At 42.2% G+C, this 60,948-nt stretch overlaps 2 protein-coding genes across 2 annotated transcripts; both read left to right on the forward strand.

Moving 5' to 3' along the window:
- Positions 1 to 19,957: 19,957 nt before the first annotated feature.
- On the forward strand, positions 19,958 to 21,773 carry LOC147322262 (uncharacterized). Its single transcript, XM_086305187.1, has 3 exons — positions 19,958 to 20,726; positions 21,039 to 21,359; positions 21,394 to 21,773. The coding sequence occupies exons 1-3, from the start codon at positions 20,007 to 20,009 to the stop codon at positions 21,511 to 21,513; spliced, it is 1,161 nt and encodes a 386-aa protein (XP_086161313.1). The 5' UTR covers positions 19,958 to 20,006; the 3' UTR covers positions 21,514 to 21,773.
- Positions 21,774 to 47,653: 25,880 nt separating this feature from the next.
- LOC147322263 (uncharacterized) lies at positions 47,654 to 49,694 on the forward strand. The gene is made up of 2 exons (XM_086305036.1): positions 47,654 to 47,963; positions 48,568 to 49,694. Exons 1-2 carry the CDS (start codon positions 47,894 to 47,896, stop codon positions 49,692 to 49,694), a joined length of 1,197 nt encoding a protein of 398 aa, XP_086161162.1. The 5' UTR covers positions 47,654 to 47,893.
- Positions 49,695 to 60,948: the final 11,254 nt, after the last annotated feature.

The raw sequence follows: 60,948 nt of genomic DNA on the forward strand, positions 1-60,948 counted from the left end.
TAACTGTGTCTGGGTTTGGTCTGTTTAGAAAGCCTGTATCTATACATTTGATATTGTTTGGTTTTTTTGTAAATATACAGAAAAGCACAGATGCAGAGGTAATATAATGTATTTATGTATTCAATCCATTTCCAATACTAGTCATTTGGTGCGTATTTACACATGTAATTACTTAGGATTTCACTACATATAATAATAGTTGTAGGTTTTAGGTATGTGTTTCTATTTTTGATATAAAACAAGTAAGAAAATGAGCCTGTAAAGCAACCAAAAGAAAACAAAGCAGTCATATTTATATAGGAACTACCAAAGTGAGTTAATTGTACCTGTACTGCATCCAATGTTGCCTCCAGCTGATGCAATGGAGATGCACAGACACTCGTGAAATCGTGAAGAAATGTTACCCCACGGTCTGTCTGCACATTCATCCTTCCTTCCCTTTTATCTTTGACAGGTATTCATGGATGCAGATGTCAATAAAGGCAGCACGATGACATAAAAAGGAGCGCAAGTTTGAGCAAGCATGAACAGAGTTCCTCTTTTAAGTGGCAGGTAATTCAACATTTCAAACAGCTCAACAAATATCAGCAGACCAGACTGTTTTTGTGCAGTTTGACACACAATCTGTTATGTCAGCTAAAGGTACAGTGGCTTTATTTTTCACAGAGGAAACAAAACATTAATGTGTGGCATCTTCACTCAGAGGACAAGAGAACAAAAAAGATGATTTTTCAAAAGGAAGTACTGTTCAGAAACTGACATTTGTTAAACTGGAAATGTAAAGGTTGGATCTTATGTTCTATCTTTATCTGTCTATCTATTCTGATCTGTAGATCATCTGTTTTGAAATTATGTCGTTATTTCATAATGTGAAATGCTTTCCTGGGTGTTCAGCTGCTAGTCTGTTCTCGGGGTGGCTGTAGCTCAGGTGGCAGAGCAGGTCACTAACTAATCGGAAGGTTGGTGGTTTGTAGCCGTCTGCTCCAGCCCAGTCTGCATACCAAATATCCTTGGGCAAGATACTAACCCCAAGTTGTTCTCTAGTGCATCCATCGGCATATGAATGAATGTTAGACAGCAAGCACATCCATAGGAAGAGCATAGAAAAAAAGTGCAAATGGGTGAATGAGGCAAGTTGTGTAAACCGCTTTGAGTGCTCAGAGTAGAAAAGTGCTATATAAGAACCAGTCCATTTACATCATTTCCTCCGTCCTAAGCTGTCAACCTTAATGCTGACATCATTGCTCTAATCTAATCATCTTCTTATCGCTTCAAACAATCAGCTTCCATTCTGCTATATTATATTGAAATTAATTATTTTTCCCCACTTCACCGCTCCACTGGCTTTTAGAGATCCCTCACCTGCCAAAACCCACTGTACACAACTACAACAGTTAACAAGAGTTAATGTTATGATTGCAGGCTAGATTTAGATAAAATATCTACCTCTGCAATTTCCCTCTCATACAATTTACTGTTCAGTAACTAGTTGCAAAGTGTTAAAAACTGGTGATGCTAGATGAATGAAGTGATAAATAAGTGCCAGGTTGAGGTAATTTATTAAATTATCAACAGAAAAGAAAATTCTGCGCTTTTTAGATATCACAGTGATGAACTCCCTTTTTTCATGAGCAGAACTTTGATCATCTGATGATATTGATATAAATGGTTTAATAACAGAAGCCTGAGAGGTAATAAAGTATGAAAGAGGAGAGACAATCATAATTTGCATAAGCAATGACTCTGTGATAGTAATCAGTGTCTGATTTGACTGAAGGTTTGTCCCTAAGAGTTCTGAGTGGTTGGATGGTAAAAGTAGCATAACTATTTTGAAGACTCCCATCAAATGTCTGTGCTGAACTATTGGTTTCCACGCTGTGAACTGAATCTCTGCTATAGAAGCTGGTGTGCTAGTGTGTGTGATTACTGGGAACAGATGGAGATCCACTTCTGATTCTCTATTACCTGAATCTAGACTTTAGTGCCTCCTCTTTTAATTAGCTTGACAGTCATGATGTACTTTTTTAGCTTTTATGAAAAACTACCCAGCAGCACCTGGTGTCTCATTCATTTCTCTTACCGCTGAGCTGAGCTGCTTAGAAATACCACAGTCTAATGTTTGCATCTGAACTGAGGCACACACTGGGTTAAGTGTCATACCCAATTTCTCCAGGATTCACCAAATCTTCACTCGCTCTCACTTTCATTTTTCTAGATACTGAGCTGCTGTCACCCACCATACTTCCAATACCTAAGAGTCAGCATATCATACTCAGCACCTAGGGATAAAAAAACTCCATCTTCAAGCAGAGACTGAACTGAGACTTCTTATTCAATGTGTGCACGAAAAATGTTGGCAGTGTTGTCACCTAAGCTAAGGTTTTCTCTCATTCCTTGCATCTTTTGCCCTTCCCGTGTTGAAATCAGGCCAGAAATGTCACCTTTTTATGACTTATTGTTTTTGCTGAGCTGTTACAAACGTTCCTTTAATTGTACCTTTAATTCACTCTGGTGGTGGCCTGTTCTTGCTTGTACCTTGGCAGTGCCTGACGTTAGCCCTATTAGCACGGGACCGGTATTATGCAGGGATCTCACTTGATTAATGAATTGCTCGCCAACCTCTGTGTTTCGCAAAACACTGGTGATAGTATAATCCGGTGAGGCCTTTCCCTTCGAAGCAGGGAACTGTGGCTGCAACTACAAGCACAGCTGATTTTATACCAGATTAAAACCTCCAACAATCTCAGCAGTTTTTATAAGTCACCACATGTTCCCAGGTAGTTTATAATTGGTCCTGTGTGATTAGAGCTTATGTTAAATAAGCCTACAGTAGCAGAAGTCTCCAAATATTCCCGCTGCCAACTCCTGGATTCAGTTGCTCGCTCCCTCGGTGTGGCCAAATATGATCTGAGCGGCAGCGCTGGCTCCAGCCTGCAATGTCAACATGCGCTTTACCAGGATAAGTGAGAGAATTTTCCACAGCGGGCAGCTAAAGTTAGTTATTTCTGACTCATCTATGCAATCGGACCAATTTTAATTCTGTTTATTTTTTCCTCACATTCCAATAAAATAAAAGGAAAAGGCTAAAAAGGGCGGCACGATAAAATCAGACGAGATCAAGAATGTTATCAGGGCAAATCCTCTAGTAATTATGTAGAATAATGAGTTCCAATGCACTTCAACAATCTAATAAAAGACATCAATGGCATTTCCATTTTCAGATTTTAACTGGTAATTATAGCAGACCGAATAGGCTAAAAGCTGGTAACGGATTTCTCAAGAGTCTCGGCTCTCCAGTTTATCCACAGAAATCTTGATGACTTGTTAAGATGGAAATGTCTCCCGACACAGAAGTAGAATTATCCAGTCTTACTCTCTGTGTGTTCAGTGAAGTCAAAAAGGTCTGTCAGTGTGAAGCAAATTTCAGATGTTTTAACATAGACTCAGACTTTAGTGAAACACGTCACTGAGTCTACCCTCAGCAATGTCCACACTGAAGATAATGAGGATGGCCATCTTGTCCTGCTTGGTACCCTCAGCTCTGAATGTGCAGACTCATACAGAGAGACAGTGACCGCTACTGAGGCCTGAGATACTGCCTGTGCTGTATTTCATGTACTCGGCTTTCAACCCAACCACACAAAAAAGGGCTTCATTCAGAAACATTTGTATGGCTGCTTTATGGAAAAAAAAAGCTTGCCTGTGGCTTACTTTAAAAAAGCATATTATTAATGGAACCTAAATAGAAGCTAGACCAAGACTTGGGTACACGTAATCTGTGTACAAGGTTAAAACTGGGTCACATTTGATGGAAAATGTTTGCCTACAAAGGTCACATAGTATCCACTAATATATTTTAGTATAATTACACATAACCTTGAATTTCTGGCAAAACAGCCCTTTATATCTCTTCTTAAACATTTAGCTTTTCCATATTTAAGCGCATAACACAACGAGGAGCAGTTACGAAACTCAAAGCTCATTAATTCTAAGCTTTAATAACTCTAACCACATGATAAATAACAGAGGATACACATACACAAATAATTAACACCTTATTCCTTTGTTTAAAAGGTCACCATAGTCACTTGTTTTAGATCATTAATGTGGCTTGGAGCTTTCCTGTTTTCCTTCACTATCATTATGTTTTTTTTCCAGATTCATAAAGTGGCAGAGTTCAGCAAAAAAGTCTCTAAAATCATACCAAAAAACCAAATCAGAATGTTTGTCTTGTAGTGACTGACTAGACTGTAAATAGAGTGAAATGTTCAGCAGCTAAAACCCCAAACGTTTCCGTTCATTTCCTTTCCAAACCAGACCTGAATGTTGGAGTTACATTTAGATGCTCAGACTCTAAATGAATGCTAATGCTGTGCTGTGCCTGCTGAATGGGTAAATGAGCAGTAGTTGTCATAGCACCCTTATGAGGTGATATGTCAATACTGCAATCCCCCAAAAGCCCCTCACCCTCAACCATCCACACATGCTTAAACAAAAACACCACAAACAAATAAGTTCATATCAAGACTAGCAGGCTCTGAAATCAATGTGGTTTGTGTACTTATTTACATTTCAGCTTTTCCTGGATGCTTAACTCAATAAGTCTTCAATTCATCCCATCAACCAATCAGCCTTTGGCTGTCACTTCAGTGTGCAGTCGATGGAACCAGCTTCCACTTTCATTCAGAATCCTTCTACTTGACGCGCTCTTTCCTCACTCAGTCTTTGTTGGTGTATCTTTTTGTGGACACCCCTGCAAAAATTTCAGGTATCTCTTGGATGTTTTTCCTACCAGGCACACCGTAGAAAACGATTCAATTTTAAATAACTTCATACGGCTGCTTTCTGTCAGCATCTCTTGAAAGCAATAATCTTGTCCAAATCTAGCGTCCAGTTGAAAGTCACAAATACCAAACCAATTCATAGAGTCCTGACTCTGCAACTATTCATGTCGTTATGCTTTCTTCTGCTGAGCCACTAGGCAGCACGTTCAGCTAGAAGGGGCATAAAAAACAACGCAGGCAGACAGACAGCAGCGTGTTGCCACAGCAGGACTCCATCTAGGAAAGGAACTGTTGAAAGCACATTGCCCCCATTCTGTTATAGGCAGTGAGGGATACATGCTGTTGGCATTTGAATGGGAATTCAAACCTGGGCAGCATGGATCTCTCTCTCAATATCTCTCTCTTTCCCAAGGCATCCTTTGATGATAAATCATTTGCGTCTTTTTTAACCGTGATTTCTGTCATGAGCTTATATTACTTGTGCTGCAAAACATCTGTGGCAGGTGAACCCCAGATGCAGATTGCACAACGACATGTAAAATGTCACAGTTGACTCGTGGATGCTTAACGCACCAAAGCTGGTGCAGCCGTAGCTGTCATACATGGCACGTTGGACAAATGATGCCATTTATTAAATGTCAGAAGATAAAATGATTCAGAGGCATTTAAAGGGTACTTTATCAGGAGTTACTGATCTGGGGCGATTGTAATGTTCTTCTCTTTTCCCATTTTCTGCTTTGAGGTGACAATAAGACCATGTTAATGAATTCCTCCTATGTGCTGCTATAATGTGGTGTCATCTGTTCAGTAATATTGCCTCTTTGACAACGGGGCCATCAGGCCGTGGACAAATCTCCCTGACGTACCACAAGGAACTAATGATGTTCCACTTTCTAATCAGCTGTCATATCCCATTCTCTTGTTGAACACATGACTGGTTTTTATAATTTTTGCAGGTTCAAATGAGTATTTAAAGGTCGAATTGTATTTTGTGAAGGATAGAAATAGCAGAAATCACTGTTAAATGTCAAAGTCAAGCTATCAGACTTTCTAATCAGCCAATATGGATCTTGATTGCTCAACCCATTTTTCTGGCATTCATTTCCTATGGATATTGACCGGCTGATTAAAACGCTCACAATTCATTGAAAAAGGTGCTCATCACTTTTATATATTCAAGTCCGCAGTGTGGAGGATGTCATAAAGCCTTGAGGCAACCAGATGTAAAACACAATATTAATGATCTTGTAAATTGGGGTGATTTGACCCAATCACGACAGGAAGGGTAGTGGTAATAGTAGTTATAGTGGAGTCCAAGAAATGAAATATTCCAGCTACAGTAGGGCAAGACTTGGGACACACCCAGGTCACCACGTGTGTCACAGGGGTAACCGCGGGAGACGAACCATCCACACTCACATTCACACCTATGGGCAGGTTAGAATCAACAGTTAACCTAACCCCACTAACTGAATGCCTTGGGAGTGTATAAGAAAAGGCAGAGTACCCAAAGACAGAACCCGCACAGGCATGTGGAAAAAATGCAAAATCTATACTGAAAGGTCCCGGCTGAATGTAAAGGTGCTAACAGAACAGTGCTAACCACTGCGCCATAATATATTTTTACAATTTTTTACATTATGAAGTGGCACACAAAGCCATAACAAAATGGAATACAAGATTCTTCTGTCCAAGTGCTTACAACATACTGTACTGTACTTAACTTAATAGTGCTTTATGAGGCAATAGTCCAAGCATGCACTGTATTGCATTTTACATTGCATTCACAAAAAAAGTTCACTCATAAAACTTTTTAGTCCTCCAAGTTTTTATTGTTTACTAACAACATCTTGCATCTCAAATAAGACATTAAAATGCCACACATGGTTCCACCTCTTTAAAGCTGGTAAAGTCTGCAAGCTATATTTTTTATTTTATTTAAAGACGTTTAAAAAAAAGTAAAAGAGAGAAAATACGATCTCATAAATGCAGATGGCAGCAAGACGGTAGAAAAGCATTGCTGTTAGCCTGTGGAAATCCCTAAGAACAAAAGCATGAGTATCCATCAGGCTGCCGTTGAATAGAGCTCCCTCTGGGGAGCCAGGGCAAACAGGCCTCTCTTCTCTCTGTCTCTGCTGCAGCACTTGATACATAATAAGGATCAGCCCTCCTAGCTATCCGACTGTGCACAAAGAGTAAACAATTACATCTCTTTTTCATGCTAGGGAAAGAGCTGGAAAGCTTCAGTTAGTATTCGGCTCCCACCTGGTATTTCCGTGTTGAGAGAGAGAGAGTGAGAATATTGGAACATCGCCTTGACCTTGCTGGCAGAGATCTCGAGAGATCTTTCATGTTACACGACAGGGGGAGTAACTATATCCACTGCACAAAGTCGTAGGCTAATTGTAGATTTGAATCTTGAGCCTGACCAAATGACACTTGGAGGAAGGAATACAAATTAAGTGCAGAGTGAGTGCTGCAAAAGGAGCTGGGGCAGGACGTGTTTGAAGAGCATCTGCTGTTCAGAATTTTGTTTGTTTATACAATGAATAAGTCCTGAACGTTAAGGGGACAGTACACCCCCAAAATTAGCATATTTTTTCCCTTTGGCCTTTAGCACTATTTATTCATCTAGACTTTTTTGCTCTAAATTGCCCCATTCTGGCTGCTCAAATGTCTGCCTTCTGTTGACTATATTGGAATTAAAGATCACTTGGCAATAAATAAATACATAAACAAATAAATGGAATAGCACAGTAGCAGTGACTCTTTCTAGAAATCATACCCAGGTTACTCAAAGAAATCCATATACCTTGCTGTGAGCAGTTTCATGTAGCAATATTTTCTTTTTGTTGCCTACATCTTCCAACCAAAGGGGACTCAATTAATGTTTCCATTGTGTCACACTGTTAAGAGTGTGAGCATCAAGTAATTGGTAGATGCTGTCTTCATTCTGCACAGTGTTACCACTGGCAAATGCAAAGGTTCCTATGGGAAATTGCTATAAATAAGGTGAAATATACACACTGTAGAGTTTGTTTTCACATGACCCGATGCATGACCTGTAAAAAATCCCCCCATTATTCAGTAACTTGCACAGCCACCTTTAGCAGCAGTAATAGGAAAAAAAAAATCTATATCATGTTATCAATCTCTCACATTGTTGTGGAGGAAATTTGGTCCACTCTTCTTTGCAACATTGCTTCGGTTCATTGTGATTTGCATGCATTCAGACACTCCCCACAAAGTTCTGCCACAACATTTCAATCAGGTTCAAGTCTAGACTTTGACTGGGCCATTGCAACAACTTGATTCTTTTGTTTTTCAGTCATTCTCTTGCAGATTTGCTGGTGCACTTGTGATTATTGGCCCTGTTGCATGACCCAGTTTGTGCTTTAGCAATTCTCACGGGCTGCCCCACAGGCACAGCTGGTGTGGAGCACCCAGAATTTTGTTGTACATGTACAGTGACAATAAAGGGCATGACTTTTCTTTTTATTGCACAAAAGAACAGGAGTGAGATGGTGCAAACTGCATCCAGAACAGAAATAACTGCATTATACTTCTAACAAAATTCTGACTGTTTGCAAGCACATGCAACAACAACACACTAACTCTAAGCTAGCCAAGAACCCAGAGTGATCTTAAAGCTGAGTCAATGCAGACCCCAGCTCAGCAGCTGGAACCTAAACTTCAACAGGTAACAAAAGCATTCATTTGCAATCAGGCTGCAGCCTATGCTTCTACCTGTTCACGTTTCTACAGCAGCATCACCATGGCATTCACTTTGAAGTCTCTTTGTGCTGATTTTCATCTTTCCTCTGTGCTGTCAACTTTCTGTTCATACATAAATGCTAAGAAAAAGATTATGTGTTTCCTAATATGGATTTGTGTTGGTGTGTGGGGCTGTAGCCTATAGGTTTATATTGTTAAATACTAATTATGAGACAATGCAGGTCATTTTATGTAGAAATGCAAAAGTGATGTGTTCTCCGTAATACGTGTAATACAGATTTTTTGAGAAATCCTAACACCAATCACAACAAACAGAGGACATACCTGCAACATGCAGAAACATTTGACCACACAGGATCCAATTCATTTGCATGAACGTAATTTCTTTGGTATACAGCTTGCAGATGGTGGAGAATCAAAGCGGAGCCAATGAAAACCCGATGAGAATCGATATGAAAATTGATCATGGAATTGCTAAATTCTTATTAATTCCCATCCCTACTCACATTTTACTCAAGAAAACCTGTATATAGTGGAGTTTATGGTCAGCTCAATGACTGCAATGTCCCACATCCACATTATTGCCCTATGCAAAAATATTACTTTGCACTCAAAATTACTGTTAAATTTAAAAAAACAAGCATTTTGATCTATTTTTGTTCTCCCAACCCTGCTTATGCGAGTAAATCAGAGTAGTTTGGAAGCAATGGCCCTGTACAATCACCATACAGTTTGGATACAATCTGCAAAATTGCCCCAACCCAATGTTTCTCTGTAAGGAAACATGTGAACTTCCAGGTAAGTAAGTGTGGGAAGACAGAAGCCTGTACCTCTAAGGCAAGAAATGTGTAGAAATTCTGACTCTTTATAGAAAATGAAATAAATCCTCTGTGAGGTCCAAGGAGGAAGCCAGAAGAGGAAAATGTTTAAATTAACAGTTTAAAATAGATTGGGGCCACAGCTGCAGTGATGCAGACATTGCATCAGTCCATCTTGCTGGAAAGTGTAAAAGTAAAGCGGTCGATTTACTGGTCGATCTACGTCTCCATCCTCACCTACAGTTACGAGATCTGGGTAGTGACAGAAAGAATGAAATTGTGCAAGCAGCAGAAATGAGCTTTTTGGCTAATGGTCATTATGAAAACTGTAAATAACCACCAAAATGCAACAATAATAATTGTAATTCTAATAGTTCTTAGCTGCTACCTTCCAAAGAAGTCAAATTTCAGTCTCTTTTGAGTTGTATTGAATTTTAACAATTAACATGGTAACTGAGGCCTCTAAAATCTGATATGTAGCTCTTGGGTTTCTTGCTTTTTCTCTCAGGGTTGTATGGTTAGCATGTTAACATGCTAACTTCCAAACTGGCAAAACTTCTGCTTTTATAGAGGTGCTCCCACCTGCAAACTTTTCTTTTCTCGACACAATAATAACTGAGTGAGTGGGAACTGAAATAACCGTGCAAGTTTGATGTTAAGGAGCCTCCGTTGGGTTTTATGAGTGAAGGTGGGAATGATATCAACAGCTGAACAGGTTTAGCTATAAGCCCTACTTCTTAACTCATCCCTCTGCAGGGTGCTTCACTGTTCAGAGAGGCCATCTCATGACCAAAGGTAGCAGGTTCAAGCTCTATGGGAGAAGGCCTATATGCAGTCATTTAGCAATAGTGTGCTTGAGTAATACATAGAACCCCTACCTACTCCATCTAATTGTAATTCACCCATCGGGGAAGAGCTGAATCTAAGAGCTTAAAAGGAAAAGAATCCCCCATGGATACCTTTACACCAGTAGAGTAAGCCTAGTGAAAGTTCAATCAGGAAGATGACTTCATTGACAAATTATTCATGTTTTAATTTGGAAGAAGAAGACACAACTCCCTTAGCTTGCATCATCCAATCAGCTCAGGATTCTAGACTCACAAATCAATGCGGTTTTTATTACTTTATACAGATCTTGTCACGGACCCGGCTCTGGGGACTCGGGGTCCGTGGGCAGTGGGGACTGTGACTATTATTGTTATTGTTGTTGTTATTATTATTATTATTATTATTATTATTTGGTGTGTTGTCTGCACTGCCCCTATGCACATCTGTATGTAGGCAGGTATGTGTGTGTGTGTGTGTTTTGCCTTTCTGCTGTGGCCAAGTTACAGGCACCTTCAGCCCTGGGGGCGTGGTCTAACTTGAGGGCTGGCCACACCCGAAGTCCTGGCCGCACACCTGCTCCTCATCTGGGCTCGTCGGGGGAGCTATTTAGATGAGCGATGGAGCTTCCACCGACGCTGGATTATTGCGTTTGACTACACGTCAGTCTTCAAACAAGTCAAGTGTGAGTGTATGCCTGCTGGGATAAGTGTTAACGGCTGCCTCTATTGTTTTCCCCTCAGGAGGAGTGTGGGACGAGAAGGAGCAGTGAGCACGGGGAGTGCAGGGACACTGGGGCAGAGAGCACTACACGGGGACTTTTGGGAAGAAGACACTACACGGGAGTCTGGGAAACTGGGGATTTATTGTTGTTTACTTCACCACCTTGTAAATAAACACTGTTGCACTGAAGAGTCCGGCGTTTGGGTCCTGTTTCCCCATCTCCCCACGGTCTGCCAGCCAGACCGTGACAGAATAATCCAGCCATTATGGGCCCAGCGGACTCAAGGACCGTCTCACAGGAGGAATTGCTCGCCCAGCTCTGGAAATACTGTCGGAGCATTATCCAGGCGGCGGATCCACATCAGAGACACATGCAGGTCGTATTTTTTGATGCCTTCCTGTCTTCAACCACCTGTTCCATGAGCTTTCTGGACATTGCAAAACTAATTCAAATTGTAACTGTGTTGAGGGCTAGCTCTAGCTTTGAACTGTTTGGTTTAGGCTGTCCAGGCAAGGAGGATGCGGCTGCCTCCCTGGCAGCCCTCGCTGCCTGGTTTTTTCTTAATAGGCGGAAGGTTTTCCCACCGCCGCTTGCTGCTCACCTATTTGTGAGGGCACATATTTACAACCCTTAGAAAACGGTCACGGGGTTGTTTACAGCCTGAAGCAGCCAAGAGGGAGTGACGTAGCGTGAAGAAGACGGACATGCGCAGTGGGAGAGAAGACGAGCGGAGCAAAAGAAAAAAAGCACACGTGTCCGGATGAGAAGAGACGCTAGGAAAGGGCCGCGGTCAGGAAGAGACCCGAACAAAGTATAAACGGGAGGTTAGCGAGACAGTATACGGTACCGCAGCGAGTCTAGGCTGGGTTTCCGTCCGTGTATGCACTCTGACTCCGGCTACAGCGGCCTTACGGGTGTAACGTCGGGGCGAAGTGTCGGCGGAGATAGCGCTAGCAGAGGGGCTAATCGAGAGCTAAGGCTAGCGGCCGCTCCCCTCCAATCGGCCTCAGTTTCCCGGCGTTGCCAGTAGAGTTTTGCGACAAGAACGTTTAGAAAGCGAGACAGCACGGCTGGCTGTCTGGCGAAGGACCAGCGAGTTTCCGGGAGAGGAATTGGGCGGCCTCACTTCGCACGGCCTGGGGACTGCCGTAGCGCCGTTAGCCCGCGGGACCGCCATCTTGGGCCCCGATGTCGGCGGTGTTTGGAGTACCCTGCCACCCAGACGACGCTCCGGTTGTTCACCCTGCTTCAGCTGGCTGTGTGTAAAAGTTTCACCTACCCGTGGGTTCATTACGCTCCATTTCAGGAGGGGCAAAGGTACAGTTCCTGTGTTTTATTTCCTTGCTTTGATGTGGACCAGAGAATGAACATTCTATTCCGGCTGTGGAAGTTCTGGACAGCCTAACAGACTGCAACTCCGGTTAATGACACATACCCCTAGAACTATCTGTCCGTCCCACCCCAGAGACAATTTACTGGAGTGAACTGTAAAGACTGAAAATGTTCCTTTGGTGTGTCGGACATTATAAATGATGTGATGAGACTGTGTCGACCATTTTAGACAGAATATTTGCTGTGTTAACTTTTACTGTTCTGCTGTGTTGTGAGTGTTTTTCCTGTGACTAGGGTGGGTTGTGTGGAGTCGAGGACTCCCAACTCTGGGTCTCACCAGTCTGTTTTGATTTATTTTACCTCATTTTATTTCTTTCATTTCTTTGGTCCTGGGGAGGCTCCTTGCTGTTTTCCCTTTGCTCTCCAGGGCCCTGTGGACATTGTTAACCAAGTTTGGTTTTTTTGAGGGCTCTCCAGATAAATAAAAAGAGCCACGTGGTTTAAAAAGTCGTTGTTGAATGCTTTTGTCCGACCTAGGTTGCCTTGGAGTAGGGGCACCCGAGTTATTTGGTTAGGCACAGGACGACGGAGTTAAGTGGGACCGTGCTAGTATTCCGTGTGCAGGCGCTGCTATCATTGCAGGTCCGGGCCTGGAGTCCTCCTTTTGTGCCTACTGTTGCCAGGTAACTAACCCCATTCTTACTGAAGTAAGTGTCCGGGTCAATCGCGCTAGAGGGGGGTACGGACTTAGATCCCACCACCCGCTAGTCGTTCAAGGCAGCCTGTGCGCCCTTCTACCCCTACATAGCAGGGCTAGTAGCCCCTCACAATTGGCGTCACGAACAGGATTCACCCATTGGCTCGGGGTCGTTATAGAGGAGGAATAGAGTTAAGGCAAACATGTCTGAACTAGAAGATTTGAAAAGGAGCTTTGATGAACTACAAGGGAGGCTTGCGGAGCAGGCGGGTGCCTTACAGCAGGCACGAGAAGAACAGAGAGAAGCTCTTTCTCTCGCAAGGGCAGTGATTGATCAACAGGCCCAAGCTTTAAAAGCCCCGGCGGCAATCTATGTCCACCGAGACCGCAAACTGGCAGATTTTAGTGGTTGCCCTGGAAAGAGTGGAGATGATTGTGTGGAAGAGTGGATCGCGGCAATGCGGTCTGCGTTCCAAGTCATGAAGGTGCCAGAGGCGGACCGTGTAGAGCTGGTCAAGCAACACATAAAAGATGAAGCCAGGGCAACTGTTAAGTTCATGTTGGATGGGGCAGTAGAGTCTGTCGAGGGCATATTTGAGGTTCTCCTTCAAACCTATGGAGACAAGGTCCCCATAGGTACTAGGTTGAAGGAGTTCTATGAGAGAAGGCAGATGTCCAGCGAGACGGTCAGAACTTATGCCTATGACCTACAGGAGAAGCTGGCTTTGATTAAGAGGCGAGAACCCAACCGCGTTCCCGACTCAGAGACGGTGTTGAAAGAACTGGGTTTGCGAGATGACCTTTTGAGGCGAGAGATGAAAAGGAGGGTCAAAGAGGAGAAAGGCCTAACCTTCATCGGGCTGCTGCAAGCCGCAGTTGACTGGTCCGAGGAAGAAGAAGCCCAGTCCTCTCTCGCCTCCCAAAGTAGGCTCAGAACTAGAGGTGCGGTTAACGCTGCAGTACCGGCCGAAGATAAACCATCCCCCCTCACCCTGGAGATGCTCCACGAGGAGGTTAGGAAACTAGCTGCTCGTCAAGAAGAGCTGTACTTAGCACTACAGAGCAGGGAAAGAGGGAGCAGCCAGCAGAGTGCACAGCGCAGGCGAACACCCCTGAGGGACAGCGAAGGGCGATATATTTGCTACAGCTGTGGAGAGCCTGGCCACACTAGCCGGCATTGTACCAAAAAGCTAGACGCAGGGGCTCTGGCCCCTATCCCCATAGACCTGGCGCAGGTGGCATTTTCTGGCAATCCAAACGCCAAGGGTGGGGCCAAGAAACACCCCACCACACCGGCCATAGGCCGCCAAGCAGCCGAGTGTCTTCTGACAGAGGTGGAGGAGAGCCTCCAAAGGAGTGCTCTTGGAAGGTGTCGCACCGTCCACCTTAAGATAGGGGGGGTAGACACCACCTGCCTCTGGGACACGGGGTCAAATGTGACAGCTATTACGGAGTCCCATTTCCGTAGGTGTTTTGGGCCACAGGAGTTGAAGTCAGCAGACTGGATTGAGCTCACAGCCGCAAACGGGCTCGATATTCCTGTCTTGGGCTGCTTGGAGGCCGAGGTTGAATGCGCCGGGAGAGTGGTTGGTAAGAAGTGCATTTTTGTACTCACCGATACTCACCCCCAGGTAGACAAAGCTAATGGGCTCCCAGGGATTGTGGGGATGAATGTTATAGAAGACCTCGAAGCGCTCTTTATCGCAGATGGGGGTCGCGTCCACATGGACCCCCACGCTCCAGACGAGACAGAGGCCACCATCCGTCGGTTGATAGCCCGAGCGAGGAAGGAGTTCCCGCGCACGGGTCCGGGTGGCAAAATCGGGTTCGTCAAGGTGGCTGGCAGGGAACCCGTCATCATCCCCCCGAGGAGCGAGAAAGTGGTGGAGGGTCGTTGCGGGGTCTCACCTAGGGTTGAGTGCCAAGTGCTGGCAGAGGCGGCAAAAGAGATAGAGCTGCCGCGGGGACTGTTAGTTGCCAACACTATTGCGACAACCAGTGGTGGAAGAATCCCTCTCAGAGTGATGAACACAAGCGAGAGGGCTGTCAAGCTGATGCCAAGAGCCAGGCTTGCCGTTGTAAGCAAACCACGAGCTGTGCTCCCCAAAGAGGTTGTATGGGTAGAGGAGAGAGAGGGGGCACTCGTGGTTAAGCCGCTGGGTCAGGGTGAGAGTATAGCGACAGGGGGCGAGGTTGGGCAGTTGCCGGTCCCTGTACAGGCTAACACCCGGGACCTCACTGAGCTACAGCGTCAAAAGCTTTGTCGGCTGTTAGCCCAACACCAAGACGTATTCTCGGCAAGCGAAGTTGATTACGGCTACACCACCACGGTGACACACAGTATCCCCACCGAGGCACCCCCAATCAAACAGAGGCACCGAAGGGTCCCACCCCATGTCTTTCAAGAGTTTAAGAGGCACGTTCAGGAGCTCGTTAGCCAGGGGATCCTCAAAGAGAGCTCCAGTCCTTGGGCCTCACCTGCGGTGGTGGTTATTAAGAAAGATGGAAGTGTTCGATTCTGCTGCGATTACAGGCAGCTGAACGAAGTGACGTGCAAAGATGCCTACCCACTTCCCCGCATCGAAGAGTCGTTGGATGCGCTCGGCAATGCGCTGTTATTCTCGACCCTGGACCTGACCGCAGGCTACTTCCAAGTGGCCATGAGCGAAACGGACAGGGGAAAAACGGCGGTTACAACACCATTTGGCCTGTTTGAATGGACTCGGATGCCATTTGGCTTGTGCAATGCCCCAGCCACTTTTCAGCGGCTGATGGGTATGGTACTGGGGGACCTCAGTTTTGATATACTCCTTGTCTACCTGGATGACATTATAGTCTTCTCCCGGGACTTTGATAGTCACTGTGAGAGGCTTGAGACGGTGTTCGAACGTTTGAAGCAGCACGGGTTGAAGTTGAAGCCGACCAAATGCTTCCTTCTGCGGCCGGAGGTTAAATTCCTTGGCCACGTGATTTCTGCTAAAGGCGTCCAGGTAGATCTAGAAAAGGTCAAGGCCCTGGAGGCATGGCCGGCTCCAAGGAGCGTGCGAGAGGTGAGGCAGGTGCTTGGATTCATGAGCTACTACAGGCGGTTTGTGCCAAGGTTTGCACAGTTGGCCAAGCCTCTGCATGCCCTGGTTGGGAAAGGGTTGAAAAACACGTCGAGGGGCACCCAGGCGTTTGTTTGGACCGGCGAGTGCCAGGAGGCCCTGGACGAGCTGAAACGATGCCTGGTGTCCCCTCCAATCCTGGCATATCCCAACTTTGGCCTACCCTTTATATTGACCACAGATGGGAGTCTGCACGGACTCGGGGCTGTGCTCAGTCAAAAACAGGAGGGCGTAGAGCGTGTGGTAGCCTACGCGAGTCGGGGGCTGAGAGGCTCCGAGAAGAATGACAAGAATTACAGCGCATTTAAACTGGAACTTCTGGCGCTTAAATGGGCTGTCACAGAGAAATTCAGGGACTACCTGATGTACGCCAGATTCACAGTAGTCACGGACCATAACCCGCTGCGCTACCTGGCAACGGCTAACCTGGGGGCTGTCGAACAGCGGTGGGTAGCACAACTCGCTGAGTATGACTTTGAGGTGTGTTACAAGCCTGGGCGACAAAACACGAATGCAGACGTCCTCTCCAGAATCCCCGACCAAGAGGAACCCGAGCAGGAGGACACAGGCAAGGACTTTATCAAAGTGGGCCCGGAAGAAGTGCGTGCGTGTCTGTGGCCCGCTAGGTTGGAGAAGGATGGTAGGGCTGATCTGAAAGCCAGAGTACAAGCGACTGCTGGGAAAGCTCTCGGTGGGCACAGCTGGGAGGAGGTCGAAGGGGCTCAGAAAAGCGACCCGGTCGTCGGGCCCGTGTATCGGGTGGTTGAGAGGGGCACGGAGATGAGCCATGCCGAGCTCCACGCGTTAACACCGGACGCGAGGCGGCTTCACCAACAGCTCGACCGCCTTAGGCTTTATAAGGGTGTGCTGTATAGGCATGTCAGTGACCCTCATGATGGGGAGGAGATCAGGCAGCTCATTGTCCCAGAGACCTTACAACGTAAGGTATACGAGAACCAGCATGAGCATGGGGGGCATTTCAGTGCAAAGAGCACCCTCGCGGTGATGAGAAGGAGCTATTACTGGCCTACCATGAGTAGAGATGTTCAAGATTGGGTTCAGCAATGCAGGAGGTGCGCATTGGCAAAGGATGTCTTCCCCAACCACAGGGCCCCCATGACCTGCAGCAATGTCACCGCACCCCTGGAGGTCCTCGCTATGGACTATACGGTGCTAGAAAAGTCTTGTGGGGGTTACGAAAATGTCCTTGTCCTTACAGACATGTTCACCAGGTTCACCGTTGCCGTCCCCACCAGAAACCAAACTGCTGAGACGACAGCAAATGCTTTGCTGAAACATTGGTTTACCTATTACGGGTGCCCGGCCCGGTTGCACTCCGATCAGGGGAGGAGCTTCGAGGCTAGTGTGATAAAAGAGCTGTGCAGGGCCTACGGGATTGCCAAGAGTCGCACCAGCCCTTACCATCCGCAGGGGAACGCGCAGTGTGAGAGGTTTAATAGGACCATGCACGACATGCTCAGGACACTGCCACCAGAGAAGAAACGGGATTGGAAAACATACTTGCCAGAGTTGGTTATGGCTTATAACTCTCGTGAGCACTCCTCCACGGGTTATGCGCCCTTCTACCTCCTGTTCGGGAGGGATGCCAGAATGCCCTTGGACCTCCTGGGAGGGAAAGACATGAGGGAACCAGAGGCGGACAATCTGGACGACTGGGTCCGGGACCACCATGAGAGGCTTAGGACCGCGGTGGAGGTAGCAAGCTCGGCTACTCAGGAGGCCTCTAGGAGGAGGAAGAGGATCTACGACCGGAAGTCCCGCGGCGCCCTGCTTCAGTCTGGTGATCGGGTGCTGTTGCGCAACCACAAGCCCAGAGGCAGGAATAAGATCCAGGACAAGTGGGAACCCAACCCTTATTTGGTGGTGAAACAAAACCACCCCGACATTCCTGTGTTCACGGTCAAGCCAGAGAAGGGTGGCTCGACGAGGGTCGTGCATAGGGATCAGCTCAAATTGTGCACCTTTCAAGCGCCGACATGGCAGCCGAAGCAGGCCAATAGGCTGCCAGCCGAAGTGGAGTCCGATACCGACTTCATGGAGGGGGTTTGTGTTCTACCACTCCCATGTGAGTCGGACCCGAGCGCTCTCATTGCCCCAGGGGCGGACGAGGTCGGCGACTATGTCGCCCAGGGGTTAGAGCCGGATTTAGCGGGGGAGGTACAACCAGTTATGGCCCTAAGTGAGCCAGAGGACAGCGATGGGGCCTCAGAGGCGAGTGATGAGGTGCACGAGGAGCGAGGGGAGGTTTTGCAGTCTGAACGCCCTTTGAGGCGAACCCGAGGGGTACGTCCTGCGAGGGATGAACTGCTTGAGTCGTCGCTGGTGTGGCAGGGTTTAGCTGGGGGGAAATGTGAGGGCACATATTTACAACCCTTAGAAAACGGTCACGGGGTTGTTTACAGCCTGAAGCAGCCAAGAGGGAGTGACGTAGCGTGAAGAAGACGGACATGCGCAGTGGGAGAGAAGACGAGCGGAGCAAAAGAAAAAAAGCACACGTGTCCGGATGAGAAGAGACGCCAGGAAAGGGCCGCGGTCAGGAAGAGACCCGAACAAAGTATAAACGGGAGGTTAGCGAGACAGTATACGGTACCGCAGCGAGTCTAGGCTGGGTTTCCGTCCGTGTATGCACTCTGACTCCGGCTACAGCGGCCTTACGGGTGTAACGTCGGGGCGAAGTGTCGGCGGAGATAGCGCTAGCAGAGGGGCTAATCGAGAGCTAAGGCTAGCGGCCGCTCCCCTCCAATCGGCCTCAGTTTCCCGGCGTTGCCAGTAGAGTTTGGCGACAAGAACGTTTAGAAAGCGAGACAGCACGGCTGGCTGTCTGGCGAAGGACCAGCGAGTTTCCGGGAGAGGAATTGGGCGGCCTCACTTCGCACGGCCTGGGGACTGCCGTAGCGCCGTTAGCCCGCGGGACCGCCATCTTGGGCCCCGATGTCGGCGGTGTTTGGAGTACCCTGCCACCCAGACGACGCTCCGGTTGTTCACCCTGCTTCAGCTGGCTGTGTGTAAAAGTTTCACCTACCCGTGGGTTCATTACGCTCCATTTCAGGAGGGGCAAAGGTACAGTTCCTGTGTTTTATTTCCTTGCTTTGATGTGGACCAGAGAATGAACATTCTATTCCGGCTGTGGAAGTTCTGGACAGCCTAACAGACTGCAACTCCGGTTAATGACACATACCCCTAGAACTATCTGTCCGTCCCACCCCAGAGACAATTTACTGGAGTGAACTGTAAAGACTGAAAATGTTCCTTTGGTGTGTCGGACATTATAAATGATGTGATGAGACTGTGTCGACCATTTTAGACAGAATATTTGCTGTGTTAACTTTTACTGTTCTGCTGTGTTGTGAGTGTTTTTCCTGTGACTAGGGTGGGTTGTGTGGAGTCGAGGACTCCCAACTCTGGGTCTCACCAGTCTGTTTTGATTTATTTTACCTCATTTTATTTCTTTCATTTCTTTGGTCCTGGGGAGGCTCCTTGCTGTTTTCCCTTTGCTCTCCAGGGCCCTGTGGACATTGTTAACCAAGTTTGGTTTTTTTGAGGGCTCTCCAGATAAATAAAAAGAGCCACGTGGTTTAAAAAGTCGTTGTTGAATGCTTTTGTCCGACCCAGGTTGCCTTGGAGTAGGGGCACCCGAGTTATTTGGTTAGGCACAGGACGACGGAGTTAAGTGGGACCGTGCTAGTATTCCGTGTGCAGGCGCTGCTATCATTGCAGGTCCGGGCCTGGAGTCCTCCTTTTGTGCCTACTGTTGCCAGGTAACTAACCCCATTCTTACTGAAGTAAGTGTCCGGGTCAATCGCGCTAGAGGGGGGTACGGACTTAGATCCCACCACCCGCTAGTCGTTCAAGGCAGCCTGTGCGCCCTTCTACCCCTACATAGCAGGGCTAGTAGCCCCTCACATATTGGACCCTCCACTGCAAGGAGGACGGCGCCCTACTCCATCTCCTCTCACTTCTTCAATGACCTCTGTGTCAGCAGACCAAAGACCGACAGTGCTGGTCACCACAGTGAGTAAACCGGACCCTGTCATTTTAACTAATCCAGTCACAGATGAACAGGGGACAGGTTCCTTTGCCCCGCCAACACGAAAGAGACGGCACCGGCGTCATCCTCGTCAAACCGAAGCTCACCTCACTCCTGTGGTTTGGGAAGAACCAGCTGACTCTGGACTGACCGTACGAGGAGCCGCGGACCCAGTGCTAGAACATGAGCCTGCCACTACAGACAATCGGGAGGCTGAGATTCTCCCCAGGGCTTCCCCAGAGGCTGAACTGGAGGCCTCAGTTGCCTCTGGCCCCCTGGAAATTGCTGAGCCAGCGGTAACATTGTTTTCCTCTCCACCCTTCATGTTGGACATATCACCCTCACTTCAATTAGCTGCCCAGCTAGTCGGTCAGTCATCATCTGTTCCACCTTCCACATCCACTGCTCTGCCACCACATCCACCGCCTGCTGCTGCCATGTCGCCATCGTCACCGCTAGGTGACCGGCTCAGTGTGCATGGGGATCCCGCGCCGCAGCCGGAGGAGCTCAGCGAGCCGGAGGAGCTCAGCGAGCCAGCTGGGGGGCCAGCACCGCTGCTGGAGGAGCTCAACGAGCCGGAGCTGGAGCTCAGCGAGCGGGAGTCGCAGGAGGAGCTCGCGCTGCCCGAGCAGGAGCTCAGCGAGCGGGAGCCGCAGGTGGAGCTCGCGCTGCCCGAGCAGGAGCTCAGCGAGCGGGAGCCGCAGGTGGAGCTCGCGCTGCCCGAGCAGGAGCTCAGCGAGCGGGAGCTGCAGGTGGAGCTCGCGCTGCCCGAGCAGGAGCTCAGCGAGCGGGAGCCGCAGGTGGAGCTCGCGCTGCCCGAGCAGGAGCTCAGCGAGCGGGAGCTGCAGGTGGAGCTCGCGCTGCCCGAGCAGGAGCTCAGCGAGCGGGAGCTGCAGGTGGAGCTCGCGCTGCCCGAGCAGGAGCTCAGCGAGCGGGAGCTGCAGGTGGAGCTCGCGCTGCCCGAGCAGGAGCTCAGCGAGCCGGAGGTGCTCAGCGAGCCGGAGGTGCTCAGCGAGCCGGAGGTGCTCAGCGAGCTAATGCTGGAGGAGCTCGGCATGCCAAAGGAGCACAGTGAGCCGGGGGAGCCCAGCGAGCTAATGCCGGAGGAGCACTGTGAGCTGGAGCAGCTCAGCGAGCCACCCACTGAGAAGCCCGCACCGCTGCTGGCGGACCTCAACGAGCCGGAGGGACCGGCGTTGCCAGCAGAGGAGCTCAGCGAGCCTGGTGAGCCCGCGCTGCCACCGGAGGAGCTCGGAGGTCCGGAGGGATCCGCTGAGCCAGAGCTGGAGGTCGGCGTGCTGGAGGGGCCGCCACGTCCAGCAGCCCGGCCGCCACGTCCAGCAGCCCGGCCGCCACGTCCTGCAGCCCGGCCGCCACGTCCTGCAGCCCGGCCGCCACGTCCTGCAGCCCGGCCGGTACATCGAGAATCATGGGTTGTGCTGAGGCGGGAGCTACAATGCCGCCGCCACCGGACCCGTGGCCGCCCGCCGGAACTGCAACGCCGTCGCCACCGGATCCGTGGCAGGCCGCCTGAAGCGTTCTGCTCCCACCACGGGGTTGGAGGTAGGCCGCCCGAACGGTTTTCCCACCACTGCCTGACCCATAGCGGGTTTTGCCTGCTTGCGGTCCACTGGGTCGGCCGCAAGAACTGTTGCTGCCACCATGGCAGTGGTTGGACTTTTGAACTGGGGTTTTCCGGCCCTCCGTCCTGTTTCCCCCCCCCCGCCGCCCGCCCTGGGGTGGTTGGGTTGTGGTTTCTGTGTTTTGGGTCGTCGGGAGCCGACCCTTAGAGGGGGGGGTACTGTCACGGACCCGGCTCTGGGGACTCGGGGTCCGTGGGCAGTGGGGACTGTGACTATTATTGTTGTTGTTGTTGTTATTATTATTATTATTATTATTATTATTATTATTATTATTATTATTTGGTGTGTTGTCTGCACTGCCCCTATGCACATCTGTATGTAGGCAGGTGTGTGTGTGTGTGTGTGTGTGTGTTTTGCCTTTCTGCTGTGGCCAAGTTACAGGCACCTTCAGCCCTGGGGGCGTGGTCTAACTTGAGGGCTGGCCACACCCGAAGTCCTGGCCGCACACCTGCTCCTCATCTGGGCTCGTCGGGGGAGCTATTTAGATGAGCGATGGAGCTTCCACCGACGCTGGATTATTGCGTTTGACTACACGTCAGTCTTCAAACAAGTCAAGTGTGAGTGTATGCCTGCTGGGATAAGTGTTAACGGCTGCCTCTATTGTTTTCCCCTCAGGAGGAGTGTGGGACGAGAAGGAGCAGTGAGCACGGGGAGTGCAGGGACACTGGGGCAGAGAGCACTACACGGGGACTTTTGGGAAGAAGACACTACACGGGAGTCTGGGAAACTGGGGATTTATTGTTGTTTACTTCACCACCTTGTAAATAAACACTGTTGCACTGAAGAGTCCGGCGTTTGGGTCCTATTTCCCCATCTCCCCACGGTCTGCCAGCCAGACCGTGACAGATCTACACCATCACACTATTGTCAAGGTGAGGGAAAACCATGATTTCCTACATGATCTGTATTGTATCTGTATCTGTATTATAGAGGACATAAAACAGAATCTGCCATTAGCAGTCATTGGAACTTAATGATCTGAAATGTTATATTTGTACAGAAAATGCCTGCTATTTTATGTAAGTTACATTTGACATTTCATATAGGTAAAATACAATATCCTCTTTGCTTCCTCATGAGAAAAAACATTGGTGTACAGTTGCCTCCAAGATTTGGCTGCAAGATAGGCAGAGAATTGTTGTCAAGCGTCTCTTTTCTGATGCCTTTCTTCGATGGCCTTCGAGTTCAGCTGAGAAGATAAAAGAACAGCATATGTGCATTCTCACAAAAGGTTGACAGTCAACATTGTCTTCTGGCTTCAGCAGGACTCCCATGGGTTTCCTATTATCTTCCCTGAGATGATGATTTCAAACTCAGTCAGTCCACCAGCTCAAACTAGGCTGCTATAAGGAAGAAAAATAACACAGTGTAAGAGGAGATAGAGCAGCTGAAACGTGATGCCTTTAAGAATTTTTCCTTCATTGTGAATTGAACGCAGTGACCATTTTGACCTTGCCAGATATCAGTTGTTTAAAATGTTCTTTCCATGACTCCTGACTACAGAGGGAATTTGGTGTTCTATAGAAATGTTATCTTAGATGTGTAATGCTGAAAGACAGAGAGAATTGTGTGCTATTCTTGCTCTTTATATACAAGGAAAGAGATGACTGTTTTCTGGCTTTGAAAGTCATCTTGTGCACTCAAATCAGCAAGGTTGGTTTAGCTCTGTCAAAATAACAAGGCCTCAGGCCCCAGGCTGCATGTTTCCATGTTAAAAAAAGGAGAAAAAAAATGTGTTGTAGGTGTTTCTACTCAGACCTTGACATCAGAGTGTTGTTACTGCACACAGACCATGCTGGGAGACAGGGTGTATTTGTCTGTATGCAGCCACTGCAACAAGCTAACCTGCCATCAGGAAAATGATCTTATAGGTATTATCTGAGATCAAGCCAAATGTCTGGGTTCATCCCAGTGGAATGAAAACCTGAACAACCTGGCACTGGGTCATTTTTGTGCAGATTGCTGTGAATGCAAACAGGTAGTCAAGCTAATGCAGTGTCATACAGGGTGGCATTAACTAAAATTAATGTGGATAATTAGAGAATAATTGAATCTGAGGAATGTGAGGTGACCTTTACTGTTGGAAGATGCTTTATTGCCTGCCCCAGTGAGGCATGTTCTTTTGAAACAAACAGTGTGACATAATTTACAGGTTATGGGCCATCCTAATTTACTTGGACCATCCTAATGTCACGAGTATACTTGGTTACATCCAGGTAATTACTGTGAGTCTACCCTCACATAAATGTGTGAATAATGACATTAGCCTCCAAGCTGCAGGCTTTTACATTTTTCTTACTTTTTGTTAATGTTTGGTGTGTTTGAAAAAGAACTTTAGTCCACTGTTTTCACTCATTCTTTTTCCTACCAGCTTTCTTTTAACTATAATCAGTACAAAGGTTTAAAACGAACCTATGTTTTTGGTTTAAAGAACTCTGGGAAGGTTGTTTAAGAAATTGTAAATGTATGTGCTTGTTAAACAGCCCTAAAACAATGTAAAGCATATGAAGAGTTACTGTTTACTGCTTCCAAGATCCTGGTCTCTGGGTGCTTTGCTTTCCTCTTACTATTTCCTGATATTCCCGCCTTTTATGTCATTTGCTGATGTCTGAGTCCTGCAGCTAAGGGATAACCTTCTAGGTCCTCCATGAGCTGGTTGGTTGAAGCTGCAATTCAGAGTGCTCTGTCTTTTCTCTATGATATGTTTATTTAGGTTTTATGTGTTCTTTTTAATTCATTACTCTTGATTGATGCATTCTTTGTTTCATTGTTTTGTGCTTAAAAAAAACCTTGTAGGGGAACATTGCGTTTTTAGTTTGATCCTGGAATTATTAGAGAGTTGAGTCGTGCTTTCCTTTTGTCAAAGTTAGTTAGCTGATGACATTTTGTTTTAGGTCATGACTGTTTTGCTTGCTACATTGGTCTTGGTTCTCTTTGACATTAATTGATTTTTAGTTGATTGTTTTTCAACTGAGTTTTATGCTACTCCCCTTATGCCCAGATCAATTTAGGGATGTACAGTGGGGCAAAAAAGTATTTAGTCAGCCACCGATTGTGCAAGTTCCCCCACCTAAAATGATGACAGAGGTCAGTAATTTGCACCAGAGGTACACTTCAACTGTGAGAGACAGAATGTGAAAAAAAAATCCATGAATCCACATGGTAGGATTTGTAAAGAATTTATTCGTAAATCAGGGTGGAAAATAAGTATTTGGTCAATAACAAAAATACAACTCAATACTTTGTAACATAACCTTTGTTGGCAATAACAGAGGTCAAACGTTTACTATAGGTCTTTACCAGGTTTGCACACACAGTAGCTGGTATTTTGGCCCATTCCTCCATGCAGATCTTCTCGAGAGCAGTGATGTTTTGGGGCTGTCACCGAGCAACACGGACTTTCAACTCCCGCCACAGATTTTCTATGGGGTTGAGGTCTGGAGACTGGCTAGGCCACTCCAGGACTTTCAAATGCTTCTTACGGAGCCACTCCTTTGTTGCCCGGGCGGTGTGTTTTGGATCATTGTCATGTTGGAAGACCCAGCCTCGTTTCATCTTCAAAGTTCTCACTGATGGAAGGAGGTTTTGGCTCAAAATCTCACGATACATGGCCCCATTCATTCTGTCCTTAACACGGACCAAATACTTATTTTCCACCCTAATTTACGAATAAATTCTTTACAAATCCTACCATGTGGATTCATGGATTTTTTTTTTTCACATTCTGTCTCTCACAGTTGAAGTGTACCTCTGGTGCAAATTACTGACCTCTGTCATCATTTTAAGTGGGGGAACTTGCACAATCGGTGGCTGACTAAATACTTTTTTGCCCCACTGTAACAGTGCTAAAGAAGTTATTTGAGTTCCCATATCACTTGCAGCCATTCTGCTTTTCTCATTTTCCCTATTAGTATCCTCTAAGGACATGTCCTTCCTGAGACTTCTGACATTGAAATTTATTTTCTTACTATAACCATCTAACCAACTAAGGATGGCCTCGGTCACGCTGGCCAAGAGAATACTTGGCAACCCTCGGCAACCACTGGGAAAAGTGCCATCAATTTCAAATAGATGCTGGAGGTTTTTGACAGTATTTGATTGGTAAAGCCTGATTCTAATAGTTCTCGAGATCAATTACTGACTCCCTGGTAACCACTGGTTACTAGACGAAAGTCTATATTCTGCTACTGGTTGGGAAAGGGTAGCTGGAAGTTTTGGGCAGTAGCCAGCATGAAAACTAATTGCAAAGAGAAATACTGCAGTTGCATAAATAAAACTTTGGTCATTTAGAGGTTGCTGCAGTCGCCAATAGTTTGCATGGAAGATGCCAGTTTGTCCAAAAACACAAACTACTTGCTGAGGAGTAGAAATACTCCAAAAAGGGTGCCAGAAATGGAAAACTAAGGCTATTTGACAAAGTAAAAGTTGACTCTTTTGAAGCATGTGGGATTGTAGGTACAACACTGAAGGCAAACATTCTCCATTTCCAGTTTGTGTCCAAGTTTTTCAAGTTTCACTACAGAGAGTAAATGGTGGGTGTTTGGAAGTTATCATTTTCCATGTAAACTTTGCCATCTGCTACCAGATTTCACCTGGTAACAGCCAGCTATCATCTGCCAACCAATTGGCAAATACCTATTATCCCCTAGTGGTCAAATGTTGCCTCATCATGTTTATGGCACACCAGTCTGTAGGTCTGTGTGACTAAGGCCTAAGACCAGTGATAACTAGCCAGTAAACAGTGATCACAACACTAACCTTAACCAAGTAGTTTGTTTCCTTAGCTTGAGCAAGTCTGAAATATCATGTCAAAGGTGAGAAAGGGCTTGACTATAAACAGTAGTGCCAAGAAGAATCATTACTGTTAAGCATATTCATGGTATCATAATTTGTCTTCTCTCTACAGCTATGGAAAATTCTATTTTCTGATTATGGGAATATCCTCCACATGTACATCACCAGAAGAAAGACAGCGCCCACATTCAACACTTCAATAAGTTAACACAACACTTAGAAGCCAGTTTTGCCTGAAGATAAGTAGCATCTACATGAATGTGGGATTTAAAAAATATTGTGTGTAGTCTATAGACAGGCTAATCAGTCAGTTGCCACTAAATATCATTAATCTGCAAACAGCATGAGGAACTGTGAGAGTCACGGGTAATAGACAAGTCTGACGTGTTGGTGTGTCTGCCTGCAGGTTAGAATATGATCAAAATTTAATTGTAGCCAAAGCTATGCTTCACAGCAGGCATTTCTGTGGGGTTCCTATTACAAAACTGTTTGACATAATTGTGTTTACGTTATTATAATAAAGGCATTAGAGAGAGAAGTACTGTCTGTCTGTGTGTGTGTGTGTGTGTGTGTGTGTGTGTGTGTGTGTGTGTGTGTGTGTGTGTGTGTGTGCAGAGAGCTGGTCAGGGGTGCGTGCCTGATCCATAATAATGGGAAACAAATGAATCGGATTAAAATAAATACAGTTATTTCAAAATATGTGCAGAGTTTCTGAATTAGGTTTTAAATGCAATCATACATACTTGAAGGCAGTGCAATGCAGTGCAGTGGACAATGCAAGATCAGTATTTTCATGACCAGTGAGCATTCAGACCTTAATAACACTCTTGAAACAAAATAAAAAAAGTTGCATAATAATGAAGAGGTTGCAGGTAAGTGAGGCGGTAGTTGCAGCACAAGATTGTAAACCATGCGGGTTTTTTCGTGGAAGTGTGGCTGAGAGGATAGAAGCAGACAGAGCAGAGTGCAAACAGAGACAGCTGGTTAGGATGATGAGGAGAGCCCGGTCGAGTCAGAAAAGCAGGCAGGCGGCATGAGAGCGAACCACACAAGTAGGCTAAATGATCCAGCAATGAGTAACTGAGAAGAGGGGGTTTAAATACAGCATGCTGATGGGGTGATGAGGAGTAGGGGACTTGGCAGCGGCAGTCAGGAGCAGGTGAACTGGCTGATGCAATAGAGAAGAGAAGCAGTTTGCTACGCCTGAAGACACATGAAAACAAACAGGAAGCGAGTGAGACAAACACAGGAAACAGAGGAGGCAGGGAGTTGGGAAGGATGGAGAAAGAGGGGAGGAAAACTTGAGGCATCGCCTGACCCATGACATAGCGAGTGCATAAGAATATTTATTGAGGTTAACAACAGCGAAGGACTTTAGACCCTGTGTGAAATGATGAGACCCCAGGTGAGTTCTTTGGAAGAGGACCTGAGGGGTATACTATGAAACGAGATTAATGGGTTAGTGAGGTCTGTTGAGCCCGAAGATAGATTTTATGGGTTTTTTTTGGGTTTTTTTCCAATGTCACAAAGGTGGCTCCCTTTTCTGCTAGCTAGTTCCCCGTGGTCAGTCGCTGAACACATAATCTGCTGCAGGGCACAGTATGTTCAGAAATCCAGTTAAGAATTCACATATGAGGACGTCGTTTCAACTGATTCTTATCCTCGTAGTCTATTAGTCTACGAGTAATGCAGACTCTTAGGTGAGGACTCACAGTTAATGTTAAGGAGCATAGAGTGTAGCACAAAAACAGCACTGCATTAATGCAGGAATTTACTTGCATACATTTCTTTTTATGTTTGGTCCTGGTTTGCTGCCAAGTCTATTTCACACTGCTGGTGTTGCAGCTAATAAAAAATGATTAGTCTGGTAGTATTTGTTAAAACAAAAGAACTGGCAACCTAAGATTAAAAGAAAGAAAGGAAGAAATCAATATAAAGTGCAATGGGTGCTGAGCCTTCCCAGAATCAAGTAATATAAAATAAAATCTTCAATATTCTCAACACAGTTCTCGTAACTCTTAAAGCTTAAAACTTTTAATCTTGTATAGATGCAGAAAGACACATTTTAGCCTTTCCTCAGCAATTTAGTCGATATTTATCACACACGATTAAATAGAAACTGATTTAATTAAAGTACTTCTATGTATTATCCAACATTGCACTAAGTAAGATTTAAATGCACTTCTTGGATGTCGTATACATTATAAATATGTAATTCTTAGCATTTAAAAAGCAAGAGTTTGAATGCACGGCTTACATGTTAGAAATAAACAGCAATGAGTTAATGAGCAATAACATAAAGATATTAGAGTGCTGATTTCCCATAAATGCATTTTTTTCTGCAGGATCCTCTTCTGTCTTATAAAAGAAACATTGCTGCTGCATTATTTTATATTCTTCATTGTTCTCCCGCTATAACTTTTCTTGACGGGTGATCTGCACATATTGTAGGGAAGAAGAATCAAATGACTCCCACTTTTAGTTTTACACACAGCCAGAGGGGGGGAAAGCCTTTAGTTAACAAGGCTGATAACCACTAAGCAATACCAATATCTGGGGTTTTAGGTTTTTGTTGAACCAGCTAATGCAAAGAAAAGGCTGGCTATGTCAAACTTGCTTGGTAGTACACTCCTCAGTAAATGTCAGATGAGAAAATCAGGATTATCCAGCAGGAAAATAAGGTTGTGTAGCAGTGAATGGGGCTGCTATGTCTGAATGCTATTCCTGTTCTGTCAGTCCAAACTAGAATTTGAGAGATTTTCAAACAAACACTGAAAGCTCCAAATTCATGGCTGTCAAAATACAACTATATTAGAAATTTATTTTGGTGCTTAAGGACTCATTGTAAGAAGATGGGCCTTGTATCAAGCTGTCATGCTATAACTTGTTTTGACAATCCACCTATCCTGCATGGTGAAATGGCCCTTTAAGTGTTTTGAGGCTCTCCGCAGTGAATTATCAGAAAACAGATAAAACATTTATAGTACCCCTGATACATGTTAATGCAGTTTTGCCGCCGAAAGTTAAAACTGGTTACTGAGAAAACCAAGCTGAACAAAAATGTGATTTTAACAACTAAGTGATTAAATTGTTTCTCTGGAGGGATAGAAATCAAGACTTTAGAAACACAGACGCAGGTGCTTCATTCAGTGGGTAGATTGGGTTTATCAGTCCAAAAGTTTTTGAAAATCTTTCAAAATTATTTCTGGGTGTAATGCAAACCAATTTCAAAATCACAAATTTCATTACTCCTGTAGAAAAAGAGGTTGCTTTAGATTTAGTTGTCTGTTATCATGACTGTCAGGTTTATACAAAACTGAAATTGAATATTATCTATAGCTTTTTAATTATGATGGGACATGTTTCTAAAAACTGTAAAGCTAAAAAATAACTCGATCACAATAACTGGCAAGAAAACGAATAAGCAATGAGAGAAGTTGACACCACAAGAAGCAAATAGGGTTTTTTTTTCCTGCAGTTACAGGACAGATGCAAAAACACAGTGATTATACCGAAACAGGCAAATATGTACTTAGCAGGCTAAACCTAAGTGATTGCTTGAGCGTAATTAAATGCATCAAGGGTGGTTGCTGCTGACCCATTCTTTTACATGTTTTTTCATGTTTCATATTTACTTCGAAGACTGAGCCTACCACTGCCTAAACACAGGACACAGACATTACCAGCACCAGTTAGAAAGTGGTCAGAAGTCCCTGAAAGTCTCTGACTGCAGCACTTTCCCATCCAGCAAGCGCTCACGTCTCCAAGAGGAAATCTCATAGTATGCGTTCCTTCTGCAAAATGGAGCAGGGTCATAGATTTGCTCCAAGGCCATGATAGAGGATTCTACAATGTATATTTAATGTGAAAGAGACAGACCACCAATGTACTGTTCTTTACAGTGTTGCGCGTGAATTATTTAATGTTACAGCGTTACCGTTCTAATCTGTTGAATTGACGGACAGCCTTCAGATTTTTCCATCATTGTCAGTGATGGAAAATATCTTTTTAATACACTCAGACTACATAAAAAAATGAAAAATAAGTATATCTCCATTTCTTACAGCAATGATTGTGAATAAAACTATAACCTTAAAATAAAAAATAAAATAAAATAAAGGCGGTCACAAAAGGAAATGGGTCCCACATTAAGAGTAAATTTTATTTAATGGGATTTTTAATTTAGAGAAGAGAATCTCACACCACAGTATCTGTAGGACAAAACAGGACAAATAAAACTCTACAAATCTTGTTCATGGCCTGAGATGTGTGAGCCAGTGGGAAATATACCAGCAAAGCAAAACAATTTCAGGGAGATCACCTATCTCCAGCCAATTCCCTCACTAAATCTATTCAAGATGAATATGGTAGGATGTGTTTGCCCAGTTGGAAAGGTTGTGTAAACATAGTTTGTCCAAAAAGACATGCAAAAATATGAATTTCCTTGGTTATCTCACCAAACAAATTGGAGTCACAGCCTTCCATTGATTGCCCATGCTATATCAACCAAACTAACAAATGTTGTTTTTAAATTTTTCTCCTCTGTTAAGTTGTTTTGACCAGTCTTTTTGACTTTTCTGCTCTTATCGTCGCAGCTTTCACTGCACTCTATTTACGCTACATAAAAAGTAATAAAAATAAAGTAATGAAAGATGATCGAAAACTTTCTATGCACCCATTTGGAGGCCCTTTACAATATATCATTTCTTAGATTAATGCACTACCATCACTGCTGTATTAAAATGCTGCCCTGTTCTCATCATCATAATTACTCTGCCATGGATAATATATGTGTCCTTTGCCCTTTTACTTTAGAGGAAGATAATATCATGCTTGATGCTCTGACTTTATTGGATCATGAATTTTGAGCTCTAATTGTGCATGCTATTTTTAATTAGCAAGTTATTATAAGGGGTTGCATTGCAGATGTGCGTGGCACTCCTAGTGCGGCACTCTTAGCCCAGAGTTAATGTATTTAGCAGAGACACTGACACCTAGAACACCTATTCTGGTGAATTGGCAAAGATGACACACCCAGTACACAACCACTCAGGCATGTCTGCTAATGCACTGCATGGTAGTGATAAGGCTTTTTGTTGAGCTGCTGAGAGACCATTGGACTGTTCTGGCTCACTAACCCGCTAACTCACATGAACAACTTGAGGGAAGACACTGTGAAGTCTGCTATGATCTCATATCAGACAACTTTCAAATCTGGATATGTTTTCTTTTCTTTTATTTAATTGCTTGCTTTCATTGCTGTTTGTCCCTGAAACATATTTTTTTTCACAGACAGCTCATTCTCAAAAACATTTAATGAAGTGAGCATAAAAGATCAGAAAGTGCTTGTGTGTGGGCACCATTTCAATATAATGAGCTTATACCAGGGAAGAATTTTGTAAGAGTTGTATGAATTATAGACAAGGTTACATTTAGGCAACAAAAAGTCTTCAGATAAACAAACATCTTGGTGCTAATTGCAAAATCTGACATGCACAGCTTGTGCCTTTCTCTTATATCCCTTAAACCCACAACCCATAAAATCCATTCTTTGTCACAGATATCTTCATTCTACCCATTAAAAATCAGAAGACAATTTAATTGGAGCAAAAATTGCAAACTTCTCCCTACGTATACAACAAATAGATTATTTTTAATACCTTATTTAGCCTTTCAAAAGGCATTTCTTCCTCTATCATTGTTGAGAAGAGTGTAGCCAGGAGTGAAATACTAAATATATAGTATTAAACCACATTTAATCGGTTCATTTTGCATATTGTAACCAAAAGACCTGAGTCGTATATCACCTGTGACAGGGAAGCAAAAATTATGGCCATACTTCTTTCCCCTAATTTTACAGTCACGATAGGGAAAACAATGGAGACCACTGCATAATCAAAACTCTGTGCAATAAGCTTCTGAACTTGTTGTCTTTTAAATGGTTGCTTTGAAGACAGAGATCCATTCTGTGGCCCCTCACAGAAAGTTGCTGCCCCAAAGCAACTTTGGGTTATCAGTCAGCACTAAAAGTGCAATGAGAGAGTTTGGAACTAAGTGTGTTCATGCTGACAGTTATAAGCAATCTTTTTGTGATAACTGCAAATCTGTTGCCATCTCCATACGCAGAAAATCACATTAACGACTCATAGATTTATAAAAGACATTTCTCCACAAACCGTATGACAGTTATTTAACTGGAACATATCACTGGGGCGTAGTGACCTTGTTTTTATATAGAAATATAACCAGAATACAAGCAGTTGGCAACCAGCTGAGTTTAATCCCTAAATGCAAAAACACATATTATTTTTCTAATTCTTTGCAAAACGTAGCCAATCTCTGTGATTGGAGGCAGCCTGAGTTGGATAGAGATTGCTCATAAGGCAACCTGTGCAATAGCCCTAAGAGAAAGTGATTGCCCAGAAGTAGAAGGGGTCATACGTGCAACCTGTGGCTCACCAGTTGGTCAGAGCAACTAGTAGCATCATTTTTCCCAGTTGCAGGGAGGTTAGGGCCTGTTTTACTTTAGTGTAACTGAGCCATAATTGTGACATACTGTCAGTGTTGTTACATTAACATTATAGCTCTGTAATGTGGTGCAAACTCTGGTCTTGTGTATGAAAGCTGACAACCTCCATATGCTTAGTTTGTACACTACATACTGTATAATGCACGCAAATAACCCTGCAATGTACACCCTGTTCTCATTCTCAGGCTGTCAAATGCTGCCATCAAAGCCGGTGGCATCTCAGAGATAAGCTTGATGTCCTTTGGCATCAGTACTGTGACTGACCACTGATATGATGATAGTGAGATAGTTCTCACTCTCAATTAGCCAGATATGATGCTTCTTCACAACTCTTTAGTATCAGGCACTAACCAAGTGTCATTTTCCAATGTGCAGGCTTAATGTTGTGACCTGTGACATTTTATCCTAGACTATCATCTTTTCCAAAACATATTTGAGTAGTTTTGGTGACAGAAGCTCACAAATGAAGCAAAAAAGAGAACAACACAGAGCAAAAAAGAAACAAGAACAAAGTAAACTTGTTAAATACTCGACTATCAGCCCGCCTGCCTCCAAAACTCCAACTTTGTTGCTCTTTAAATCAGGTCTGTTATATTCCTGTGACAGGTGACTCAGTACACCAAGGCCAAAGGACCCCTTATCCTTACCTCTGTGAAAGCAGTTTTTCATTTCGCCTGTCTGAATGGCAGGATTTGACACCCTTGGATGAGAGTATATATAAATATATACGATATGTTCAAAGACAGCCTCTCAGATATATTCAACTTTCAAAGTATGTGCCTAGCAGTTAGTACTGTCTGGTTTCAGCGTAGTTAGAGAAAATTATCAGTCCATATTGCTATATAAATATTCCATCTCTCTATCTGAACAATAATCTAACCCAAACAAGCTGCACAGTACTCCATACAGCATGGTTGGTAAATGAAGCGCTAAGACATGACTCTCAGCTGCTCAGTAATCATCATTTACCAGTGATGCAGCTACTGATGAGTTGCAATGTAATTCTTGTCCTTGCCTACAATGGTATGCATAAATGGGGCTACCGGTACATTAGGACACACTAGAAATAAAGCAGAAATGAAAGGATTGTTATTTATATGCTGCATGTTGACATTTCGTTTTCCTGTTGAACAGAGATATTCCTGCTGCAGTTCTATTAACACTTAGTGCAGTATGGTGTGCAGCAGAGTCACCTGAATCATGATGTGACACCACAGCAATACCAGCCTAAATGCTGCAGTGCTGTTTGTCAGCTGAAAGCATATGTAAAGAGGCCCGCCACATTGGATTCTTGGAGCCTTTCTTCCATGAAAATCAAGAGGTTATGTTTAAAGATTAGCATAAAATATTAGTGCATTTTCATCCTTCCAAAAATAAAAAAGAGGTCATTTTTAAGAGATATGAAAGTGAGACAGTTTGGATGTTTTTATGGTTACTTTTTAAAAAAATATGGTTATAAACAATGTTAACTGAGATAGTACTTATTATAGTACATACCTCTGAAGTAAGTATAGAAGTATAGTAGAGAATCATTTTTCTTTTTTTAAAAAAGAAAATAGAACATTTTGATTTAAGTGTTATCACGTATGTCTGTCTTTGGGTCACATGTTTAGTTTTCTAATCACAAGGTGACACCTTTGCTCCAGGCTTTCCACCCTCAATTATCACACTGGAAATTGAATTAGCTCTTCCTTCACACACAATGTAACACCAGTAAAAAACATGTGTGATTTCTCAAAGATAGAGCCACAGCCTTTCTTCTTCATTAATTAAATTAACTGTCTATATTTTGCATAAAATGTTTTGTTCTTCTATACATATATTCACGAGGAATAGATATTAACAATCGTTAAAATCTGATTTTCACTACACACACCCACATTGTGAACTGACACTAAGATGCTGTACTGTCTAACTGATGCATCATAGTGAATTGTAGCATATATACCACCTAACACTGGATGCTCCACCAGTCACTACTGTTGGTAAAGATGAGTCAACCAATATGGAGGAAGCTGTGCTCAAAAAAGATGTGGATATATATCCATTCAGCCCACTGTTGAGCTGGTGTCTATTGCACCAACAAGTTCTTATAATATAAGGTTAGGTTGTTCCTTAAAGCAAATTTTCCATTTGAGTGAATTGAATCTAAATATAACCTAATTACCCATTAAAACAGTAAGAAACATTTCATGTCAACAGTTCTAGCATCCACTGCAGTCACTAGCAGTTGATGTATTAATTGTACAAGGTAACACAAGTCCAAAATTCATATTCTAAAAGGTTTAAGTGACCAGAGCGTTTGTTGTGAAAGACAGGGTGGAGTATTGCATGCCTAACACAGCCACAGACACTGCTCTCTCACATCCATATGGCCAGTTTAGTCTCATAAATGTATTTATGTAAATGCAGGTCTTTGGACTGTAGGAGGAAGCCAAAGCATCAAGAGGAAACCCCAAATGTGCTAACTGCTGCACCAGCATGCCGCTTGTAATACAAATCCATCACAGCAAACTATATTATTGTTCTGAGCTACTGTATGTGACCCTGTTTACTTCAGCTCAATGTACCTTTTCATTGCCCTTTAAAGCTTGTCAAATGTGCAGCGATCCCTTTGATGGACAAATTAATCTTGACAACTTCCACATCAAAATGTCTTGATTTGGCTGGCTAGCTGGCTCTATGAAGGAGAGAGTGGTTGATGGTTTATATGAAACTCTAATGCTTGTTTGTTCTTGTGAAGGAATTAAACAAAAACCAAGAAAACATAGGCCAGTAATAATTCAGACATGCTTAATTGGTTGATTATGATGGCATACACCCAGATTTGCCTTAATAACATATAGCACTCAAGTGTCTTATAATGAAAGTATTTAGCAAATGGCTGCTTGAAAATCAGCGTAAACATTTTGCTGTTTTCATCCGTGAAATATTCTAATCAACTTGACTTCGCCATATAAATTGTTTGAATTGAACACCTGTTTCTCCTTGAATTAGCATCTGTGCATCTGTTTGACATTGGGCTGCACTTTCAACACTGCAGGGCTGAAATCATCCAAATTGTATATTAGGCAGGGTTTTAACAAGGCTGCACTCAAAGCAAAGAGCATTTTGAAATTAAACATGATGAACGTCAGAGCAATTTCTCTCTTTTACTCAACATCTAAAAACAACAAGTCCATGTATTATTAATCTAGTTGTGTGCCTGTTCTGGGCAATATCCCCAGCCATTGTATGCCTCTGTACAGTCAAACCTAATTCTAAAGCCAGTTCTCATTAAACTCACTTGTTTCTTTTGCACATAGAGGTGTGGACAAAGTGTTTAAGCGCAAAGTGGATCAAAGATTATCATACAGTAATTCTTGACAACAGTATAAAAACTAAACAGTGGTTGAACTTGGTCTTTTTAAAGTTTTTCCCATGTTTCTACTGCAAGTATAAGCCATGATACACTCTCACTGGTCACTTCATTAGGTACACCTTGCAAGTGTGTTAACTTGACACAATAAGCTTACATGACAATTGCTAAGAAAGCACACTGTTTTACGATTATGAAACATAGATCAGCACAGACAGATTTCTTAATTAGCACTGACATGAAAAGGCACTAAAACAGTGAATCTTTAAGCTGGTCTTCTTTCATTAAAAAGAAGGTAAAATGAAACAACCCTTGCCCCCAGCAAACTCTGCACTGTGATATTATGGTAGAAAATTATCTTTTCTCTTCTTTGGTGCTCCATCATTATTTATTATATTTGAGGTCTAGCTGCAAACTTGGCTAATTATGTTCTAAACCTCCTACGTCTTTCCAAGACCTCAGTGACCACCAGAGAAGAAAAATGAAAACATACAAAAAGCCAATATAATGAACCTTTTTTTTTTTCATTTCAAGTGGAACACAAAATATTTGTCTTTATTTAAGATTAAATGACCTGAAGTGACCCAAATTTAAAGTGATACTCATAATACTTTTAAGACTCTTAAAAAAACTGATGAACCTTTGTTTATATACACGCTATCTGTCGCTAGGTCAAGTGGGCAGTTTTTATAAAAAAAAATTTTTTTTTGAAAACTACAAAAAAAGAATGTCACTCCTCCGTTTTATTGACCATTCCACTTCCAATCCCTCCAATATCAGAAGGAAGACTGAGTTCAATGGGCCACTGATTTTCTGGACTCTTGAGACCTACAGTTAGCCTGTCTGCCTTTCGACTCGATCTCTGCCACAGCTTCATTACACATTGGCTGCAAAAGATTTTTTTTCCCTCTGGTGAGTCACATTGTATGATCACTAGCTTTGAGCAGTCAATGTTTGTGTGGTATGTGTCACGGCTTTATTGTCCTCATTGCTCATTAAAGCTCTCCTCTGAGGGATGCAATGGTGATAAACACAAGGCACTGGAACACAAAATATTGCCTTCTCTCTCCCGACCAGGATCGATGGCCTACGTGGCAAGGGTGAGGACCACAGGGTCACTCATCACATCAAGTAGCCAAGAACATAGGAGGATGCAATTGTGGCTGGCTGAATGGGTTTTTAATTCAAGCATTTATTGGAAAGTGCACTTTGGTATTGCCCTCCAGAAAGTACCACTCATTCTGTTTAAGACTGACCTTGGCGGCACGGGGGCTGAAGTTTCTTCATCAAATCTGTTCCAGTTACCACAGAGAAGCTCAAGATGTGCCGTAATTGTTTGCCTCGAGTACTGTGAGTCATAGTCGCAGAATTTAAGTTTTAACAGCAAAATCCACAGGGACAGCATGACAGTATGAGTGAACTAATAAACACATGATCAAAAAGAAGATATTAAAAGCTCTTCTGAGTGACAAAAAAATTGAATGTCATACATATGTAGCAGTTCGTCCTAGAATTAATATGAAAACTGATGTTTAAAGACTGTGATATTCTAGGTTCAAAAGCAAAACATTGGCAAATTAAAAACAAATACACTGTTCTTGGTACCTTAAACAACCATATATATCTATATATATATATATATAGATATATATATATTAGGGGTGCAACGATATTCGTATCGATATTGAACCGTTCGATACAGTGCTTTCGGTTCGGTACGCATATGTATCGAACAATACAACATTTGTAATTTATTTTATCAACTTTCCTTCTGACAATGCTGTCTGTGTGGAGCGCTCAGTGAATCTGCGTTCGACTACTCCGCCTAGGCTGCACTGTCGAGCGCAGATCGACTGAGCGCTCCACACAGACAGCATAGTCAGAAGGAAGAGCAAAAAAAAAAAAAAAAAAAAAAATGAAGAGCGCAGGGCAAGCTAGTGACAGAAGTTAAGCTCTCCTTGCAACATGGCAAATTGAACCTCCCCCACCCTCATTCTGATTTTGGTTTTCATGTGACGTATGACCCTGAAGGTAAGCGCTCATGGACTAAAGTAAAACAGTATGTTGGATGTGCCTAGGGTTGCCAACCGTCCCTTAAAATACGGAATCGTCCCGTATTTAGAAACAAAAGTACACGTCCCGTATTGAGCTAATAAGGGACGCACTTTGTCCCGTAATACAGTGAGAATCAAAAGTAGTCTATAACTTTTAATGGAATTAACGCTTTGTTTGAAAACATAATTCCCAGCCTCTCTCCTGCTTTGTGACCAATGAGCTGACAGCACACTTATGACAATTCGAGTATGACAATTCAGATTACCGCTCATCTCATTGGTCGAGGAAAGGTCGCTTACGGAGAAAATACCGGAAGACAACATGACCACAACAAGAAGCATGGCCAACAGGGAAACACCTAATGCTGGGCAGACACTGTGCGATTTTTTCAGTCGCGTTATTCAGCTCCTGCTCAAACTGCACGATTGACTCCCAGGGGTTAGAAGTTCATAGGTCACGATGTACTCTCACACTATACCGCCCGATGCTCTGATGCGACCTGAGAGCTCACCCTGTGCGTCCATAAAATGAAGATTATAACAGAAAATCTGTCGCGCTCTCTCTCGCTCTCTGTCTTTCACTCACACAGACACACCACCACCATCAACTTTGCTAAATTGCTAATGAAAAACATGATCAGGCAGCTGTGATTGAGCAGCAATGTAAATCCAACTATTTTCACGGTTGTTGTGGTCGTGATAATTTTGTGAGGCCACATCGAAAAGGCTCGGATGAGCTTTCCAAAGTTCTACAAGTTGTGCCTCCATCGCTTGTGTCCAGATCACACGCAGCACTGCCGTGCTGCTCCATCTTTTTCACCGACGTTTACGTGTTTGCGCGTGAGCAGTAAGCAGTGGTGACACCCTCACGAGCGATTGATGATCGGGAGCTGGTCGTGAGGTATTAATCACTTCTCGTTACCCCACGTATACTACACGATGCACGATGAAGGCCAAAATCGGTCCGATCACTGAAAAAGCGGCTCAAAATGGGCCAAAAACCGCACAGTGTGAGCCCAGCATTAGAGCAGCAATGTTTGTTCCCCTCAGAGAAAGGGAAGAATGGGAAAAGGAAAACACCTGGCTGGAAAAAGTTAATATGCATGTGCAGTGAATATCAGCGCTATGTGGCCAGAAGTGTGATAATATAATTTATTTTGTGTAATAAACAACTGCAAGGATAGATGATTACAACAAATAGATGACTAATACATAAAAGTAATACATAGATGAATAATGATGATGAGTTATGATGCGTAATCATGGGAACAAGCGGGTTTTCAAACGGGAGCAGCTGATTAGCATTAGAAAAGCTGAAATAATACCTCAACCGAAGCCAATTGTACTAAATGCACTAAATGTGCACTGTTACAAGAATATTTTTCTTTCTATTGTTTTCTATTATTTTAAGTTAAGCAGGACAGAGTTCTTTTAAAGAAAGATTTACTCATATTCTCAAAAGTTAAGCATGACAGGCTTCTGTTTAAGAAAGAGACCTGTTTTATGTGTTAATGTTGTCATTTTGAGCTAAAAATAAATGGCTAAATGATCATTTGTTTCACATGTGTTCACAAAGAATATGCATCTACTTAAATCAACTTCAAGTCAAATGGTTAAAAAAAATAATTTCACACACAAAAAAAGAGCTAGAAAATTCACCACACTGGGAAGGGTGAAGACAACTGGGTCGCCCGGCCCTGGCCACGAGGTGTCCCTTATTTATTTTTCAGGGAGTTGGCAACCCTAGATGTGCCACGCAATGCTCAATTACATGGGTGGGAGCTAGCGTGTTAGCGCAGTTAGCTCGTTAACGGAGATTTGCCGTGTTGTGGCGTTAAGGTCATTTTAACGAGGTTAACCTGAAAGCACTAGTGGGAACACAACGAATATGACTGCACATTTACGCCGACATCATCCTAGTGCAAAGACAAAAACAACAAGCATTCATGCTACAAACTTTACCCGAGTCATTTAGACAGCCGTTAGCACAGGATTCTCCTTATGGGGACCTGATATGTTTAATATGCTGCTGAGAATATAGCCCAGAAGAAGCGGATAGTATAGCTTTTATTTTGGAAAGAGCCATTCCTCTGTAATAAACTCTCTTTTCCAAAGATGAGTGATTCCTCAATCAGATACAGGGCTCGCAAAATCGCTAGCCCGACGTCCTGGGGCTAGAGATTTTTCCAGTCGGGCTACCAAAATCTATCTCTGCCCTGCCCGTCGGCCTATCGTAGGAAGGAAAAATATATGTCAATGCTTTTGCATTCTTTCGGAAATGTAGCTGGGTAATTATGTCATTGGCATCGGTGAGCCACTGTCAATATGTGACATATTGAAATCGCGTTTGAATTTGCGCTTGTTTTTTTGCTTTCACTTTGCAATCGCGTGAACTGTGTATAGAGAGCGACAGCACTGATCTGTGAGTGATGATAATTTGTGCACCAATTCCTCTGACATTGTCTTATTAATCGTTAGCTTACTACGCAAACATGACAAGTGAAATCTCCCGCAGCAAGCTTAAACATGTGAGAGGTTGATCGCGCAGAGAATCGCTGAGCTTATGTGAGTCGTGTGTAAAAGCAGCAGGATATATATTTTAGTTCTGCTGAGCCAAATAAGACAGGTCAGGGTGAAGAAGTGACAGCCAAAGAAAAGCTTACCACAAAACGGAGAAGTTATGACAAATCAGACTATAAGGCAAAAAGAAAGTGCAGCTTTATGGTTTCATGGACAAAATAATTTCTGTGGCTGCGATATGATGAGCTAAATAACCAGGGGTACACATAAGTGGTCCGCAGGTGCGCATTCGCTGTCAAAATAAACACGCACAAGGGTTAGGGTTAAATTTAAAAACTGTACTTTTGAGTTAAAATATATATTTATAATTTTAATAAATGACAAATTAAAAAGGCATGAACATTTTATTTTGTATCGAAAAAATATCGAACCGTGACACCAAAGTATCGAACCGAACCGAACCGTGAATTTTGTGTATCGTTGCACCCCTAATATATATATATATATATATATATATATATATATATATATATATATATATATATATATATATATATATATAGATAGATAGATAGATAGATAGATAGATAGATAGATAGATAGATAGATATAGTGTGTATATAGTATATATGTAGTACCTGGATCAAAAAAACATCACCATGGAACATTATCCATCATGGATTGGCTTCCCTAGAGCTTGAACCTCAAATTTTGAGTGTGGGATGATCTTTGTAGGGAATGGAAGAGGACAGGCAACATCCAAAGAAGAGCTTTGAAGGTCCTTTGAAAGTTCAGGCTGTGTTGAAGAATAGTCATACCAAATACTGACTTTCAAGATCATTAGAATTGTTTTTTCTTATATGTTGCATTTCCATATATGCTTGCACATTTCAAGGAATAGCTGCACATATTTCCATTTTTCCTAGCAAAATATTAAAACATGATGATGATGAGGTGACTTTTGCACAGTAATCTGCTGTGATTCTGATACTTCAAAGCAACGTACTAGTACAACCCTCAAATGTTGAAGATTCTACTATTTTAATGATGTGTTGCAGGTTATAGATTTCATATTTTCAAAATAATCTAGAAATGCAAAAATTTCAAGGTGATTCCATATTGTCTTCTCAACGCTGAGTGATGTTACATATTTCTTCTTTACTGGATTTTTAAAAATACCATTAACTAAAACAGTTTGAATTTGAATGGCTTTAGTTTCATGAAGCTTGAATATTTAGCCAATAAACAAAATAGTCTTGTGGCGTATCTGTAATTTAATATTTGCTACAAAGTACAAAAGAGTGTGGTGATTCCATAATTTTTGCCAGGGGTCGCAGATATGTTAATATAGAGATACATGACAAGACAAGACTGACATTTTCTTTCCTAGAGCCACCTAGCAATAGCAGTGTAAATAATTTTAAGGCAGACTAAGACTAAGATTATAAATCAGTTAAAAAAAAATTATAGTCCTTTAAGGAAATATTGTAATTTGGTGATTTCACCAGCAAGCACTAAATGAACTACACAGTGAAAGTGCTGTGTGGGATTTTCTGTGTCTTTTACAGTCTAACAAGAACAGCAACCAAGCACATTGTCATTCCTTGAAGTAGGCCTTTTTTTAACCTTGATCATAGATTCAACACTAAACTGCTTCCATCAGAAATCATCAATGGCCAGGAGGAAAAATAATTTTAAAAAAAGACCTGAACTTTGTTGAGACAGCCAAATTGTGACCGCAGTTAGGGACGTCCTGTGTCCTATAAAGACATTTGAAACTTCAGGGCATACTGTCACCTGAAAGTCCACATTAAGATGATTATGCACATAAAAATAGCAGACTAATCACTTTGGGAGTAACTATACATTGCTTTGATGTAAAAAGGCTCTCATGTGAACAGATCAAATGGTAATCAGTGGTTTCACCACCAGAAAGAACTGACAGCTGAAGATCAAAAAGTAACCAAAAAAAGTTTTTTTAAAGAAGTTAATTGATTTAGAATTATGTGTAGTTACAATACTACCTGAAAATAAGAATATTGTTTATTTAGAGATGGGAAGAATTACAAAATGATATCTGAGAATGTGTTTGTATAATTGAGGTGCTGTCTGAAAACTTAAGCATGCAAAATAGGCCTTTTAATCACGGTGAACAAAGTCCTAAATGTGAAAACAGGTGAGACAGAGACATGAAGTAAGAATCTGTCCACACATGCACAGGCATTTTTGTAAAACATAGAAATGGAGCTATTTCTATGAGTTTTAACCTTTCATACACAAATAAATAGTATTTTAGATAATTGAAAATGGAGCTTTAAAAAAAACTCCTTCAAGGCTGAAGATTTTCAGAAAATCAGTTTGAAGGAAAACTTAGCACATGATTGACCTTGCAAGACAAAATCTATCTACTTATTTGATGTCAGACTGTGCACTGCATTATTGTTTGGCATTTCTACACCTGTTGCTCTTGACAGCTCTTGACATTTTTTACAATGTAATGTCGAGATTTCAAGACAAAAATGGGAAACATGCTTTAAAAACGTCCCATGTACTTGTGAACATAGCCTAAAACCAACACAAGATATGAATGAAAACTCTACTTAAAAGTAAGAATAAAAATCATGACATGACCCAAAACAGGATTACAAAAGTGAAACACATCACTAGAATACTTAAGAACCAAGAACTCAATACTTCTAGAACTATGATTGTGAATACTTGAATCAAAAAAGAAATCAAAACACGAATCAAGAACTCAACGCAACACTAAGGAAAAAGACTACTGAGTACTAGAGTACTGGAACAACAGTGAAACCAGAAAGAAAACAGCTGATAATTAAATATTAATCCAAAGACTCAAAACTATGGGATGAAAACCAGGGAGCATGATAAGCACTGTTTCTAAAAAAAAAATAATTGCCTTCTTGACAAATACTCCGCACATTTATAATACTTTTATACTTAAATGCACATATACATAAATATATATTTAAAAAATAAGCAAAGATTTTCAGAGCATTAAAAAAATCATTAAAAATAAACTGAAAATTAAACCCTTTTTTACACCTTGGGTCATGTGATGAGGCACATGGTCAATAATGGGTCAAAAACCCTCTTAAGGGACAACTCCCACTAGGCCTTAACCCTTGTGTGGTGTTCATATTTTTGTTACTCAGCCAGTGTTCATGGGTCTGGTGGACCCGCTAGAGTTTTGGCTTTCCAAATTAACACTATCAAACAATTTTATGTTAAATTACTCAACAGATGTTTACTTCATCCCAATTACAAGACACATGAACAGCAAACATGGTTAATTTTTTCCCTTTACCTTTGTTAGATCACATTTATGAATTAATGTGCTTCTCGTTTTTCTTTTATATAAAATGTTATAAATAAATCAGTTATAATCAAGTGGAGTGAGTGGAAAGACACAACACATTTACACGTGAAAAAATAATTAATTGTTTAATTTTTCTTTTGAAAAAAACTGAACACGGGTCTCACAGACCCGAACACCATACAAGGGTTAAATGCTTGGGACTCTCCACCATTTGGTCTTAGAACTAAAGAAGCTTCTCGAATGAGAGGGCAAAGTTCTTCAAAGAAGTCCAGGTCCTTTTCTTTCCAAGCTCCTTAGATTACTGTACCCTGGATGACTGAGAACCTATGCAGACCCTACAATAATAAAGAAAAAAACAAAAACAAATCAGATGACCCCCCTATTAGCAAGTGCTTTGGCGACAGTGGGGAGGAAAAAACTAGATTTTAACAGGAAGAAACCTCCAGCAGAAACAGGCTCAGGGAGGGGCAGCCATCTGGGGATGGGGTTAGGGGAGGAAGACAGGACAAAGACACGCTGTGGAAGAGACCCAGAGATTAATAATAACTAATAATCATCTTGGTGAGAGAGGTAAAAAAAAAAGAATCACAGGCACTCCCAGACGGCTACACAATCATACATGTGTTAAGATAAAATCATGACGCAGAAAACTGCTTATCTTTGGTTTTGAGACAAATTTAAAGTTTTATTTGCAAATCTTTGAACAGAACATAAAAAAAATGCATTTTAATTGGATCCAGATTTCTAAAAGATGCAAAAGTCTGAGGGGAGAAAAAAAATCATTTTTTATGTATAGTGTACATACTGTTTGATTATTTCACTATTCAAAAAAAAAAAATCTACCAGTAAAGCAACAGTTACCAGTTTCAAGAATTGTTATGTCTGTTATTTCCAGAGTGTAGTCTTAATTATCCAAGGTGATTAAATACTGTGAAAGGCTTCCAAATGCAGCCATTATAGCACATTCAAATTCAATCTAGCAGCAGGCAAAGGCTATTACAGCCAGCATAGATTTTGATTACTGATTATATGCATGGGTGACTTCAGACCTCTCCCTCACATTATTTCACACAACTGGAAGGAAGAAAACCACCTTTCACTGCCATACCTTTGTTGTTACTTCTTGCATTTTTCCTGCTGAAGCAAATATTCCCTCCTGACCTTCAACTTTGTAATAATCTCCTGCAAAGGGGGTTGTGTTTTTGTTTGTTTTTTTATGGATGAGGGGAGTGTGCATCTGTATCCTGTCCAGTAGAATTCCCCTAATGTAGGAGCCATCTTATCATTGCAACTGGAGTGCAAAGGCATGAGGAAACCCGGGTGGATCTGGACACTATCAGGCAGCCCAACAGCTGGACTGTGAAATAGGAAAAAGTATAACAGGAAACACAGACAGAATGTGATGCACTTCCTGATTGACCACTGCTATTCACAAATAATTAACATTTCTTACTTAAGATACTGGGGTGGAAGACCACATAAAGTAAGGATCAGCCACAGACATGCACCATGCACAGCAATAACTGAAAGATAAGTGCTTTTTCATGGTCCACTAGTGTCCGATTTAGATAACTCTCCAGAAGTAATTTTATCAAAATGCCTCATCTAAAGTAAGGCTCATTTCCACCTCTCAGTTTATGTGTGTTTGATGAACCCAGCATGAATTACACCACAATATTATTTTAAGAATAAAAATCACATTTTTAAAGTTGGAGACTGCAGCAATTACAGTGCGATCTAATCAAGAAAGAAGTTAGAGACTACCTTTAATTTAAGTTGATAGCCATCCTGGACAACAGAGCTCATATCAGTCAAATCTGCACCACACTCTCTCTGTAATTTAGAAGCCCTGGTTGCCTTTGATGTATCACATGAAATAGGTTTGCAATAAAGGGATTTCATGGTAATTTAAATTTACTCTTGTCCTCATCTGCAGTATGGAAAGGTTATTTGGGGATGGTTTTGATAGTGGGAAGAAAGAGGGACAATGTGACTGCTGTATGCTTCTCTGTAGAGCTGCAACATATACAGACTCCAGCTGTGAAACTGCAGCCTAAGCATAAAAGTGACCTGCTGTGTATTACTGCCATTTTCTCCTGTCAGGACACATACAGTAGTTACTGAATAGCAGTTCTTAAAGATACAATAAATGGCAGTGACAAAAAGCTTGAGAACTCTATTGAAAAAAGCAGTGGATGGTAATTATTTGGAAAATGTGTGTGTTCTAATCTTATGTAATCTGCGCTGCAGTGCACAGCAGTTCTCTTTATCCCTGGCTTTAGCGGGGCCGTATCGTGTTGTTGGAATCACATGGAAACAGGGAATGGAGTGCACCGCGCTAATCCCATTTTTGCATTTAATTACCCACTACTTCAGAATGCTCAGTGCACCCTGGCTGCAGAACTGTTTGCAAAAACTAGGAAGTCGAACACCTCTCCGCAGCACACTCTCCCCAAGGGAGAAGGGCTTGACTGAGCAATTGTTCATACTCCTCACATGCACGTCACATTAGCATATCTGCCTGCCTGCACAGACATTAAATGCAGGTGAAGCACATCCAGGGTATTATCACTTTGTTTATAACACAAAGGCTGTGTGTACGTGCTCTTCCCTCCACTTCATTTCCCACAGACAACATCAGGCCGCATTCATCGCATGCTCGTGTTTTTAATTGCCAGCTAGGATTCTGAATTCTGACCCACAATCTCCGTTTTCAGCTGCTAGTTGCCATTTTTCTTTTGTAGTGTCCTGTTATATAGATGTGTTGTTTTATTACAGCTCATCAAAGTGTTCACAAAACACCATCTGCACAATGAACACAGATGTTTATGTGCCAGAGTATCATGTTAATTTCACTGCTGAGTCAATGAAATTGAATGAGAGATGAATGAATTGTCTTAAGGCTTTAGTGTGAGTACAAAAACATCTGTAGTCAGAACAGGACTCCGCAGATGGATTTTACTAATGAAAAATAAGTAATACACCTCTGAGGAAATTCACATTTATGATTATTTTTCACTTCTAAAATCTAAATGCGCTGAAATTGCAAAAGCTGTGAACAGTTACTGAAAAGATACCCCCCAAAAAAACAAATATTTTGCATAATACCCCCAAAAAGTAAAATATTGGACCTGGCAGTTGGGAAAATTACCCCAAAAAGATAGTGTGGCTTAATAATAAATCTAAGAGAGATAAGAGATAAGATAAGATAGAACTTTATTAATCCCTCGGGTGGGTTCCTCTGGGAAATTCGATTTCCAAAAAAAGCACAGCAACGACCGAAGTTACAGTTACAGAATTGTTATATATATATATATATATATATATATATATATATATCGTTAGCTTCATAGCATAAGTGCCTAAGTCATTTTTTGGTCAAATTGAGATTTTTGCCTAACTTTACTCCCCTACCACTGCTGCATCATCCTGTCCGTCTGCCTATGTCATTGGCCAATCACAACACTCATAAGAGTCAAAAAACATACTTGCCTAAGTCATTCATTTGACTTAGGCAGTTTTACCATTGGACTTAGGCAGTTTTGCTACAATCAATTTGACTTAGGCAGTTTTGATGTATGCAAAATGGCTGATAAGAAGAAGAGGTTGACCGCAAGTGAAGCCCTTGCTCTTCTTTTTGATTCATTTACATCTGGTAAAAGTTCATATTTTTTTAGTTTTTTGGTCACTAAATGTATTTTCATTCAATCAAAGAGGTTATGACCATGTTAAAAGATTACTTTTTTGTTGCAAACAAAGTATGATGGCTAGCTAACATTAGCGTTAGTAGTGTAGCATTAGCATAGTAATGTAGTACAAGCTAGCAGCTAGCTAACAGCAGCATGCTACCAGAGTAAATCTTTGGCAATTTCAAAGGCAATTTGAGCATTTTCAGCAAGTTTGCAAATTATATTATGTTTCAAACATTTGCTTTTTATTAGGAGGAGAGTCTAAGGACGGGGGACGCCCTGGGTTCATTGTTAATTGTTAAATTGGACTTTATATTGACTGTGTTCAAATGACTGATACTGGTTGAACTCTATTGCCAGTAATATTCATGTAGCCCTTTGAGGCGACTGTTGTTGTGATTTTGGGCTATACAAAAATAAATTGATTTGATTTGATATTAATAGTACTTATTTTTTTTATTTATTTTTTTACATAGCAGACATTTTGACTACACAAGTAGATTTAGATGTCATCTTGATTTACCATTTTAAGATACTCCAACAGCATTTTATTTTCTGTTGTATCATCAGGAAAGGAAGTTGATGTGAACTTAGAGGAGTTGGTGGATATAGATGAGGGAGAAGGAGGAAATTATGTTGATATGGGGCAACAGACTGATAAGCAGCCAGAGGAAGGAGAGGAAGATGAAGGAGAGGAAAAGAAAGGGGAAGGAGAGGAAGATGAAGGAGAAGAAAAGGAAGGGGAAGGAGAGGAAAAGGAAGGAGAAGGAGAGGAAGATGAAGGAGAGGAAAAGAAAGGGGAAGGAGACGAAGATGAAGGAGAAGAAAAGGAAGGGGAAGGAGAGGAAAAGGAAGGAGAAGGAGAGGAAGATGAAGGAGAGGAAAAGAAAGGGGAAGGAGACGAAGATGAAGGGGAGGAAGAGGAAGGAGGGGAGGTGGAAGCAGAGGAAGAGGAAGCCAGTCCAACCCCCAGCACTTCTGCTGTTCGTCACAAGCGTCCACTGCCCCATACGTGGAAGAAAAATGTCATCAAAGAAAAGCGTCTGAAGGGAGAGAATTACAAGAATACAATGGGACAGGAGAGACCACCAAAGGCCATGGGCCCACCATGCACATCACAGCACTGCTTCAAGTCAACGAAAAGAAGTTGTGAGCTACTGACTGAAGTTGAGAGAAGAGGAATCTTCAACAATTTCTGGTCCATGCCTTCCTGGGAGACACGCAAGGTGTATATCCAGACTGTTGTTGAAAATGTGCCCATAAAACAGAAGAAAGGTGGTGTTGATTCAAGGAGAACAACATCTCTGCTATACCACCTGCAACTCTCAGATAGATGCAAAATACCTGTGTGCAAAAATCTTTTCTGTTCCACACTTGGTATTGCCCTGAGAACCATTGGATCATGGTTAACTGCAGGCATGAAACCCAACACTCATACCCAGCCCAACCCCAAGATCAACAAGACTGGTCCTCATATGCCAATATCAGATGGAGACCAGGCCTTCCTGAAAGAGTGGCTCTCTGGAATACCTACAGTCCCATCCCATTACTGCCGCCAGGTTCCCTCTTATCAGAACAAGAAGTTCCTGGAGCCAGGAACAGTTTTGAGAGAGCTTCACAAGGAATACCAGAATGCTGCCAATGAGAATGGAAAGCGTGCTGTGAGTGAGACATACTTTTTAGAAACAGGATCCTGACCGTGCCTTTTCCCCCATCCAGGTGTGAGTGGGCTCTGTGTAGGAGGTACAGGATGGCATCCTCCACTCCGACACCCACCTTGTATGCAAACTGTAGTGGGTCCTGGGCATGTTGTACCTGTGGTCGGAGGAGGTTGAGGAAGAGCCGCTCTAGAGTCTTCATAAGATGTGACGTCAGTGCCACCGGTCGGAAGTCATTCAGCTCATTGGGCCGGTTCCTTTTGGGGACCGGGACGATGCAGGATGTCTTCCATAGGGCGGGCACTCTCCCCAGTCGCAGACTGAGGTTGAAGACTCGTTGTAGCTGTAACACCGGAGCGGAAAGGCTGATTATGTTTCCAAGATGGTTTGTGTTTTTTAAAAGGAAGGAAACCTTCCTCAAAACGGGCAGAGCAGTGGAGCCGCCAAGGGAAAGCACACAATTTAAACTGTAAGATTAAAAATATAATTTATTATATTTAAATAGTTAAAAAGGTAAAATGAATTAAAACAACCTTGGCCAAGGGAAGACACAATAAAAATCAATAACACACAACATTAAAAGTCCAGTGGAATCCACCACGGCCTAAAAGTCACAGAAAAACTAAGAAATCCAGCGTAGTAATAAAAGAGGGAAACCCAGCAGAGTCCTCGCCTTCCTCCTCGCATTCCACGTCCTGGTGCACTGAAGAAAGGGAGGGAGCGGCAGTCACTATTCCTTTGGCAGTTTACTTTATAAAAAAGGATAAGTCAAAGACTTACCTGGGAGGGCAGAGCTCTCAACTCCGCCCGCCGCTTCCTTAAACTGCAATCGGCACCGCGGTCTCACTGCTTCTGTTCTCCCGCAGTGCACGAGCTGGCTCTTGTCGTTATTGCCACCAGACTGCCGCTACGCGTCCCTAATCGCTGGTCATCTGCCTTTTTTTCCTCTGATCGTTTCCACTTTCCAGTCGCTGGTAATCTCTCTTCCCAGTCGCTGGTCGTCTGCTCCATCTGATCATCTCTACTCTCTGATCGTCTCTCGCTCTCCCCTCTGATCGTCTGTGTCTTTCCTCTGTCTGTCTCGCATTCTCCGTGTTACATTTCTGTTGAACACCGGCTCCAAACCTCTTATGTGTCCTTGAGCACTCTGTAAATTACCTTTTCTTTTCTCTCAGGTGTGTCCAATTAGTAAAAACGGGGGAAAAGGCGGAGTCTCTCCAGGACAATTTGCCGGCAACTAAAAACATGCAAACTAAATAAAACACTGCACAAAATACATGCAATATAAAAAATAAATATATACACTTCACATAAAAATACAGCACAGCAAAACAACGTCCGTCTTCCCTGGATGACATAGCGGCTCCCCAAGTTCAGTAGCACACGCCTTAAGCATCCTAGGACACACCTTGTCTGGGCCTGCTGCCTTTCTGGGGCGAAGCTTCCTCAGTTGCCTCCTGACCTGATCCACTGTGACACTGGGAGATGTTTGGGAGGAGGGGAGGGGGGGATTTGTCTTGCTGCTGAGAGAGGGATTGGAGGAGGGGGGTGTCATGGTGTCAGGAAGGGGGGGAAGCGAGGGAGGCAGGAGAGTGGGGAGAGGACTCTGTAGTGAAGGTGAGGGTGAGGGTGGGGGGGTTGTGGGCTGGTCAAACCTGTTGAAGAAGTTGTTGAGTTCGTTTGCCTTCTCCACAGTCTAAAGTGTAGAGAAGTGATAGTTGCATCATGGATAATGTAGCCATCAATGTCATCATCCATTTCTGTGATGAGAGTGTGATTAGACTATTTACAGTTCACATCAGTGGCAGTCAGAATAAACCAACAATTGAAGCTCTAATGGTGAAGCTCTAATTAATGGTGACACCTCTAAACAGACAGGCAGTGTGATAGCATGTTGATAACCGCACCATCAAAATAGTGCAGTCAGGCTTCTCTCCGCCTGCTGTGTTCCCACACTTTGACACTTACCTGATAATGCAGTGAGTCATTCATACATAGAGCTTGCTAACGTGTATAAACAACTACACTATTGCTTGCTCCTTCTTCCCCACTTAGTGGGTTTTCACTCAGGTTAATCCACCAAAGGGTTTTTTTTTTTTTTTAACATACAAGCTTGTAATAGGATCTGGAAAAGCATCTGGATGCGCAGTAACACAGTGAGCTCTTAACTTGTATGAAACTGGGCGTATCCCAGCAAATCGCCTTAATGGATAATGCTGGCTAAAGAAAGGTGTAACTTTCTCTTTCGACATATTTACCAAAAATGAAAATCAAATTGGATGAGCCACTCTTGGTAATCTTCAAAGTATTACATTAAATGAAATCCAGGAATTACTGTGTTACAAGGTTTCTATTTTATGTGGTTATGAAGCATCTTCGAGGCAAGAAATAAGACAAATAAAAAGAAAGCAAGATGCAATGCGCCGTTCCAAGTTACTTTAATCATATTGCATAATTTTGCCTTTTGCACAATGCCAATAAAAATTCAAGAAGCGACTCTCTTGCACTCAAGGCTTCTGACCTTGTATTCTTTTGTACAGGCCTGCCTATTCTTCTCTTTTTTCCCCACTTCTATGGAAAAATTAGACTTCAAAATACACATAATATAAAAACTTTAAAGCACAATGTGTGTGTTGTCTAACAGTCATTTTTTTTCATAGTGTTACTGTTTCCAATGTGTCAGAAAAACTTCAATAATGTCAACACATTCAAAAGTGTATAATCCACAATCGGTGTAAACACAAAGAGACTTCTCTTCTTTTTACCTGATTCAAAGAAAATAAAAATCGCTGTTGTCCAGAGACTGGTCCCACACCTACAGCAATAAGATCCGATCACTTGGACCACATTCAGAGGTATTCTGGGCCTCATATACATTATTTTAGGCGTGTGTATTCAAAGGACTGTTTCAACTGTGCAAATCTGGCACAGTGCTGTGCTTTTAGACAATGTCATGAGCAAAATTACAAAGCACTTGTGAGTGAATGTGCAGTTTATCTTTTAAGATGTTTGCAGTACTAGAGTGGTTTGGATTTGACTTGTTAAAACTGTGGGCCAACAGGTCGGATATCATGCGGGTGTGGCTTAATAGAGGTTTGCAAAATTGGTCTGTGTAGGCATATGGTCTTTATAAACAGTAATAATGAGCAAATATTTAACTGTCTGTTAAACTGGGAAGTCAGGTCCAGACCATTCTAATGCCAGGGGTGAACTAACATATTTTAAGTATCCACCTGTAATCATATCACCCAACATCCATCCATCCATCCATTTTCTTCCGCTTATCCGGGGCCAGGTCGCGGGGGCAGCAGCCCTAGCAGAGAAGCCCAGACCTCCCTCTCCTCTGCCACCTCCTCCAGCTTGTCCGGGGGAACACCAAGGCTTTCCCAGGCCAGCCTAGAGATATAATCTCTCCAGCATGTCCTGGGTCTGCCCCGGGGCCTCCTCCCGGTGGGAGATGCCCAGAAACCCTCACCCAGGAGGCGCCCAGGGGGCATCCTTGTCAGGTGCCCAAACCACCTTAAATGGCTCCTTTCGATGTGGAGGAGCAGCAGCTCTACTCTGAGCCCCTCCCAAATGGCCTAACTTCTCACCTTATCTGTAAGGGAGAGGCCAGCCACCCTTCAGAGGAAACTCATTTCTGTCGCTTGTATTCGCGATCTCGTTCTTTCGGTCACTACCCACAGCTCGTGACCATAGGTGAGGGTAGTGACGTAGATCCAACATGCATGCTAATATCCCCACATTACACACAAATAAACACATTCTTGAAAAATTATTAGTACAGCTTATGTTAAACTGTGTTGTTGGCCCAGTCGATAAAAGGATAGCATACAATACAGGCACCAAAAATACTATACCTGTTGTTACAAATTCCTTGAAAGAATTTTCCTGTGCCAGTATATGCATATAATGCATGCTTTGCATAAACTAAAGCTTTTTTTCTTAAAGGGTTATGATGCAAAGTGGAAAAGATACTAAGCTTGGATATGCAAAAATAAAAATACCCGAGTGCTTATTAACACAATCAAAGCAAACACAAAAGATAATATATCCTTGACAGTATAACTGATATTATCTGTATGCTCTTTCTTTGAACCTAATAATTATTCAAATACAACCAGAGGTCTATATGCTATGAAAATAATATCCGATGAGTGAAAATAACCTGGTTTGAACTACTGTGGGGTGGGGAGAAAAAAAGGGCCTTGAGGTTAGTGAGAACCACACATTCATGATTGATTTAAGTGTGCAATGAATCAACAGTTTTGTTGTATATTCATTTTATACTGTTCAGACCAAAATTAAGCATTTGTTGGAATCTGATATTCCTGGGAAATATATGTATAAAACCGATAGCTATGTCACCAACTATAACATGTACCCACAACTGTAGCCTTAATTTTCAGCACATAATTTTCGCCACCAGCCGGTTTATCAATTACACCCAGGTACATATAAGGACAGGATTAGTAGGACCCTGCAACAAACTGACATAAATGATATAATTATGCTTTAGATGGATAATGGGTTATTTATAAAACTCAGTCATTGGTGGGGGTCACGTTCATTCCAGATAAAGCAATTTGCTTTGATAGAACCTCAGAAACTGCTTGTGCATGCAAATGGTAGCATTCATTAATATGTGACTGCACTCTGCATGGCATAGGGAGGCTATTACCACCAGACACTGGATGCTATTATCAGACAGAAGAAAGTGAGATGGATAGACCTTCCTCTTCACACTATCCATGCTTGATGTCGTTAATTTGGGTCCTCGCCAGTGGGAGTGGTATGTTTTTCTAACAACCCCCTCCAAGTTGGTAATTGGCAGGGACATCTAGACAACAGTGGACAAGTTCTTCCTCTGGACTGTTTGGACTGTGCAGCCAGTGTAGATGGGGTAATAGTGTGCAGTGTGTGATGAAGAGCACAGGAGCCTTAGCACACACCGCCAGTGTTGTTGACACCAGCTGAGATGACCCCCCTCCTCCTCTCCCCCGACTCAATGACTCATTAATCATGGAGTGTGCTGAATGTGGGATGACAGGCAGCTAAGAGTGTACACATGCAGAATCAACAACATAATGACAGAGAGTCCAGAGGAAAGCCTTGGCACTATGCGTTCTGTTTGATAATGTAGCAGCTGACGTGGAACTGAGCTCACGTCCACTAAATAGCATCAGTGTCTGTCTGAAGTTGACATCGGTATAAGGATGCACTCTAACTAATTATGTAATTGTGTTAACACATGAGGTTGCCTGAATTTGAATCAGCCACACAGCCTAAATCTTGGCTGTGGCACTTTACTTTGGCTGTGTTCTTAGAAACTATTCCATCATATGAACTTGAAATCTACTGAAATAAACTGATATATACAATGTGTAGAACACAAAATATTATTTACCGTCAGATACCAAACCTCAGTGTGTGCTGTGTGAAGTTGTAGGAACTTTTTAACTCAGTATGCACACTGTAAAATGCAGACATTAATGTAACACACATTATTGAGTGCAGTTTGACAGAATTTAAAAATGGTATGCATGCTGTGTAATACGTAATAGCTTTGTTACTACAAATAAAAGAAAGAAAGGAAATAACATGAAAATTGAATGTACTGATCTCAGTGTGACTACAAATTTGAAAGACTGTAAACCACTTTCCTCACAAACTGCTCCCAATACAAGACTTTTATGTGTCCTGTATTGGGATTCAGTTCAGTTCAGTTTTGCATTGTCAGGTGAAGAAATTCAGCACTGGTCTCTAAACATTCAGGGTGAGAATTCAGTCATAAAACTGACACTGCTCCTCTCTACTAAATCCCAACAGTAGCTTTTTAATGCCAAAGAGGCTTTTTGTGCTGGCACAAGCTGATATTAAATCTGGCCCAATGGCACAAAGTGTTTTTGTTTATAAAATATACATATTTTTAAATATGTAGCTGCTGTTTAAGACAATCACCAATTTGCCTAGAAATACTCTCTTTAAAAGCTGTTAAGGTTCAAAAATTGAGGAAGGAGAGTACAAACCACCATGGTCCAGAAGCTCTTGGTCAAACAATTGATTTTAATACACACGTGGGAAGATCGCTACAGACAGCAATTGATCTTCGACTTAATCAAAACATACACAGATTTTTATAGCATCAGGGTTTGATTTACTGACGCCCCTTCATGCGTCACAGACAGGATATATACATACGTCAAATCAACACCACAATGACTTTTAACACAGAACATCATCTTCTATTTTCATGGCTGGCCCTTCCTGTCTACCTTTCAGTTCTTGTCTTGTTCCTCTTTCTTGCCGAGACACCAAGGAACGGTTCCTCTTTCACCTACTAACTGTCTGTGTCTCGTCCTCAAATGCTCTTTCTCAATTCACCTGTTGCACTTCTGACCTTTCACCAGGACAGAGGCTCACTGAGACTATGTGTATGTCTTCTACTAAATAAATGTTCTAATCAAAAACCTCTAATGAAACCTTAATATAAAATAACCTGATATAAGTGTTTTGTAAGCATGAACGCAATTATCCTTCTATGTTCTAGTTTTCCCTCAACATGGATCATCTGAACAGTCACGTCAGTGAAGCTTTAAACCTTTTAAAGAACCTGAACATCAACTCAAATAAGCACAGATATGCAATATGTATAAAATAGTTATAACTGCATCTGAAATACAAAGTTATCATCATCATAAACATCTTAAGGCCATCTTAAAGCTATCTGTTACATTGTTAAAGCCTCGTCTTAGCCTGCTGCTCAAAATAACTTTCTGCTTTCACTTCTGCAAACTCTCTGCAACTTCCTGTCAGCCTGCAACTTAGTCTTTCTGAAAGACACACACACTGTTTAAACCTCTGAATACAATATCCATGCTGCAAATTATATTCTTAATGCAATGGTACTGTTGATAATTATTTAACAATAGCAGTAAAATACTTTCCCTGCTCCACAAAGCACTTGGCAGATACATTGTTCTAAGCATCTAAAAGAGCTGATCTCTTTTGCTCTTTGCTTCTGGTTCTTCTTTAATCCCAGAATGACTCCTTGATGTCGAGAGCAGAGTTCTGCATAGGCATACTATCTGTTGCAGAAATTCCCACTCTTCTTTACCCTAAGGGTACCTCTTTATAGCTTTGACTGTATGTTTTTGGTATATATATATATATATATATATATATATATATATATATATATATATATATATATATATATTACACCATAAAATATGTGCAAAAGCATATTCTTGGTGTATTTAATTGAAGCAAACAAAGTAAACAAACCAGTTAAATTTCTACAATTACACTTTACAGCTATCAGAAAATTTAAGATGTCATTATAACTATCCAACACAAAGTCCCAAAAGGAAACTGCAGTAGTTCCAGAAAGAAATCTAACCTGAAATTTTAATAATAAGTTAAAACGAACCTAAAGTAATTTGATAATTTTCCCAGCTACTTTGATGGTGTCTAAGATTAGTTCAGCAGCCTGCAGAAGTTTCTTTTTCCTGGCTTAAAAAGCCAAGAAATATGACAGTGCTCTGTATCACTTGCCAAATGGTAACTGGTTGAACAGGTTGTAAGAATATATTATGTTTTATATCACTAGGGTTCACCAACACCACTGATGTTCAGCAGATGGATGTTGGTGGTGTTCTGCTATTTTTTCCTGCTGCAGAGTTTTTTGGTCATCCACATCCTGTACCAGTTGGTGATGTTTCCAGTTAGGCTGTTTGCTTTTTCTCACCTATAAAAGAAGACAGATATCTGTAACAATAATTTTGCCATAATACATTTCCTTAACAAGTACTCTTAATAAATAAATGTTTATATTAAACATTATATTTTATATTAATATCGTTTTATTTGTGGTCTGACATCCTGACTCTAAAGTTTTCTTTATAGTCACTCCTTGGTTTAACTAGTGATACCCTTAAAGTTATTACCTTACTGGAATTACTTAGCATTTCTCTTTATCTTTCCATATTCAACCCAAAATACTTACTATTTGCTTGAACTAGTCGTTCACAGGGTCACAAAAACACATCCTCATAATGTCACTGCCATGCTTGACTGTTGGGAAGGCATTAATATTGTATGTGATGCTCTGGTTAGCTGGCTGTGTGGTGTCTGGTTTTCATCAGACACACAATTAGGAATTCTAGCTTAATTTCATCAGATTCAAGAATTTTGCTTGTCACAATCAGAAAGTCATTAAGTTCCCAATAGACTGATATGGGTCTTCTCATAAGAAGAGGTTTTAGTGATAGCGTGTGGATGTTCACCACAGAAAGAACTCTTGGATATCTTTTGATTAAATGTCTTCCTGTCCTCTATTAGGACTAAAACTAAGAACCTGTTGGCTGTTTCATATGTCTGCCATTATAAAAACATTAATGCTATCATTGTAGATTGGCACTTTCAGTTACCCTTCCTCAGATCTGTACCTCAAAACAATCCTTTTGTCAGGGTTCCTGGGTGGTTCACCTGGTGTTTTCAGTTCATGTTCAGTTTATGTTCCACATTCATGTCTCCCGTTTCACCGTGCCAGCCCTTTCTCTGTGTCATTAGTTCTACTTCCTGTTTCATTATGTTCAGCTGCGATCTCACCGGTCCCTAATCATCATCATTAGCTAGTGTACTTAACCCCTCAGTTTCTCTCTGTTCAGTGTCATTCATTGATGTTGATGTTGTCTACTCTGTGCGTGTGTTCAGTTCAGCCAGTCATCTTATGTTTAGCCGATCATCTCGTCATAATAAACACCAGCCTTCACCTACCTGTGAGTCCAGCGTTTGGGTCCTCCTTTCCTCGCATCCACAAAAGACACAAGCCCTGACACCTTTGTTGCCGGTCTGTGAGTAATTCTTTTGACTACATGTCATTATTTTGCTCTACTATATAAGATCCCCTGGAAAACTTTATATAGGCAAAAACTGGCATTTTGGGTCTGTGTCAATTACTTCTGTACAATAAATTTAATTATGCATAGGTGAACTCCAATCAAGCTGAAGAAGCATCTCAAGGACCATTGACAGTATGAGGCACCAGAGTGCAACTGAGAGTGTCTTAACCCAAGGGTCTGAATATTTATGAAAATAGCCAATTTACTTTTGTGTTAATACATTTACAAGACTCTCCATTTCTTCTTATTCATTATTTTTAGACAGATAACAAAAAAAGGAGCATGAACTGAATTTATTTAATAAGTAAATTCCGCCTAGCAAAAAACAAACATTTCCGGATTCAGAAGTTGCTTGTTGTTTGTTACTTTGAGTCTTATTAATCTGTCATGCTGTCCCAAGTTTTATCAGCTGGGGTGGGTCACAACAAATCTATACTCAATTAATGAGCATAATTGGAATATGCTATCTGCTCCTGGTGTTTGTGGCAATTAATGACCCATTAATCAAAACATATTTGACCTTGATTTTTCTTTATGTGGCCCTAAGCAGGTGTTCATGGCCTTGTGTGAACATCTGTTTTTCTCTGTTTTCTCTGTATTATAGCAGGTCTTTACCATGAAATGTAAAGTGCCTTGAGGCAACTGTTGTTGTGATTTGTATGCTATATAATTAAACTGAACTCATAACATCTCATATGAAAAGAGGATTGCATCTCACATGTTGTAGGTATTTTTTGGTTATGTTCTTCCTACTTATTCAATGTGGGTAATTTAATACTTAATTATTCATTCAAAATAATTGTTTAGGTGGAGCTTTATAGGTTTTTTAAGTAATCATAGAATAATCAAAAACCACCATCGGAAACCCATAAGACAAAGACACACAGTGCATGCTGCCTGCACTAAGTATGCATTGTATTTTATAACTTGAAGGTGAATAGATGGAAAAACTGTAACACTGTTACAAGTCTTTCATATTATTCTATAAAAAAAATTCCCAATGTTGTGCTCCATGCCAAAACATACTGTATCATATGTAAACATTCATCATTCATCAAGATATATACAGGTGGGGAGCTAGAGATGGAGAACACAGATGTGTATGTGAATGTATGTTGGGTTCAGATTAGATGGAACAGCTATGTTATAGGCATGGTTTGGTTACAGGAAAGTCAAAGCCATCAGGGAAGTGGTTGGGGAAAAATAATAAGGGAGAAAATGCTGAGTAATATCAAGTAAGGTTGGTCAAATCGAAATTATATACAGCCTCAAGAGAATGAAAAAGAGCAGAGAGAGAAAAAACAGCGGGTAGAGTTCAGAGAGGCAGGTAAGAAAAAAAAGCTGATTTTTTTTTTTTTTGAGTGCCAGACCTTTTCACAAGCAGCCAGTGTGCAGATGTTACAATATACAAAAGGTCCCAGTCGCCAATGATCTCGAACAGCTTGAGTATGGCTGCCGTAGCTCTCCATGGAGTGGTCAGGTGGGCGAGAGACAGATATAATAAGAGGGGCTATTGTGTTTGGATGGGGCTGCGGTGAGCCAGGGCACTAAAGGTCTAATGAGGCATCGTGTTCCTACAATCACACATAAATACAATACAATGTGGCCACCTGATCACCACAGTTCCACGTCCAGCAGAAATTGAACAGCCTGTTGGAAATAATGGAGTGTGAAAACCTCTGCCCCAGAGATAAATAACAATTTAAAAAGAGATAACTTAATAGTACAAAAAAGACAGGTATAAATACTAGGTATAGTTTCTATCGGTCTGAGTTAAATCTGCATGTCATCACCTTACTGCACCATTTTTGGCAAACCATTTTCATATGTATTAGCCCTTTTACACCAGGGGCATGCAGTGATTTTTACAGAAAGGTGATTTGTGATATGTGATATGTGCTCTAATGAATGATCTTAGTAAATAAATTGTATATATGTCTTGCATTCAGTATTGGGGGTAACGGAATACATGTTATGTATTTAAAATACAAAATATGAGAAACTGTATTCTGTTACAGTTACCCTTTAAAAAGGTGGTATTCAGAATACAGTTACTTTTGTTTAAATAAATGGATTGCATGGCGGTATTTTCCTGCTTCATAAGGCTATGAACTCTATATTTTTGGTAATTACAAGCTAGAGCTGGGCGATATAAGATTTTTTCATATCACGATATGTTTTTTTCATTTCAGGCGATAACGATATCTATCACGATATAAGCCAAATAACTATATTTGTAAGATTTAAATGTGCCGTTGCTCACAAGTAAAATGTGAAATAATCAGCAGCTTGTTTTTATTTAAATATTTATTTCCCATAATAAGTTCAACAGGGTAGATGTACTTAAGGAACATGAGACTTTTTCAGATAAATAAAGGCAAATATTG

The sequence above is a fragment of the Aulonocara sp. 'chitande type north' Nkhata Bay genome, linkage group LG9 (genome assembly GCF_057382095.1).
Source record: "Aulonocara sp. 'chitande type north' Nkhata Bay isolate Kocher_YH1m ecotype deep benthic linkage group LG9, A_spYH_male_GT1.1, whole genome shotgun sequence".
Taxonomy (NCBI): Eukaryota; Metazoa; Chordata; class Actinopteri; order Cichliformes; family Cichlidae; genus Aulonocara; species Aulonocara sp. 'chitande type north' Nkhata Bay.

Excerpts from the sequence above, each read along its gene's own strand:
- LOC147322262 (XM_086305187.1), top strand. The coding sequence starts at position 20,007 with ATGACCTCTGTGTCAGCAGACCAAAGACCGACAGTGCTGGTCACCACA. Across the intron at positions 20,727-21,038 it reads TCAGCGAGCGGGAGCCGCAG|GAGCTCAGCGAGCCGGAGGT; the intron begins GTGGAGCTCGCG and ends CTGCCCGAGCAG. Across the intron at positions 21,360-21,393 it reads CCGCTGAGCCAGAGCTGGAG|CCCGGCCGCCACGTCCAGCA; the intron begins GTCGGCGTGCTG and ends CACGTCCAGCAG.
- LOC147322263 (XM_086305036.1), top strand. The coding sequence starts at position 47,894 with ATGGCTGATAAGAAGAAGAGGTTGACCGCAAGTGAAGCCCTTGCTCTT. Across the intron at positions 47,964-48,567 it reads TTTTGATTCATTTACATCTG|GAAAGGAAGTTGATGTGAAC; the intron begins GTAAAAGTTCAT and ends TTGTATCATCAG.